Source organism: Pipistrellus kuhlii, unplaced genomic scaffold (genome assembly GCF_014108245.1).
Source record: "Pipistrellus kuhlii isolate mPipKuh1 unplaced genomic scaffold, mPipKuh1.p scaffold_m20_p_38, whole genome shotgun sequence".
In the NCBI taxonomy this organism is placed as follows: Eukaryota; Metazoa; Chordata; class Mammalia; order Chiroptera; family Vespertilionidae; genus Pipistrellus; species Pipistrellus kuhlii.
In genome coordinates, this window is record NW_023425538.1 from 5,053,620 (window position 1) to 5,125,708 (window position 72,089).

The 72,089-nt window shown below is 39.7% G+C and overlaps 2 protein-coding genes across 2 annotated transcripts; one reads left to right on the forward strand and one right to left on the reverse strand.

Annotated features, from left to right (window-relative positions):
• Positions 1 to 11,826: 11,826 nt before the first annotated feature.
• DYNLT3 (dynein light chain Tctex-type 3) lies at positions 11,827 to 41,171 on the forward strand. The gene is made up of 5 exons (XM_036408216.2): positions 11,827 to 11,974; positions 16,175 to 16,216; positions 37,661 to 37,784; positions 39,018 to 39,095; positions 39,383 to 41,171. The coding sequence occupies exons 1-5, from the start codon at positions 11,945 to 11,947 to the stop codon at positions 39,457 to 39,459; spliced, it is 351 nt and encodes a 116-aa protein (XP_036264109.1). The 5' UTR covers positions 11,827 to 11,944; the 3' UTR covers positions 39,460 to 41,171.
• Positions 41,172 to 42,269: 1,098 nt separating this feature from the next.
• Positions 42,270 to 44,562, reverse strand: LOC118702361 (ras-related protein Rab-23-like). Its single transcript, XM_036408215.2, has one exon. It carries the CDS (start codon positions 44,247 to 44,249, stop codon positions 43,722 to 43,724), a length of 528 nt encoding a protein of 175 aa, XP_036264108.2. The 5' UTR covers positions 44,250 to 44,562; the 3' UTR covers positions 42,270 to 43,721.
• Between the last annotated feature and the right edge of the window lie 27,527 nt (positions 44,563 to 72,089).

Sequence of the window (72,089 nt, forward strand, 5' to 3'; positions counted from 1 at the left end):
GGGAAGAATGGGAAACATATGACACTCATTGTCCATTGCAGCTATCAAATTCTGCTGCCCAGAAATTGTGAAAAGTTCCTGCCCTAGCAGTGAAGTACCACTGGTTCTTCTCTGGGAGTAACTCTCATATCTCTTATTCTGGAGGGCCCTATTTGAAATATGTTGCATGGTTTTTTATACCCCAATTTCTGCCAATGTACACTTGAGGGACTAGGGGTTAGATTTTAAACAAGTTGGGCATTATAAATCCATCAAAAAAAATTAGAATACTACAAGTTTAGTTGTTTTCAACCAGTTCCATGTAAAAGTAATCCAGAACAGTAGTTCTTAAATTTGCCAACATTTTCATTTATTTATTAACCTCTGCGCTCAACTGTTACTCCGTTCCTCAATTACTATTTTTTATTCCTCAGTATAATTGGTGGCTTACCTTGAAGGTACCCAAAACTGTGAGCTTAGGAGACATGATAAAACTCTTAATCTAAATTTTCCTGCTGGTCTGATTCCTATTTACTGGCCAAGAATACCATGTTTCCCCGAAAATAAGACATCCTCTGAAAATAAGAACTACTTACAGCTTTCCTTCTGAGGCATCCCCTGAAAATAAGCCCCCCCCCCTTCCCCCTAGGCCCAACATGAGAGTTTTGGTCCACTGATTCTGAAAGAAATGGAGTCACAAGAAATTCACCAGGAAATTCAGGAATTGGATTGTTATGATCATGTTCAAAAGATGTGGACGTGATTGCCATTGAATAAATGAGTAAATTCTTGATACTGTAGGATTCTCAATTTTTCAGATTTGTTTTGATAACTACCGTACTACCATACTGTACACAGGTAATAAATTTCCTTCACTTTCATTTAACAATAAATGCGTACCATATTCTTTTTCATGGAAAAATAGGACAATCCCTGAAAATAAGACCTAGCGCATCTTTTGGAGCAAAAATTAATATAAGACAATATCTTATTTTCAGGGAAACAGGGTACCTCAGTAGGGGCGGGTCAGTGCCCCCAGAGTGGAAAGTGATTTTGGGGGACTTGACACAGCACTCTCCCCAAGGTCAAAGCCCATAGACAGGGCCATGGGGGTCGCAGGACACTCCGTTGTGAGATGCCCCGTGGTGTGGGCAGTGGGGGCCTCCGAGGCTCATGGAGGCCCATGGCTATCCTAAAAGGGGGGCTGGCCTCCCCATGCTTGTGGACCTGGGCCCTGGGTGGCAGGCAACCTGTGAGCAGAAGGCTATCTGCCCTTGGGGCTCTTAGGCACCAAACAACACTTCCAGAGGTTGGGTCTTAGACCTCCCAACAAGCTCCTTTCACCCCCCCCCTCCCCCTTGTGAGGAGCAGGGCAGCCTGGCCAGTGCCGCTCGCTCATTGGTCCAATGAATGAGGGGGCGGGGTTTCTGGGACAAGGGGGCGGGGCCAGGCCTAGTGCTGAAGGCCTTCAAGTCAATGAGGGGGCGGGGCCAGGTGAACTGCTGAAGGCAGTCATGTCAACAAGGGGGTGGGACCAGGTGAAGGGCAGGCAATTGTGACCTAAGGAGGAGAAAGCCTGGTCGCCAGGGATACCTGGAGGTGGGGAGGGGCTTGGGGGTGGGGGGAAGGCCTGCTGGAGGTGAGGCCTGCTGCCAGGCAGCAGCGACCTAAACAAGGAGGCTGGGGTTTTGGGGGACTGGCTCAATGATCAGCCAGAAGCGGCCAAGCCAAGAATGGATTGGGGTCAGAGGCAACACCCAGAAGTGGTCCAGTGGATAAGACCATGGGACCCTGTGAATGAGGATGGGGGTCCCCAGTGGCCGCAAAAGCCCCATCTTCCCCCGGTCCAGACTGGATGCCAGCAAGAAGGTCCCTTGTCCTCAAGGAAGGGCTTTCCCTGAGAATGCGGCTGAAAGCTCACCCTCAAGGCCCAGCGACCAGTAAGTACTGAGTTTCCCTGAAACTAAGACATCCTCTGAAAATAAGAACTACTTACAGCTTTCCTTCTGAGTGAAATATGAGGCCTCCCCCAAAAATAAGCCCCCCCGCTTCCCCCTAGGTCCAACATGAGAGTTTTGGTCCACTGATTCTGAAAGAAATGGAGTCACAAGAAATTCACCAGGAAATTCAAGAATTGGATTGTTATGATCATGTTCAAAAGATGTGGACATGATTGTCATTGAATAAATGAGTAAATTCTTGATACTGTAGGATTCTCAGTTTTTCAGATGTGTGTTGACAACTACCATACCACCATAACGTACACAGGTAATAAATTTCCTTCATTTTCATTTAACAATAAATGTGTACCGTATTCTTCTTCATGGAAAAATAGGACAACCCCTGAAAATAAGACCTAGCGCATCTTTTGGAACAAAAGTTAATAAGACAATATCTTATTTTCGGGGAAACAGGGTACCTCAATAGGGGCGGGTCAGTGCCCCCAGAGTGGAAAGTGATTTGGGGAAACTTGACACAGCTCTCTCCCTGAGGGCAAAGCCCATAGACAGGGCCATGGGGGTCGCAAAACACTCCGTTGTGAGATGCCCCGTGGTGTGGGCAGTGGGGGCCTCGGAGGCTCATGGAGCCCCATGACTGAAAACATAAAACAAGCTCCCTTTCCTATGACTAGTTCCTATAAAATGAAAATACATATATATAAATGTTAATAAATCTATAAATGTGCTGGAAGATAAACAATAGTGAGCCCTTTTTACCTCCACAAATGATGAGTAATTACTGAAAGGAAGAAAAATGACATAGGGCCGAAACCGGTTTGGTTCAATGGATAGAGCATTGGCTTGGGGACTGAAGGGTCCAGGGTTCGATTTTCATCAAGGGCATGTACCTTGGTTGCGGGCATATCCCCAGTAGGGGGTGTGCAAGAGGAAGCTGATTGATGACTCTCTCTCTCATCGATGTTTCTAACTCTCTATCTCTCTCCCTTCCTCTCTGTATAAAAATCAATAAAATATATTTTTTTAAAAAGAAAAATGACATAGGGTTTAAGAATGTATCTAAACCCTAACATATGCCCAGGTGACTGGGAGCTTTGAAAAGTATTGATAGAAGCCATCCACAGAGAACTCTATACCTGGCTCCACTTTCAGGGACATCTAAATTAAAACACCAATTATACTATGGTATAAAAGAAAGTCTGAACTTTTGATTTGCTAAGGAATTGGAATGTAGAGGAATCTAGGTCCTCCTCCTTCAATGCTTTTCTTATAAAGGGCAAATCTTATTTTTAAAATTTTAATTTTGTGAATATTTTTTCAACTTATATACCAAGATTTACAATTTAGTTCTCAATAGAAATTCCTAAAACAAAAAAAATATATTACTGGATATAATGCTTATCTTGGGGATCTGATTGAAGAGTAAACATCCATGCAACTCATTTGTTCTCCCTACATTAAAGTATTATAAAAATGCTTACTATTTAATATGGTCAGAGACTTGTCTTATGCATATATGATTTATATTGAACTAGAGGCCTGGTGCACAAAATTCATGCACCGGTAGGTCCCCTAAGCCTGGCTGACAATCAGAGGCAATCATGTTCCCCTCCTCCCAGCCCTCCCTCCTCCTCCTTCCCTCTCTCCCTCAGCACCCTGCTGCCACTGCCATGGCTGGTAGCCTGCCATGCTCCACATTGCTCCCTGGTGGTCAGCACACGTCATAGCGAGCAATTAAACTCCTGGTCTCACTGTCAAATTCCCAAGGGGACACTTTTCATATTAGCCTTTTATATATAGATAAGTATTTTATCCAAACATTTTATCTTTTATATCATGTTAGAACTGAGAACAAAAATTAAAAAGCCAGAAGTAAAAATATTCCCAGGACAAGAGATATAAAAACTTCCTAATTCCTCTTCACACAAAAATAAAAATGATAAGTATTTGTTTTTGTACCATTTCTACAGATCATAAAAGCCATTACAAAGTAATGGATCAATTTTTCATGTTTTATAATGAAATGGCTAATGCAAGCATGTCAAACTCATGGCCTGTGGGCCACCTGCTCCCCACAATGAATATTTTTGCAGCCCAACCAATATAACATTATATAAGGAATGTTTTAATAAAAATTCAAAACTTAATTTTTACAATATCCTATTATATGTAATTATTAATAATGTACTAAAACATTTGCTAATGACTGATTACTATAACCATGTTGTATTCATATCCCTTATGTGCTTTACAGGTGAACCATTTATCTCCATTAATACTAGCAGCAAATATTTTAGCAGCTGATTGCCACATCATTAGTCTTGTACTAACTTGTTTGGTGTGTGCAATTATTCAGTATCTGGTAAGTTAATGTTCAAGAAAAAATACAAATTTTTGTTAACATATTCTATTATTTTATGTTAATGATTACTCATTGATTTTAACCCTTTGTATTCAGCATGTCTATATCAAAGTAAACCTACTTTTCTATAAAAATTGAAGCTTTTGGTTTTTTTCAGCCCACATAAACTTAAACCTTGTTTATTTGGCCTGTGTTAGCCTTTGAATTTGTCATGCTTGGGCTAATGCATTGATGGGGTTAACAGAAGTGGGGAAGGCTATACAGTTAACTAATAGTTTAAGACATTGGAAATTTGGATTCTGAAAAGAATATAAAATTACAAAATAATTTGAAATGATTTTTTTATATCTCATTTTTTATCGTTGAATATATTCTTGTAATAATATTAATTGAGCACCTATTATGCGCAAAGTGCCACTAAGCCCTAAAATAAACACAAAGAAGTGCTCAAGAAGGTTGCACTCTACAGAGGAATAAATTTATATATATATCTCCTATCTAATAAAGGAGTAATATGCAAATTAACCATCACTCTGCTACACCCACAAGCCACGCCCACTAGCCAATCAGGGGAGAATATGTAAATAAACCAAATTAAAATGGCTATGGCCACAGAGAGCAGGAGGGAGGCTTGGGATTCCCCAGCAATGGAGGAAGCCAACTTTCTGCCTGCCCTTGTAGGCTTAGGCCTCGATTCAAGGCAACAAAGTTTCAATGATAGAAAATACATCAATCCAAACAGAAATGGCGGCAGCCACGGAGATAGAAAGTGCAGGAGACTAGGGTTGCACCCCACAATGGAGGAAGCCAAGCTTTCCATACACGCTGGCTGGCCCAGGCCTCTGCTTAAGGCTACAAAGTTTTAACTATAGAAGATACATAAATTCCAACAGAAATGGCTACAGCCAAAGAGCGAGCAGAAGGCTTGGCTCTGCTTAAGGCTACAAAGTTTCAATTGTAGAAGATAAATAGACCCCAGATACCGGGGCCTCTTCTTGGGTTGTCAGGGGGCGTATCTGGCCTGGAAACCACCTCAGGCCCCTTGCCCAGGCCACCCAATGCCCCAAGGGAACCCCAACCTGATCTGGGGCACCCTTCAGGGGAAACCAGCTGGCCCCCACCCATGCACCAGGCCTCTATCCTATCTAATAAAAGAGTAATATGCAGATTAACCATCACTCCAACACACAAGATGGCTGCTCCCATGTGGTCAAAGATCCTTCCCCCATGTGGACACAAGATGGCCAGCAGGGGACAGCAGTTGGAAGGGACCAGGTATGCAAGGGAGGGCATTTGGAGGTGATCAAGCCTGCAGGGGAGGGCAGGTATCGGTGACCAGTTTGGCAGAGGAGGGAAGTTGAGGGCAACTGGGCCTGCAGGGAAGGGCAGTTGGGGGGGACCCAGGCCTGCAGGGGTGAGCAGTTGTGAGCCAGTAGTCCTGGATTGTGAGATGGATGTCCCAGATTGGAGAGAGTGCAGGTTTCGCTGAGGTACACCCTCCGTGCATGAATTTCGTGCACCAGGCCTCTAGTGTGTATGAATATATATATATATATATATATAAAATCAGCTCAACTTTGGCAAAAATATTGAAGGCAAGTACATACATGGTTGGGGTAAAGTAGGTTTACAGTTGTTTGTAGGGAAAATAATACAACAATCCTATCTAATAAAAAAATAATACAACAATCTTATCAAATTAACCATCACTCCGCTACACCCACAAGCCATGTCCACAAACCACACCTACCAGCCAATCAGAGAGAGTATGCTAATAAGCCCAACCAAGATGGCTACAGCCACAGAGTGCAGGAGGGAGGCTTGGGTTTCCCAGGCAATATTGGAAGCCAAGCTTTCCACCTGCTCTTGCTGGCCTAGGCCTCGACTCAAGGATACAAAGTTTCAATTATAGAAGGTAAACAAATCCAAACAGAAATGGTGGTAGCCACGGGGTGAGCAGGAGGCTTGGCTCCACTACAGGCTACAAAGTTTCAATTGTACAAGGTAAATAAATTCCATATACCAGAGCCTCCACTTGGGTTGCCATGGGGCATGGCCAGCCTGCAAACCACTACAAGTCCCTCGTTCGGGCCACCCCACGCCCAAAGGGAGTCTGCACCCTGATCCGGGACACCCTTTAGGACAAACCAGCTAGCCCCCACTCATGCACCAGGCTTCTATTCTATCTAATAAAAGAGTAATATAGAGATTGACTATCACTGCAACACACAAGATGGTTCCCCCCATATGGTCAAAGATCCTGCTGCAGGGGAGGGCAGTTGAGAGGACCAGGCCTGCAAGGGAGGGCATTTGGAGGTGATCAACCCTGCAGGGGAGGTCAGTTAGGGGTGACCAGGCAAGCAGAAGAGGGAAGTTTGGGGCAAAGAGACTGGCAGGGGAGCAGTTAGACATCAATCAAGTTGGTAGGGGAGTGGTTAGGGGGAGATCAGGCTGGCAGGCAGAAACGGACATCCCTGGAGGGTTCCCAGATTAGAGAGGGTGCAGGCTGGGCTGAGGAACAACCCCCCATCCCCGTGCACGAATTTTGTGCACCTAGTCCTACCTAATAAAAGAGTAATATGCAAATTGACTATACTACCTCTGCTACACCCACAAACCGCATCCACCAGCCAATCAGGATCAAGTATGCAAATTAACCCAACCAAGATGGCTGCAGCCATGGAGAGAGCAGGAAGCTTGGGTTTCCCCAGCAATGGAGGTAGCCAAGCTTTCCATCTGCCCTGGCCTTCCTTGGCCTCCAGTTAAAGCTACAAAGTTTCAATTATAGAAGATAAATAAATCCCAACAAAAATGGTTGTGGCCACGGAGCGAGCTGGAAGTGTCCCTCTGCTAAAAGCTACAAAATTTCAATTATAGAAGAAAAATAAGTCTCAGACACTAGAGCCTCCACTTGGGTTGCTAGGGGGCATGGTAGGCCTGTAAATGACCACAGGCCCCTTGGCCAGGCCACCCCATGCTCCAAGGGAACCTCCACCCTGATCCAGGACACCCTTCAGGGCAAACCAGCTGGCCCCCACTAGTGTACCAGGCCTCTATCCTATCTAATCCTTTCTAATCAAATAACAATATGCAAATTGACCATCACTTCAGCACACAAGATGGCTGCCCCCATGTGTACACAAGATGGCCAGCAGGGGAGGGCAGTTTGGAGGGACCAGGCCTGTAAGGGAGGGCAATTGTGGGCAATCAGGCATGCAGGGGTGGGCAGTTTGGGTGACCAGGCTGGCAGAGGAGGGAAGTTGGGAGACACCAGGCCTGCAGGGAAGATTATTTTGGGGGACCGAGGCCTGCAGGGGAGAGCAGTTTAGTGGGACTAGGCCTACAGGGGAGGGAAGTTAGAGGTGACCAGACCTGCAGGGTAGGGTAATTATGGGCAAACAGGCTGGCAGGGGAGCAGTTAAGCATCAATCAGTCTGGCAGGGGAGTGGTTAGCGGGTGATCAGGCTGGTTGACAGAAGTGGTTAGGGGCAATCAGGAAGGCAGGCAGGTGAGCAGTTGGGAGCAAGCAGTACTAGATTGTGAGAGGAATGTCTGAATGCCCGTTTAGGCCCGATCCTACTGGTGTCAGGCCTAAATGGGCAGTCAGACATCCCTTGAGGGGTCCTAGATTAGAGAGGATGCAGACTGGGCTGAGGGACACTTCCCCCACACTGTGCAAGAATTTTGTGCACCAGGCCTCTAGTTAATAATAATACAAGAATAAACTTTGTTTTTCGCATACTTACAACTGTAAACCTAATTTTGCCCCACTCTATATACATATACATGTACATATACATATAAATATACATACACATACACATGTGCATATTCATATACATATACATGGATATACACAAATATGTAGTATTTGCATATTGGCTGCTTTCCCCCACTAGATTATAAACTCAATGGGGACAGGGAAATTTTCTTGTTTACTCTCATCTAACACAATTTTGACATTTTTAAAAATATATACTTTATTGGTTTTTTACAGAGAGGAGGAAGGAAGAGGGATAGAAAGTTAGAAACATCGATGAGAGAGTCATCGATCAGCTGCCTCTTGCACACCCACCACTGGGGATGTGCCCACAACCAAGGTACATGCCCTTGACCAGAATCGAAACTGGGACTTCCAGTCCGCAAGCCAAGGCTCTATCCATTGAGCCAAACCAGTTTTGGCCAATTTTGACATTTTTGAGCAAAATTATTTTTGAGGGGGCTGTGTTTAGCAGCATCTGTGGTCTGTACTCATTTTGTGCACCCACCTTTAGTTATGGAAATAAAAAATGTTTTGTCAGTTCTATGAAGAATACTTCTCGACAATAGAAACTATTAAGATTTGGAGGACAAAGTATTCTTAAAAAATCTCAAATAAGAATTTATAGCTATTTTAATAATAAATCCAGATATGAAATGTTATGTTCATGAAAGCAACATTGAGGGCCTCATTAAAACAATTGGAAGATTTTACAAATTCAATTTTAACATATTTTCTATTTTCCTTTTCCATCTAATTACATAATTTGGAGAAGATATTTTTAATTAGAGATGCACCCAACATAACATGTAAATATTATCATCTTTTACATGCAGACCACGGCATCAAAAATGTGGGTAGGACTATCGTACTAACAATTATTTCCCTTTTCTTTTTCCTTTCTAGCAGGACTCATTTTCACCATAGAAGATGAAGATGCCAAACACCCTTTTCCATAGGTTTTACCAAAGGAGAAATTAAATGGCCCAATCTTGGCCAATGGAACCTGAAAAGATTCCTGGTGACTTAAAGGAAAGAGTTGTCAATGGAAAAACTGATCAATCCAACTCAATGTCCATCTTCTTCATTGGAGGTAATACCTTCATTCCTTGTGAATCCAGAACTGCTGCAGCCATGTGTGAGCATGAGACTAAATATTGCCAAAGAATATAGGCAGCTTCTAGAAGCTGAAAAAAAAGCAAGAGAATGGATTCTACCCTAGAGTCTCCAGAGGGAACACAGTCCTACAGACCCATTTTAAGCTTCTGACTTCTAACACTGTAAAATAATAAGCTTGTGATGCTTTAAGCCATTAAATTTTATGGTAATTTGTTATAACAGCAATAGGAAACTAATACAGTGGTTAAGAACTTGGGTGCTACTATCAGATTCATGAGTTTAAATCCTTCACCTACTATCTACTAGATATATAATCTTGAGGAAATTACTTAAATTTTCATTTTGAAAATGGGATGATCCATTTTGAATTGTTTTTTATACATGAGGACAAACTGTAATCTAATTTCTTTTTTTGCATATGGCTTTCCAATTTTCCCAGCACCATTTATTGAAGAAGCTTTCTTTACTCCATGGTGTGTTTTTGGCTTCTTTGTCAAAAATTATTTGCTCATATAACTTTTGTTCCATTAGTGTGCATGCCTGTGTTTCTGCCAATACCATGCTGTATTGATTATCGTAGCTCTGAGGTCAACTAGCTATAAGGTAGTGTAATACCTTTGACTTTGTTCATTTTTCTCAAGATTGCTTTGGCTATATGAGTCCAGAAATAACCTACATATATATGAGCAAATAATTTTTTACAAAGGAGCCAAAAACACACCGTTGAGAAAAGAAAAACTCTTTAATAAATGATGTTGGGAAAATTGGAAAGCCACATGCAAAAGAATGAAACTAAATTATAGTTTGTCCCTATATTTAAAAATTAATTCAAAATGGATTAAACACCTAAATATAAGATCTAAAACAATAAATTACATAGAAGAAAAGATAGGCACTAAACTTATGGACCTTAGTTGTAGAGAACATTTTATAAATTTGGCCCCAAAGACAAGGGAAGTAAAGGAAAAAATAAATGAATGGGACTATATCAAATTGAAAAGATTCTGCATAGCAAAGGAAACTGCCAAAACAAAACGACGATCTACCAGAATGGGAGATGATATTTGAAAACAATAACTCTTACAAGAGGTTAATATCCAAAGTATATGAATAACTCATACGACTAAATTCCAAACAAACAATGCAATTAAGAAATGGGCAGAGGACCTGCATAGATACTTCTCCCAAGAAGACATACAAATGGCCCACAGATATATGAAAAGATGCTCAACTTCACTAGCTATTAGGGAAATGCAAATCAAAAGTACAATAAGATACCACCTCACCTGTTAGAATGGCTATTATCAACAAGACAAGTAATAATAAACGTTGGAGAGGTTGTGGAGAAAAGGGAACCCTCATTCGCTGCTGGTGAATGTAGACTGATACACCCACTATGGAAAATAATCTGGCAGTTCCTCAAAAAATTAAAAATAGAGTTATGATTCATCAACTCCTCTTCTGGATATCTACCTGAGAAACTAAGAAAAAAAAAAAAAAACAAACCACATTTATTTGCAAAGAATGTGTGCACCCCTATGCGTATTGCAGCATTATTTATGATGGGCAAGACAAAGTGCCCTTGATAGAGGACTGAATAAAGAAGAAAAATGTGGTACATATGTACAATGGAATACTACTCAGCTATAAGAAATAATGAAATACTGCCATTGGTGACAGCATGGATGGGCTTGAGAATATTGTGCTAAGCAAAATAAGCCAATCAGAGAAAGCTAAGAACAATATGATTGCACTCATATGTGGGCTATAAAACTGAAACTCATAGGCACAGACAATAGTATGGTAGTTAACAGATGGAAGAGAAAGGGGTGGTTGGAAGGGTGTAAAGGGGGCCAAATATTTGGTAACAGAAGACAATTTGCCTTTGAGCGGTGGATACATAAGGCAATATATAGATCATATACCATAGAAATGTATGTACACATGTATCATGAAACCTGTATGATCCTATTAACCATTCATCCCCCAAAATTTAATGCAAATAAATAAAAATAAAAATGTGGTGGTGGTAAGTGAACCAAACTTGCTGGGTTGTTATGATTTTCACTGTGAAAATCTTTAGGATCATCTAAACTCTTAGGGATTTTTAAATAAACATAATCATTGTTCTGCTAAAAGTTATCAATTAATAGAGATATTTGTACCTTCTCTCTTATGAATTTAATGTTTCTTTTTACATAGACATTGAGGAGGAGGAGTATAGGAGTGTACACTTTAGGAGTTATGTATACAGCATCTCATTTGATCTTTACAACCAATCATGAAATGGATATAATTTTAACTTTTCATACAAAAAAACTGAGGCTGTAGGGAGGTTAATTTTTTGCAGGTAACATAGCTAGTAATTGGACAAATCAAAGAGGCTTGATCACCATTGCATTAACTACACTTATTTGCCGGAGGATGATGAACAAATATGTGCAAATAACCACAGCAGTGGGCAGTCAAATAATAATGCGGGATTTAGAGCAACTGACACCAGGACACGTCATATGATCCACACTGGCACAATCCCCAGCTCTTTAACACCCATCCCTTGTTTCCAGAAAGGTCAGAGGAAGCTGGAGAGACCTGGGATCGCCTAGAACTCTGAATTTATGCCGGAAGGCAGAGCCGCTGAGTCACAAAGGCAGCTTCTAGGAAACACCCGGGACAAAAACAAGGGCGGTGTCTCCCTGGAGGACAGTGCGCAGCCGCAGAGCTCCACCCGCCCATCGCTCCGCCCCGGGGAGAATCGGAAACACGATGGAGGAGTACCATCGCCACTGTGAGGAGGTATTGCTGCTCTGCTGCTTTAGAGCGACCCCAGCCCCCGCCCGCCTCAGTGCCGGGCTCTCCCAGCGCCGGGAGAATTGGGTCTTCTCCGCCAGGCCGGGAATTCACCCCTCCCGCCTCCCACACCTAGGCCTGGAGGGTGGGCAGAGAGGCCTGGGCGGTCAGTGGGGATTGGGGTTGGCGGTGGGGTTAAGCCAAGGGGTGGAAACCTGACTGGGGATGCGTGAGATGGGATGGGTGCCGGACACCGCTGTCTGCAGGGACAAGCTTTGTAAACCCGTCTTCCTGGGCGCTGCCTCTTTCCCTTGGCTTCCCCAAAGTAGATGCCGCTGCCCTGCTAGTGAGGTCCTGGTTGCAGAGCCGCTCCAGCTCCCTGTCTCTCTGTCCTGGGTGCCTGAAAGGAGGTGCTTTATGGATTAAGAACCCTTATTTACTGACTCAGACTTCCTGAAACCTCACCATAATCCTATGGTGTCGGTTATTTTCCTGTTACTGATGGCAACTCTGACTTTAATGGTGAAGTTAAAACTGCAAAGAATGCCAGAAGCTCCATTTTGAACTCTGGCCTCTGATCTCCTCCCAACAACTCTTACTTCACATTAACCAAGACAGGCCTGCAAGGGCAGAAGAGACAAAGACATTTTCTGTCTCACAGAAAATACAGCCACAGTTGAATGGTGCGGTGAAAAGAAAGTAGGCGCATAGTGGAGGGACAGCATAAAATAATATATTATTAGACCCCCCGGAAGGGATTTATGGTTCATCCATCTTTAGGATGTGGGCTCCTATAAAAGTTAAAACTACATTTAAATTAATTAGTTCTGTGATGCAGGTAGCAAACATACTTACAGATTAGTGCTAATTTATTCTTATTTTAGAAATTGAGCCACAAAAATTTCACCCTCAGGCATATACCCCAGCAAGTGCTACTATGACTTAAGAAGCTTCTGTATGGCATTACTTCCTAAATACTTATATTTAAAAAGAAATGAAATTACATGTCACCATGACCATACCATACATCCTGATAATATATTTGTGACCTTCCAAATCAAAGTGAAATGGACACCCTTTCTTTTGTAGACCATTTTAAAAAATAGATGACCTATTTTAAGGTGAAATTAACATTTTAAAAGGGTCAAAATGTGTAGGCTGTTTTCATAATATTCCTAATAACTTAGGGAATTTTTATTCCTTTAGTGGGAAAGTCTGTGGTGTAACTGAGTTGAAAATATCTATATTCAAGATGATACTTATTTTCAGAATTTACTTGTTTTTTAAACCATTTCTGAATTGTATAGTGGGATTTCCAAAAATGCTGATGTCAGAAAGCTCCATGGATTAACCTGAAATATTTTGGTGTAAATTTCAATCTTATTGCATAGCCTAGATCTCTACTATGGGACAGACACTTGGATGTCATTAATAATTGCTTTTAACTCAGGAGTCAATCAAGTCACTCCCTAGGAAAGACTAAGTTGCCAGACCTATTATATAGTACTAGAGGCTCGGTGCACAAAATTCGTGCACGGTGTGGGGGTTCTCCCTGCTCTGCCTGCACCCTCTGCAATTCGGAACCCCCTACACTTTTTTCTTATCTAGCTAACCTCTTCACATTTAAAAAAAATTAACTGAAATATCACCTACTCTAGCAAATCCTCTTTGAACAAATGTCTTTACAATCTGTATGAAGTATTTTCATAGTATAACATTCTTTTTCTTTAACAGCTACTTAGAGTGGATGCAATGTGGTTTTCATTCTTGCATCTGAATTTTTCTTCTTGCTCTTGTAATAGCAAAGCTTATCCAATTTACATTTTCCCTTCAAGGACTTATATTTGGTTCAGTTTCTAGTTGGCTCCCTGGTTTTTTTCAAGCAATAAATTTGGGTTGTGATAGTAAGCCTTACTTGTAATCAAGCCTGTAGGTCTCTCTATATGAATATTTCTGTAATACCTATTGCTTTAGCATACCAGAGATTGTGTTCATTTATAGAAAATAATAATAAATGTCAACTGATCATTTGATCTTCTAGTAATATTTCATAGCCTAGCAAGATGTATTATTCTAGTAATTTAACTATTACAAAACTGAGGCGTACAGAAATAAATTACATTGAACAATAAAGAATGACTCAAATACAAAGTTTGGTACACTTAGGGCCTCCCATGTCCTGTGCCTCAGATATCATAGCATAGTACACATGGAACTCAGCTTCCTTTAAAATAAGAAAGGATGCCATACTCATGAAGCAGCTGATTTTTATTTAAGGGCCTCACTTGCTCTACACCTTTACAGAGGGGTAAGTAGGGGCTGAGGGAATTTGAGGAAACCCAGACAGAATTCTCCAAAAAGATTTTGCTAAGCTGGCCACCGGGACCGCCGGGCATTTGTCCAATTAAAACCCAGACACATAGCAATAACAAAGGCACTGGTCTCCTATTGCTAATGCATAAGGGTCAAACCCCAGCCTGCAGGAACTCACCCCCGCAGTCAAAACCAGGCCGCTTGGTAGACCTGGGCTGGTGCTCCTAACTCTGGGGGGAGGGAGACTACCCATGGCTACAGGCTACAGGGGAACAGGTCCATAGCACAGGTTGGTCAGCAGGGTGGCTTCTTCGCCTGAGATTGCAGGGCAGCTTGGCTAGGCTGTGCCTGACCTGTTCACCCCATGATCGTAGGTCAGCTTGGCCTGGCCTGTTCTCACCATGATCATGGGGGGTCAGCTCAGCCTGGCCTGTTCACCCAATGATCGCAGGTCAGCTCAGCCTGGCCTGTTCTGTTCTCTCCATTATCGTGGATCAGCTCGGCTTGGTCTGTTTGCCCAATGATTAGGGAGTGGCTTGGACCTGCGCTTTTTGCCTGCAATCGCAGGGTGGTTTGGATCCAGGCTTTTTGCTCCGTAATCACAGGGCAGCTTGGGCTCAGGCTCTGCCCCGTGATCGCAGGGTGACTTGGCCCGCCATGTTGGCCCTGTGATTACAGAGCGGCTTGGAACCAGGCTCTTTGCCCCACAATTGCAGGGCAGCTTGGACCATGGCTCTTTGCCCCTTGATCACAGGGCAGCTTGGACACAGAAAGGTGGTATGCCTGCCCGGGTCCAAGCCACCTGATGCTGCCTGCCCAGGTCCCCATCTCAGCTTGGATCCACCGGTGGCTTCAGGCGCTGCCTCCTGTTGCCTGTCCATGTCCCCAACTCCATTAGTCACATAGGGCCTCTGCCTCCTCCACCGCTTGAAATGCAAATTTACCCGCCATCTTTGCTGGGTTAATTTGCATATTACTCCTGATTGGCTGTGGGCATAGCGAAGGTACGGTGAGTTAACATTTTTCTCTTTTATTAGTGTAGACTAGAGACCCATTGCATGAAGATTTGTGCAATAGGCCTTCCTTCCACTGGCTGACAGCACCAGTTTTCCTCCAGCACCTGGGACCCAGGCCTTCGCTCTGGTGACCACCTTCAGTCTTCGCTCCTGCAGGAGCCTTCAGTCCTCTCTACTCCAGCCAGAGCACCATTCCTGTAGCTCCCTGCACCCCTGTTCTCCCCCTCATAGCTGGTGTCTCACCCCACCCTGCCACTCCATGCCTGTGTATGCAAATTAACCCACCAGCTTTGTTGAGTTAATTTGCATACTTGCTCTTCATTGGCTGGTGGGTGTTGAGGTATGGTCAATTTGCATATTTCTCTTTTATTAGTATAGATTAAAGGGTCATTAATTTACAATGGTCACAGTATTTTCATAATCCTTAATTCTGAAAAGCCATATTTTTGCCTACCATGTTAAAAACAAAATTAAAGTAATAAGCATTCTGTTCTCATTGACCACCTCATTCTCACTTCACTGCAGCCATATCATGTATACTGATGACACATCTTTATATCCACCTCCTGCAGTTTCCTGCACTCTCCAATTCAATGATTCTCAATCTAGTGTGTTCATCAGAATCACCAGTAAAGCATTATTAAAAATGTAGTTGCCCAGGTTCTGCCTCAGATCAAATGAATCAAAATCTCCAGGGAGGTAGGTGTGAAAAGCATTCTATAATTTAAGTGTTTGAGGTAGGATTAGTAGCCTCAGTAGAATGGATTTCCCTTATATTCACTAACATCTGTCTAGGCTCACCTAGGGAATTCTGTTTACTACCAATAAGATGAAGTCTGTGTTACAAGCAGCTTTGTCTTTTATTTTCCCCCTTTAGGTTGGCTTCAATGTGGATGAAGCCCACAGCCTTGTTAAAGAGGTAAGTTATACATCTTGTTCATTTTGAGGGCTGCTGCATTGGATTGCGCTTTAAAAAGCTGTGTTTGACTTTCAGTACAAAGAAACTATAGTATTAAAACAAGATTTTTAAAAGTTTTTCACTAACTCTTACAGGAGTGCTCCTACATTCGTTTGTTTTTTAATCCTCACCCAAGAATATGTTTTTGTTGATTTTTAGAGAGAGAGGAAGGGAAAGAGAGAAACAGAGATTGGTTGCCTCCATGATTGGTGATCGAGCCTGCAACCTTTCAGTATATGGCATGACTCTCCAACCAACTGACCCACCCGGCCTGTGCCTCTTTGTTTTATTGTGTGCTGCCAGGCATCCTGGAGCTTATTCTGAAAGTGATGTTTAAGTATGAATCTAGAAAACTGATTTACTGTTTTCTAAAATTAATGTCTTTTGAACAAAATAACTTTATCTCAGCAGGCCAAATATTACTTTAAATGCTAATGCTATATATATATATATATATATATATATATATATATATATATATATACATACACACACACACACACACACACACACACTTTTATATATGTAAATTTATATATTTACTAGTGGCTAGATGCATGAAATTCATGCAAAGGTAGTCCTTCCTTCCCCCGACTGCCACTCTCACAGCCCCTGTTCTTACAGCCCCAGCGCCTTCTCCCCACCCAGACCCGCCCTAGCCTAGCACTGCCCCAATCTGCCATCACACACCCTTGGTTCCTGGGTTCCACAGAACCCCCCAATCGATTGCCCTGAAGAGGGTGGCCTAGGCCTCCCTCAGAGGGGCAATCATGGGGTGATGGTGGGGCCCTCTACCAATCCCATGACACTCACCTTGGGTGGCCTGGCGCCAGTACGTGTCATAGTATGATCATCAGAAAGGTTGTCTAGATGGTCTTTCTGCTGTTCGATCGTTTAGTCAATTTACATATTATGCTTTTATTGCTATAGATATATGTCATATATACCAAAGAAATAAGAGACCGTAGAAATATCTGCCCTTGGTCATTATATGTTTTTGTTTTTGTTTTGTTTTTTTAGCATTGTATTGGAAATTATTATATTATTGGAAAAATAATCACTTGACATCTTTTAGACACTGTGTGATGGTAAATTAAAATCTTAAGAACAATACTTGAAATATCAACCTGGCCCTCCTGTTAGGTAAATAGACAAGTAGTTCTCTTTGGGAATCAATTCTGGCAGAGGAATTAGTCTGGTGGCTTCTGCACTATGGGTAAGGTATTTATGAACGCTTTTAATAGTCCTGAGTAATTTTTAACTGTGCCAAATCCTAGGGAAAGAATGAGCTGGCCTAGGAAGCAGGCTTGTTTTGTGGGTATGGCTCTTGGGGTCTGTGTCCTAGTCAAACCTACCTGCCTTTAGTCTAGGCATTGAACACCTTATTAGCCTGTCCTGAGACAGTGCCTTACCTATCTGAAATTTCTGGTTTACAAGTTCACCCAGAACTCAGTCAGTTCTGGCTTTGTACAACTAGGATCAGCTTGAGGCCTAGATAAGCACCTGAAAATCCTGCCATATTTTAATAGTTCAGAAACATGTATTAGAACTATTAACCCAGGAATATTTAATTTTTAAAACAATACAAATGTTTTCAATGCATTAACAGTACAAAAGCAAAATGTGGTCAGCTGGGAGGAACAGGAGGGCAAAGAGGTCATGGGAAGGGCAGGAGTGATAAACTCATGTTTTCAAAGTGTTTGTGGTTGATGGAACATGAATAAAATGATGCTGGATTATTTGAGGAGCCTTTTAAATAGACCTTGTTCTTTACTAACATTCTGAGCCAAATGAAAAGACAAAAGTCATTAGAAAGAGGATAAAATATTATCTTCATTATAAAGATAAAGAATGGTTTGGAGATTGGAGCTTGTTTTTGCTAACTGTCTACCTGTTCAATTCAGACCTCAGTAGACGCATCCAAGGGAAAGATTGAGTCAACAGAGAGAAACACTTAGCCAGGCTGTTGCCTTTTGTTGGTCTGGGTAGAGAGGAAAGAAGAAAACAAATACTTAAGTCCAAGGCATTTGGGAGATTAGTTTTTCCAAACGAGAATGGTGGATCAATGGTTGTCACTTGTTAAACAAGTAATTCACTGTACCTCCATGAGGAATAATGACAGGTGGGCCAAGAAGCCAGGAATGTTAAGGAAAAATCCTGTGTATGGAAGGAAACGCCAGGACTAGAAAAGAAACATGCTCCTAACAGTATAAATATATTGAAGTAAAAATACTGAATTCACTATTGAGGGAAGAAGCAGGTGATCTGATGAAACTAAATTTTCATCTCTCATAGCAAGAACTCTAAGGATGTTGTCTATAATTCATAAAACAAGAAATGGTGGTATAAACATTATTTGGAGATATGTAAGTAATCGCTTAGAAAATAAAAACAGTTGTGCACTGATGGGATTTCCTTTAGGGAATGGTACTGAATATGGGAAAGGGTGGGGAGGGGATTCTTGCTTTTCATTGAAAGATTTTCTGTTCTGTTGGATTTTTAAAACTATGTGCATGTGCTGTTTATTAAATAAAAAGAACTATGCTTCATAAACTGGGATACGCATACTTGGTGGTGGCTAGGTAGAGCTATGAGCCACCAGGTGTGTTTTAGAGCATCAGTTTTACTTAAGTACTTGCAAGAAGGAGTTAAGTAATGTAAATAATTTCACCAAAAAATTTAAACAAAAAACAAACTCTGATACATTATAGATTCAAAAGCAGGCTTCATTTGAAGTTTTTTATATGAAATAAGAGACTTCAAACAAATCTCAGGTTTGCTCCAGGTGACTTTCAGCTCCATGTCTATCCTCTTCCCTGTTCCAGCATTGGAAAGGCGAGAGAGAGAGAGAGAGAGAGAGAGAGAGGGAAAGAGAGAGAGAGAGAGAGAGAGAGAGAGGGAGTGTGTTAGAGAGAGAGAGAGAGAGAGAGAGAGAGAGAACTATTTTAAAACATTTAAGTACTTTCTCCATAGTTTCAGCAGGTTTTTATGTTTTCCTTATTTCTTTCTAATCTCCTTTATTTTCTGTCCTTAGATTTCTTACTCTGAGCCCCTATGCTAATATGTTTCTTTCTGAAGTCTTAGGACCACTCACTTATCAATGATATGCATACATTTTATCTGTTGTCAGTTATAGAATTTTCCCCCACATAAATTCTCATGGAACTTATTCAAAAGTAGATTGATTTAGGATATCCAACAAATATATAAAAGCCAATATTCAACATTTACTGAGTGCCTGCTATGTGTCCACTTTCTCAGTTTGACCCTGGGAGTAGACAGGTTGAGGACCTCCTTATCTAATGGGCCTCCTGGTTAATGCTAATTAAGAAGTCTAAATATTAATTAATAGTAATTAGCTATTTACAGGAGGATCCAGAGCCCCATGATGTTTTTCTGTTGTTTAGATAATCTAAAAGAAAAATGAGTGCTCTTAGTTTCCCATTAAGGAAAAACAGTCTAGGGAGAATAGGAGGTTTGCCTAAAGTTATCAGCTTGGGATGGTAAAGACAGAATTAAAACCCCATTGTCCTGACCCGTGGTCCACTGGTCTTCCTAACTCTTATGCTATTGCTTATTCTAGGAGAATAATTTGAGCCCCGTTCTTTCTTAAATTCCTCTAAATTTAACTTTTCTTTCTACACTTTATCATTAATGAAAATTTCATACTTCCCAGCTTAACATTTCATACTAATTTGTGCCTTTCTGGATTTTAATTACAACTGTGGTAAATGAAAGCTGCATATATGCACATGCTTGTGTGTGTGTGTGTGTGTGTGTGTGTGTGTGTGTGATTAAGCTGGATTCTATAAATTAATTGAATGAGTGCTTTATTATCCAGGCTCTTATCACTTGAATATAAAATAATAGCAGCAAAATTAGGGAAAGACAAATACTGTATACTCACTTATATGTGGAATATAAAAAAGTTGAACTAATAGAAACAAAGAGTAGAAAGGTGCTTTCTGAAATCTAGGAGAGCCGGGGGAACAGGGCAATGTAGATCAAAAGGTATAAACTTCCAGTTAAAGATGAATAATTTCTGGGAACCTAATGTACAGTATGTAATTACAGTTAACACTGTAATGTATACTTGAAAGTTGCAGAAAGTAGATCTTAAATGTTCTCAACACACATGCAAAAATAATAACTGTGAGAAGATGGGTTTATCAATTCACCTTGTCATAGTAATTTTTTCACAATATATACATGTATCAAATCATCATATTATATACATTAAAGTTACGTATTATATGTCAATTATATTTCAATAAAATTGGAAAAATAAAATAAGCAGTAATAATGATAATAGTAATATCTAGCATGAGTTATTGTGCTTACTCAGTGACCATCAGTGTGTTTGAGCACATGGCATTTATTATCTCCTTCCAGTCTCACAACAACCTGCTGAGATGAAGCTTTTATATCTTTAAACATTAGGAAAATAGGGGCTTCAAGAGATTAAGTCACTTGCAAAAGGATACACAGGAAATAGATGGCAATGGTGATCTTAAAACCTAAGATTGTGATTCTAAACCAGTGCTCTTAATCAAATATCAGAAGTGAATAGAAGTAAATATTGTGGAAAATTATTTAACTTTCCCTTTACAGGGCACCCCCAAAACAGTGTTTTGTTTTGTTTTATGATTTACTTTTAATAACAAATATTCTAGTTTTTTAGCTAAGCAATTCCGTAACATGAAAGAGAATGTAATTATTAGTATACATTAGGAGCCCAGTGCATGAATTCATGCACCTTGAAAGGAACTGTGTGCTGCAAGGCTGCAGTGGGCACAGGGGAAGGTCTCGGCCCATCCTCCACGCCCCCACCCAGTCCCTCCTGCCACTGCCCCTAGTCCATTGTCTAGCAATCCTGCTCTGCTGCAGCTGCTCCCATGCACTGACTGTGCCAGCCCGCTCGCCCCTGCTGAGGGTGCAGAATGATTGGAGCTGGCACCAGCAGCGCCAATTGCCTAGGATCAGTGGGAGGTGGAGAAGCCCAGAGGGGCTATCAGGGATGGCAGCCATAGCTTGCACCCACTGATGGTGCCAAGCGATCTGGGCCAGTACTGGCAGCAGGTGCGAGCACCAGGCAGGACCGTGGTGTGCATGTGGGAGCAAAGAATTTTCAGTAACCACCAGAGGCTCTCCCTATGATAACTACCTGTGCCCACCTTTGTCTAGCACCCCTGCTCACCTGCTTCACTATCCTACCGCGGCCGCCAGTTGCCAATGCCCACCATGTTTCATGTGCACCCCCTGGTGGTCAGCACATGTCATAATGACTGTGTGATTGTTCCGCCATTTGGCCTATTTGCATATTAGCCTTTTATTATATAAGATACTTAAATTTTAAATTGGTCTCACCCTTTGTTTTCAGCATCTGAAACATAGTTCAAATCCCAACTGTTTGACCTAGCCACTGTGGCTCAGTGGTTGAGCATGGGCCTATGAACTGGGAGGTCACAGTTCGATTCCCAGTCAGGCCATATTCCTAGGTTGCAGGCTCGATCCCCAGTGTGGGGTGTGCAGGAGGCGACCAGTCAATGGTTCTCTCTCATCATTGATATTTTTATCTCTCTCTCCCACTCCCTTCCTCTCTGAAATCAATAAAAATATATTTTTTTTAAAAATCCCAACTGTTTCAAAGCCATTCTTTTTTTAGTGTTTATGCATATTGTTTTTATTTATTCATTTTTTATTTATCTATATTTTTATTTATTGTTTAAGGTCTTACAAATAGTAGTATATATGTCTCCTTTTTTACCCCCATTGACCTCCTCCTAGCCTCCTTTGCTCTCCCCTCCTCCCCCAGTGTCTTGCGTCTTTTGGTTGTGCTTATATGCATGCATAAAACTCCTTCAGTTGACCTCTTACCTTTCCCTACCTTCCCCCTGTAGTTTCACAGTCTATTTGATGCTTCTTTGCCTCTATTTTTGTTCAACAGTTTATAATGTTCTTTATTATCCATAAATGAATGAGATCATGTGGTATTTATCTTTCACTGACTGGTTTATTTCATTTAGCACAGTTGTCAGCAAACCGTGGTTCACGAGCCACATGTGGCTCTTTGGCCCCTTTAGTGTGTCTCTTCCACAAAATACCACAGCCTGGGCGAGTCTATTTTGAAGAAGTGGCATTAGAAGAAGTTTAAGTTTAAAAAATTTGGCTCTCAAAAGAAATTTCAATCGTTGCACTGTTGTTATTTGGCTCTTTTGACTAATGAGTTTGCCGTTCACTGACTTAGCCTAATGCTCTCCAGTTCCACCCATGCTGTTGCAAATGGTAAGAATTCCTTATTTTTTTTACAGCAATTTAGTATTCCATTGTGTATTTAGATGTACCACTGTTTTCTAATTCATTTATCTGCTGATGGTCATTTAGGCTATTTCCAAATCTTAGCTATTGTAAATTGTGCTGTTATGAACAGAGGTGCATATATCCTTGCTGATCGGTGTATTTGTTTTCTTGGGATATATTCCTAGAAGTGGTATTACTGGGTCAAATGGGAGTTCCATTTTTAATTTTTTGAGGAAACTCCATACTGTTTTCCACAGTGGCTGCACCTGTCTGCATTCCCACCAGCAGTGCACTAGGGTTCCTTTTTCTCCACATTCTTGTCAGCATTTGTCATTTGTTGATTTGTTGATAGCCATTCTGACAGCTGTGAGATGGTACCTCATTGTTATAATTTGCACCTCTCAGATGATTAATGATTTTGAGCATGTTTTCATATGTCTCTTGGCTTTCTGAATGTCCTCTTTCAAAAAGTGTCTATTTAGGTCCATTTCTCATGTTTTGATTGGATTGTTTAACTTCCTTTTGTTAAGTTGTATGAGTTCCCTGTAAATGTTGGAGACTAAACCCATATCGGAGATAAAATTGGCAAATATATTCTCCCATGCAGTAGGCTTTCTTGTTGTTTTGTTGATCATTTCTTTTGCTGTACAGAAGGTTTTGTTTTGATGTAGTTCCATTTGTTTATTTTCTCTTTAGTTTCCATTGTCCTAGGAGCTGTTATCGGTAAATATATTTATTTTTGTAAAAGACATTTACAAATGTCTGCTATTTTGCTGCCTATGGCTTATAATATTTTAATGGTTTCCCATTTTACATTTAAGTCCTTTATCCATTTTGAGTTTATTTTTGTGTATGGTATACGTTAGTGGTCTAGTTTCATTTTTTTGAAAGTATCTCTCCAGTTTTCCCAACACCATTTATTGAAGAGACTGTCTTGTTTCCATTGTATGCTCTTGACTCCTTTGTCAAATATTAATTGAGCATAATGGCTTGTGTCGATTTCTGGGTTCTTTGTTTTATTCCACTGATCTATATGTCTGTTCTTGTGCCAGTACCAGCCAGTTTTGAGAACAATGGCTTTATAATAGTATACATTGATACTGGTATTATGATCCCTCCAATATTGTTCTTCTTTCTCAATATTGCTGCAGCTATCAATATTTTGGGTCTTTTTTTTATTCCAGATGAATTTTTGGAAAATTTGTTTAAGTATGCTGTTGGTATTTTAATGTGGCTTGTGTTGCATTTATAGATTGCTTTGGGTAGTATGGACACTTTAATGATGTTGATTCTACCAATACATTAACATGTTATATTCTTCCATTTGTTCATGTCTTCCTCTAATCTCTTTTTTCAGCATCCTAAAATTTTCTGAGTACAGGTCCTTTGTCTCCTTGGTTAAGTTTATTCCTAGGTATCTTAATTTTTTTGTTGCAATGGTTAATGGGTTGCTTTTTAAATTTCTCTTTCTGTGAGTTCATTATTGATGTATAGAAAAGTCATAAACTTCTGGATGTTAATATTGTACGCTGTTGCATTGCCGAATTCATTTATTTATTTTTTATTTTTTTAAATATATTTTATTGATTTTTTGTAGAGAGGAAGGGAGAAGGATAGAGAGCTAGAAACATTGATGAGAGAGAGACATCGATCAGCTGCCTCTTGCACACCCCTACAGGGTATGTGCCCGCAACCAAGGTACATGCCCTTGACCGGAATCGAACCTGGGACCTTTCAGTCCACAGACCGACGCTCTATCCACTGAGCCAAACCGGTTTCGGCTGAATTCATTTATTAAGTCTAGTAGTTTTTTGATGGAGCCTTGGGGTTTTCTATGTATAGTATCATGTCATCTGTGAATAAGGACAGTTTTACTTCTTTTCCAATTTGGATGCCTATTATATCTTCTTTTTGTCTGATTGCAAAGGCTATTATTTCCAATACTATGTTGATCAGGAGTGGTGAGAGTGTGCATCCCTGTCTTATTCCTGTTCTTAGTGGAAATGGTTTTAGTTTTTGCCCATGGCTATGCTGTGGGCTGTGGGTTTGTCATATAATATATGACTTTTATTATACTTAGGTATGATGCTCCTATTCCCACCTTGCTGAGAGTTTTTATCAAGAAAGGGTGTTGGATTTTGTCAAATGCTTTGTCTCTGTCAATTGATACGATTATGTGATTTTTGTCTATCAGTTTATGTGATGTATCACATTTATTGATTTGCTGATATTGTACCATCCCCAGATAAATCCCACTTGGTCATGGTGTATGATCTTTCTAATGTAATGCTGGATTCGATTTGCTAAATTTTGTTAAGGATTTTGGCACCTATGTCCATGAGGTATATTGGCCTGTAATTCTCTTTCTTTGTATTGTCTTTATCTGGTTTTGTTATTAGGGTAATGGCAATTTATACAATAGAATGAGCTTGGAAGTGCTGCTTTTTCTTGAATTTTTTGTAATAGTCTGAGGAAGATAGGTTTTATTTCTTCTTTGAATGTTTGATAAAACCCCCTTCTGAAGCCATCTGGTCCAGGGCTTTGGTTTGTTGGAAGTTTTTTTATTACTGCTTCAATTTCCTCCATAGTTATTGGCCTAATCAGATATTTTTTATTCCTCCTGGTTATGTTTTGGGAAATTGTATTTTTTAAGGAATATGTCATTTCTTCTAGGTTGTCTAGTTGTCAGAATAGAGTTGTTCATAGTATTTTTTGACAATCGGTTGTATTTCTGTGGAGTCTGTTGTAATTTTGCCTCTTTTGTTTCTGATTTTATTTGTGTCCTTCTCTCTTTGCTTTTTGGTGAGCCTGACTAGAGGTTCATCAATATTGTTTATCTTTTCAAAGAACCAACTCTTGGTTTCATTGATCTTTTGTATTGTGTGTTGGGTTTTGTTTTTATTTTGTTTTTGTTTTTTTTGTCTCTTTGTCATTTATTTCCACTCTGATCTTTATTGTTATTTTTTTCCTTCTGCTCACACTGGGCTTTTCTTATTGCTCTCTTTCTAATTCTTCAAGTTGCAGAGTTAGATGGTTTATTACCAGTCTCCCTTCCCTCCCTCCTTTCCCTCCCTCCCTCCCTCCCTCCCTCCCTCCCTCCCTCCCTCCCTCCCTCCCTCCCTCCCTCCCTCCCTCCCTCCCTCCCTTCCTTCCTTCCTTCCTTCCTTCCTTTCATGAGGTAGGACTGTAATGCTATGAACTTCGCTCTCAGGATTGCTTTCACTGTGTACCAAAGATTTTGGATTGTTATGTTTTCATTGTTATTTGTTTCCAGGATATTTTTTAGTTCTTCTTTGATCTCTTTGATAACCCACTCATTGTTTAATAGTATGCTATTCAGCCTACAAGTGTTTGAATTTTTGTGATTGTTTTTACTATAGTTGATTTCTAATGTTATGCCACTGTGATATGAGTTGGCACTTGATATGATTTCAATCCTCTTGAATTTGAAGAGACTTTGCCTGTGTCCCAATATGTGGTCTATCTTTCAAAGTGTCACATGTGAGCTTGAGAAGAATATATATTTTGTAGTTTTGGGGGTAGAATGTTCTAAAGATGTTGATTAAGTCCACCTGTTATAGTGAGTCCTTTAGGATTGAAGTTTCTTTGCTAATATTTTGCATAGAGGATTTATCCAGTGATGTTAATGGGGTATTAAAGTCTCCTACTATGGTTGTGTTGCTGTCAATCTCTCCCCTGATATATTTTTTAATTTTTTATTAAAATATTATATGTGTACAGATCTTACCATTGTCTTCCCCACCCCACTCCCATACATGCCATCATGCCCCAGTGTTTAGAATTCATTGGTTATGCTTATATGCATGCATACAAGTACTTAGAATGATCTCTTAATCTCCTCCACCTCTCCCTAACCTTTCCACTGTAATTTGATGCTCTGTTTGATGCTTTACTGTCTCAGTATCTATCTTTTTGTTCATCAGTTTATAATGTTCTTTATTATCCATAATGAGTGAGATCATGTGGCATTTTTCTTTCATTGACTGGCTGATTTCACTAAGCATAATGTTCTTCAATATTATCCAGGTTGCTGCAAATGATAAGAATTCCTTCTATTTATGGCAGCATAGTATTCCATCATGTAGATGTACCATAATTTTCTGATCCAGTCATCTGCTGACGGTCACCAAGACTTCCAAATCTTAGCTATTGTAAATTGTGCTGCTATGAACATAGGGGTGCATATATCCTTTCTGATTGGTGTTTCTAGTTTCTTGGGATATATTCCTAGGAGTGGGTTGACTGAGTCAAATGGGAGTTTTCCATTTTCAGTTTTTAGAGGACACTCCATACTGTTCTCCACAGTGGTTGCACCAGTCTGCATTCCCACCAGCAGTACACAAGGGTTCCTATTTCTCTGCATCCTCACCAACATTTGTCCTTTGTTGATTTGTTGACAATAGCCATTCTGACAGGTGTGAGATGGTAACGCATTGTCGTTTTGATTTGCATCTCTTGGATAATTAGTAACTTTGAGCATGTTTTCATGTGTCTCTTGGCCTTCCTTCTGTCTTCTTTTCAAAAAGATTCTATTCAGGTCCGTTCCCATTTTTTTTTATTGGATCATTTATTTTTCCTTTATTAAGTTGTATAAGCTGCCCATAGATGTTGGAGATTAAACTTTTATCAGTGATAACATTTGAAAACATGTTCTCCCATATAGTGGGTTTTTTTTTGTTGTCTTGTTGATGCTTTCTTTTGCTGTGAAAAAAAAAAAAAAAAAAAGCTTTTTATTTTGATGTAGTCCCATTTGTTTATTTTCTCTTTAGCTTCCATTGCCCTAGGGGCAGTATCAGTGAAGAACTTCCCTAGGCATATGTCTAAGATATTGCTGCCTGTGAATTCCTCTGGTATTTTTATGGTTTCCTGTCTTATGTTTAGGTTCTGTATCCATTTTGAGTTTATTTTTGTGTATGGTGTAAGTTGGTGATCTAGTTTTATTATTTTGCATGTATCTGTCCAATTTTCCCAACACCATTTATTGAAGAGACTGTCTTGACTCCATTGTATGTTCATGCCTCCTTTCTCAAATATTAATTAAACATAGTGGTTTGGGTCAATATCTGGATTCTGTATTTTATTCCATTGGTCTATATGTCTGTTCTTGTGCTAGTACCAGGCTGTTTTGAGAACAGTGGCTTTGTAATACAGCTTGAAATCTGGTATTGAGATCCCTCCTACATTATTCTTCTTTCTCAGGATTGCTGTGGCTCTTCGGGGTCTTCTTTTATTCCAGATGAATTTTTAGAGAGTTTTTTCTAGGTCTGTGAAACATGCTGTTGGTATTTTAATGGGGAGTGCATTGAATATATAGGCTGCTTTGGGTAGTATGGACATTTTGATTATGTTGATTCTACCAATCCATGAACATGGTATGTTCTTCCATCTGTTTATGTCTTTCTCTATATCTTTTTTCAGTGTCCCATAGTTTTTTGCGTATAGTTCTTTACCTTCTTAGTTAAGTTTATTCCTAGGTATCTTAATTTTTTTTGGTGTGATGGTAAATGGAATTGCTTTTTCAGTCTCTCTTTTCGTAAGTTCACTATTGGTGTATAGAAATGCCATAGATTTCATGGTGTTAATTTTGTATTTTGCTATATTGATGAATTCACTTATTAAGTCTATTAGTTTTTTTATGGAGTCTTTCGGTTTTTTTATGTACAATATCATGTCATCTGCAAATAAGGAAAGCTTTACTTCTTCTTTTCCAATTTGGAAACATTTTATTTGTTCTTCTTGTCTAATTACAATGGCTAATACTTCTTTTACTATGTCAAACAGTAGTGGTGAGTGTGGGCATCCCTGACTTGTTCCTGTTCTTAGGGAAAATGATTTTAGTTTTTGCCCATTGTGTATGATGTTTGTTATGGGTTTATCATATATAGCATTTATGAAGTTGAGGTATGATACTTCTATTCTCACCTTGTTGAGAGTTTTTATCAAGAAAGGGTGTTGGATTTTGTCAAATGCTTATTCTGCATCAATTGACATGACTATGTGATTTTTATCTCTCAATTTGTTTATGTGATGTATCACGTTTATTGACTTGCGGATATTGTACCAGCCTTGCATCCCTGGGATAAATCCTACTTGGTCATGGTGTATGATCTTTCTGTTGTATTGCTGGAGCCGATTTGCTAAAATTTTGTTGAGGATTTTGGCATCTTTGTTCATGAGGGTTATTGTCCTGTAATTCTCATTCATTGTGTTGTTTTTGTCTGGTTTTGTTATTGGGGTGATGCTGGCTTCATAGAAGGAGCTTGCAAGTGTTCCTTCCTCTTGGATTTTTTGGAATAGTCTGAGGAGTATAGGTTTTATTTCTTCCTTGAATGTTTGGTAAATCTCTCCTGTGAAGCCATCTCGCCCCGGGCTTTTGTTTGCCAGAAGCTTTTTGATGACTGCTTCAATTTCTCCCAAAGTCATTGGTTTATTGAGATTTTTAAATTCTTCCTGGTTGAGTTTTGGAAGATTATATTTTCCTAAGAATATGTCCATTTCCTACAAGTTGTCCAGTTTGTTGGAATAGAGTTGTTCCTAGTAACAATCCTTTGTATTTCATCGGGGTCTGTTGTCATTTTACTTCTTTCATTTCTGATTTTATTTGGGTCCTCTCTCTTTGTTTCATGATTAGCCTGGCTAGAGGTTCATCAGTCTTGTTTATCCTTTCAAAGAACCAGCTCTTGGTTTTGTTGATCTTATGTATTGTTTCTTTGGTCTCTATGTCGTTTATCTCCACTCTGATTTTTATTATTTCCTTCCTTCTGCTTACATTGGGCTATTCTTGTTGCTTTTTGTCTAACTATTTGAGTTGTAGGTTTAGGTAATTTATTAACATTGTTACTTGTTTTTTGCAATAGGCTTGTAGAGCTATGAACTTCCCTCTCAATTCTGCTTTCACTGTCTCCCATTGATTTTGGATTATTGTGTTTCATTGTCATTTGTTGCCATGGTGTTTTTTTTGTTTTGTTTTTTTATTTCTTCCTTGATCTCCTTGGTAACTTAGTCATTGTTTAATAGCATGCTATTTAGTCTACAGGTGCTTAATTTTTTTGGATTGTTTTTCTTGTAGTTAATTTCCAGTTTTATGCCATTGTGATCTGAGATGTTTGATATGATTTCTATCTTCTTCTTTTTAAAAAAAAAATATATATTTTATTGATTTTTTACAGAGAGGAAGAGAGAGGGATAGAGAGCTAGAAACGTCGATGAGAGAGAAACACCGACCAGCTGCCTCTTGCACACCCCCTACCGGGGATGTGCTCGCAACCAAGGTACATGCCCTTGGCCGGAATCGAACCTGGGACCTTTCAGTCCGCAGACCGACGCTCTATCCACTGAGCTACACCGGTTTCGGCGATTTCTATCTTCTTGAATTTGAAGAGATTTTGCCTGTGTCCCAACATATGGCCTATCATGAAAATGACCCACATTCACTTGAGAGGAATGTATATTCTGTGGCTTTGGGGTGAAATATTCAATTCCATCTGGTCTAGAGAGTCATTTCGGATTGAAGTTTATTTGTTGATTTTTTTTCTTTAGAGCATTTGTCCAATGGTTATAGTGGGGTATTAAAGTCTCCTACTATGATTATATTGCTGTTAATATCTCCCTTGATATCCTCCAGGAGGTTTTTTTTTTTATGTATTTGGGTGCTCAAGCATTGGGTGCATATATGTATACCAGTTATTTCTTGTTGTATTGATTCCTTCAGTATTAAGTGCCCTTCCTTATCTCTTGTTATGTCCTTCACTTTGAGATCTAATTTGCCAGATATAAGTATTGCTACCCCAGGTGTTTTTTTTGTTTGTTTGTTTTTGTTCATTTCTTTTCTCCTGGAAAACCTATTTCCATCCCTTCATCCTCAGTCTGTATGCATCTTTTTTTCTGAGGTGGGTTGCTTGTAGACAGCAGATATATGGGTCTTGTTTTCTTATCCAATCCGTTACCCTTTGTCTTTTGAGTAGGGCATTTAATCCATTTACATTTAAAGTTATTATTGACAGGTACTTATTTGTCACCATTTTTATTCTTTACCCTGTGTTCCTTCTTCCCTTCTGTTTTTTTTTTTTTTTTTTTGTTTGTTTTTGGTTTTTTTTTTACAGCAGACACTTTAGTATTTCTTGCTTTGCTGGTTTGGTAGTGATTAATTCCCTTAGTCCTTTTCTATCTGTGAAGCTCCTGATTTTACCTTCAATTTTGATTGATAGCCTTGCTGGGTACAGTATTCTTGGATTCAGACCCTTCCTTTACATGGCTTTGTATATTTCATCCCATTCCCTTCTGGCCTGATTAGTTTCTGTTGAGAAATCAGTTGCTATTCTGATGGGGGCTCCTTTGTAGGTAACTTTCTCTCTCTGATGGTTCTTACTTTGTCGTTGGTGTTTGCCAATTTAATTATAATGTGCCTTGGCATCTTTCTTTTGGGGTTCATTTTGCTTGGGATTCTATGCATTTCTTGGATTTGTGGGTGTGTGTGTGTGTGTGTGTGTGTGTGTGTCCCCATATCACGGAAGTTTTCCGTCATAATTTCTTCAAACAGGTTTTCTCTTTCTTGATCAGTTTTCTTTCCTTCTGGCTCCCCTATTTTGTGGATATTGTTTGGTTTAGTGTTGTCCCAAAGTTCCCTTAGGCTCTCCTGCTTTTTTTTTTTTTTTTTTTTTTTTTTTCCCCCTCTAGAAGCTATTTTACTTGGGTATTTTTCCAATCTTGTCTTCTAGCTCATTGATGCGGTCTTCTGCTTCTTCTAGTGTACTCTTAATGCTTTCTATTTAGTTCTTTACAGCAGTGATGTCATTTTTCATTTCTTCTTGGTTCTTCATTTCCTCTTTGTTCTTACTCATATTGTCAAATTCTCTTCAGCCACCTCATGAACATTTCTCTGAATTCTTTCTCTGGCAGGTGTCTTGTCTGTTTCGTTTACTTTCTTTTATAGTGATGTCTGCTTTTCTTTCATATGTGGGCTGTTTCTTTGTCTCTCCATAGTTTCTCTTTTCTGTATGTCTGGTTTTGTAGTTCCATCTCTCCTGAATTGATTTAAAGGCACAGAATACAACACAACCAGATATAGCACACAAGGCACTGAACAGAAATGTATTCATGATATTAATAACCTCCAATAAAGGTGACCACCAGAGAAAGACAAATTAGGGGATAGAAGAGAAAGAAGAAGAGTTAAAAGAAAGAAAAAAGTAGTATCAAAATGAATTGGGGATAGGAAAAAAAAGTAAGAGAGACAAGAATGAGACTAAGAGAGAAAGGGGGAATAAACTATATGGGGAGAAAACTCCAATAGAACAACCTCTAATCCCAGCCAATGCCAGCAACAGGTACCTAGAGATTAATACAAACTATGACACCACGGAATATTAAATGAGGTAAGGGAAATCAGAAGTAAAAAACAAATAAAAACAAAGCAAACAAACAAAAAAGAATAAGCAAAACAATCTCACAAAAGCATATAAATTCTATATAATCAACATTAAAGTAAACAACAACAAAAGGACATAGAGAAATACAACTTTTTGGATAGTTAAGACAGTGAAGAAAGAGGTGTTTATGGACTTGGAGCAGTGGATTGGAAATTAGATATATAAGTAGCATGAAATTTTAGCATGGGGTAAACAGAAAGAATAGGGAGAATATAAAGCAGGAAAGGTTAAGATATACAGGACAGCAAAAGGGGAAAGGTTAGGAAGAGAGTGATGGTAAAAGGTAGAGTTGAGATAGGGTAAAATGATGTGAAAGGAAAAATGGAAATAGAATTTAGAACACTAATCCCAAAGTAAAATAAAGAGAAAATAAAATGGCACTTGAAAAAAAGGTAAAATAGTAGTAGTAGTAGTAATACTGATTGAAAATAAAAACGTAATGATTAAAAAGGTAAAATCAAGTGAGGAAAAAAGAAAAAAATAGTTTCATAAAAGATACAAAAAATGAGAATAAAATATAAAAATTATAAAATAAAAATAAAAAAATAAAATTTGCAATAATGAAGGTCATTCACTTCCTCTATTGTTCTGTTTGGCACTCCTGTTTCCCAGTCTGGACAATAATGCAGTTCCCTGCGTTCCACTGTTCCTCAGTGTTGTAAGACAGTCCTATCAATAATTTTTAATCAGGTGGTGTCTTAATTTCTCATATTCCTTTATTCTTTATTACACGAGTCAATTTGTGATTCAGCCCCTGGGTGGCAGTGTTTTTGGATTGACTTCAGGGTCTCTATGCCTTCTCTAGCCTTCTTTCCCTATGGCACTCAATACCTGTTCGTGGAGGTGGGCTGCCTGAGAGGTGGCTCTCCAATAGTCACTCTCTGCTCCGATCCCCAGGTTTCAGGAAAACAGCTTCCCCCTGCAGTCATCCAAGGTGTCCCCAACTGGGTGATCCTACCCTGTTTCCCCGAAAATAAGACAGTGTCTTATATTAATTTTTGCTCCCAAAGATGTGCTAGGTCTTATTTTCAGGGAATGTCTTATTTTTCCATGAAAAATAATACGGTACACATTTATTGTTAAATGAAAATAAAGGAAATTTATTACCTGTATACGGTAAGGTAGTATGGTAGTAGTTGTCAACACAAACCAGACAAACTGTGAATCCTACAGTATCAAGAATTTACTCATTTATTCCATGACAATCATGTCATCATCTTCTGGAACATCATCATAACAATCCAATTCCTGAATTTCCTGGTGAATTTCTTGTGACTCCATTTCTTTCAGAATCAGTGGACCAAATCTCTCATGTTTAGCCTAGGGGGAGCCTTATTTTCGGGGGAATGCCTTATATTTCACTCAGAAGGAAACCTGTAAGTAGGTCTTATTTTCGGAGGATGTCTTATTTTTGGGGAAACATGGTATGTATTCAGCTTAGTAATCAGAAGCAAGGAAATGAAGAGGAAAAAGCCCAAGTGAGCAAATAATGGGTCGGCGCCCAAGTCTAAGCAGCCTGCACTCCTTTGAAATTCTTAGGCTGTCCTTCAGCATCAGATCAAAATGGGATGATTTGTAGAGATCCCTCCCATTAGCAGCTTGGAGGATCCCCTTCCACAATCAAGGATTAAGCCAGCCACAACAGCCACGAACTTTTCTAGGCACAGACTTCCCCAGTTCTCTAGCTCCCGGAAACTACTCGTTTCTCTCTTTTGCTGGGACTAGTGACCTCACCTTACCCCAGGCAAAATATGACCTTTCTGTGGTGGTGTGAGGAGCTCCTTTGAATCCATGTGTTTGTGCCAGTTGAAGACCAGTGTTCTGGGGTTCCTAGGTGTTCGGTGGTTTCTGCAGTTGTGGATTTTCAGGCTTCCAATAAGATCTACTTGCCCTTTCAAGATGACACGGTTTCCATGGCCAAGCCTCTAGCTCCAGGAGGGGACCCAGCCCCAGTGGGGGCTGCCAGGTCAAGGGAACCCCGTCTTACAGTCCCCCCGTGCAAACCTTAGCTGTTCTTTCTTTCTTTGTTAGAAGACAAAGCTTGGAACATGTCTGTCTATTCTGCCTCCATTTTTAGAAAGTCTCTCCCTTGACATCTTCAAGAAGTTTTTAAAATATATTTGGGTGCTCCTGCATTGGGTGCATAAATGTTTACCAGAGTTATATCCTCTTGTATCAATTTCATTATAATTGAAGTGGCCTTTCTTGTCTCTTATTATGTTCTTCATTTTGAGGTTTGTTTATTTATTTATTTATTTATTTATTTGCCTGATAGACTTTTTTTTCTTTTCTTCTCTCTCAGTCTATGTGAGAAACTTGTTCTGAGGTTGGTCTCCTGTAAGCAATATATTTATATATATATAATGGTTCATGTTTTCTTATCCATTCAATCACACAATTTCTTTTGATTTGAGCATTTAATCTATTTACGTTTAATGTTATTGATTGGTACTTGTCTGTAGCCATTTCTGTACTTTATGCCTTTGTTCTTTCCTCCCTATCTATTTCTTCTTTTTATAGCATTCCCTAGCATTTCTTGCATTGCTGGCTTGGTAGTGATAAACTCCCTTAGCCTATTTTTGTCTGTGAAGCTCCCAATTTCCCCTTCAATTTTGATTGATAGTCTTGCTGGATAGAGTATTCTTGGACTCTGTCCTTTGCTTTGCATCACTTTGTATGCTTCTCTCCTGTCCCTTCTAGCTTGATGTGTTTCTGTTGAGAAATAATTTGATAATATAATGGAGGATCCTTTGTAGATCCTCTGTCTCTCTCTTACAGCCTTTAAAATTATTTCTTTTTTTTTTAATCAATCTTTATTGTTCATATTATTACAAAGGTTCCTCGTTTCTTCCCCCCTCCACCAGGTTCCCACCCCACCCTCTGCCCTCATCCATTGGTGCACAGTTTATGTTCAGTCTCTTCCTCCCTCCCTTTCCCCGATAGTAAATCCCTTTTCAGATAGCAAATCTGTTACTTAGCATTTTCTCATATCAATAATACCTCCACATGCCCAGTGATACACTTCACACAAAAGACATTTCCAAATAGGACAACCAGCCTCATCCAGGCCCCACCCAAGGCACTCACAGATCAACACCCCAGTACTATACTAACTCAACACATCCAGATATAAGCCTTCATCACTTGATTCAGCAGACCCTCAAGTTCCCGCAAAAGTTTCCAGCCATGTCTGAGAGGCAGCCATGGGGCAGGGGCAGGTGAGGAGCGAGCTGTTTCGGGCCAGGCTGCTCCGGGCCTAAAATTATTTCTTTGTCATTAACATTTGCCATTGTAATTATGATGTGTCTTGGTGTGGGTCTTTTTGTATTCATCTTTCTTGGGACTGTCTATACTTGTGAAATTTTTTTCTTTCCCATATCAGGGAATTTGTCATTTTTTATTCTAATAGATTTTCTAATCCTTGCTGTTCTTGTCCTTCTGGCAGCCCTCTTATACGTATGTTACTTCTTATTGTGTTGCCCCAAAGCTCCCTTAGGCTTTCCTCCTGGTTTTTAACTTTTTTCTCCAATTGCAGTTCAGATTGGGCTTGTTTCTGTTCTGTATCTTCTAACTCACTAATTTGGTCCTTGCTTCTTCTAGTCTTCTGTTGAAACCTTCCATGGCATTTTTATTTTTATTGTAGCTATATAACTTTTGATTTTTTCCTGATTTTTGCATAGGTTGTTGATTTTCTCATACATCTGGTGTATGAATTGTACAACCATTATTCTGAATTCTTTTTCTGTCATGCTACATGCCTCCATTTCACTTATTTCCTTTCTTGGTGATTCTTCATTTTCTTTCCTCTGGGAATTGTTTTGTTGCCTCCCTATTCTAACTTTCACCAGAAGGTTCAAATGCCAAGTTGAGGGGGCCTGGGCTTTGTGCAGTGGGAGCTTCGCACCACATGAGTGTCACTGAAGAGCTCCATCACCAAGGCATGTGGCTGCAATGAGTTGGTTGGAGCCACGTTCACCCAGGATCAGAGCCACTGGCTCTCAGTATAGCCTCATGCGCACACCTAGAATCAGAGACACCCCTCCACCCCCCCCCCACGCACACCTTGCTGAAAAAGAGACCCTGCTGCTGTGTACTAAATATCAGAGTCCCCTAACACATGCCAGGAGTCATAGTCCCCCTGTGCTCATGCTGAAAATTGAGTATCAGAGTTTCTCTTACTTGGTGCAGCCGCATGCTGAGATTCAGGGTCCCTGTGTATGCATGCAACCAGAATTGGAGTCACTGGCTCTTATTGTGCATGTACTGGGAATCAGGGATCCCAGGTGTGTGAGAAACAGAGTCAAATCACTTGTGCTCAGTGCTACCTCTTTTATGGAGAATCATGGTCCCTGGTTTGCTTGGGGCACCAGGTTGCACAGCCAACCTGTGTCAGCAGGAGTTCCACTCCTACACTGCGAAAAATAGACTTCTGTGTGCACTTGCCTAGAATCAAAGTCAGGACTCACTGCCATACTTTGTGTGTGTGGGTTCTTGTCGTGCGTGTACATGCTGTGGAAACAGTCTTCCAATGTCCACACACCCAGGCTCAAATTCAGGTAGTGGAGCTGCCCTGTGTGGGCATGGGGTCTGGTCATGGTAGTGCATGCTGTGGGAAACATCCTCCCAGTGTCTGAGTGTCCAGGCTCAAATTCAGGTAGTTGAGCTGCCCTGTGTGGACAGGAAGCCTGCTTGCATGGAGCGGGTCTAGCAGTTCTTATGGTGCTGCAGTGAGCCTGAGTGGTGGGGAGGGGCTCTGTGAGCCACAGAAATCTGTGGCCAGGATGTCCGGATTCTTAGTGTCTGTGGGTCTGCAGCCAGGATGTCTGGATTCTTGCTGTCTGTGGGTAGCAGGTATTTGTCCCTAGAGGCTATAAGGTCCTGGTTTGCATCTGAGATAAGATTGGGTGGTGGTGAGGCTAGGACCCTAGTCTCAAGCAGTTCTGTTTTTCAAGATGTTGTGGTCTCTATACCTGCACTAGCTGCCCCCGAAGTGTCTGCAGTGGCAGAGGGATTTCCCCATTTAAGACTTCGCAGTTTAGCAGCCCCTTAGATGACTAAAGAATCAAACTGTCCCTAGCGCATTCTCTCTCTCTCTCTCTCTCTCTCTCTCTCTCTCTCTCTCTTTCTCTCTCTCTCTCTCTCTCTCTCTCTCTCTCTCTCTCTCTCTCACACACACACACACACACACACACACACACACCACACATCCACAAACTCCTCTATTGCTTCCTCACTCTCTCACAATCTCTCCCTCCCTACTTTCTTGCTGGTTGCCATCTTTTCTCTCTCAAAGTCATTCTTTAACCAATTGATATTACCCTTTTAAAATCTCTACTGGCCTAATTCTTTTATGATATAACTTAACATCCTTGATTAGTCTTCCTTGTGTTATAGAATTATTAGCTTCTTTGCTAGATTAAATTCTTTACAACTGGTCCATGTCATATTTATCTGTATGTGACCATTGTATCTCATAGTGAGATAATGCATGTGGACATGCTTTGAAAATTCTTAAACAATTAGAGACATTGCTTACTAAATACTTACTAGATGCATAATTTCTAAGATGCTCTATTGGGTTACAAATGCATTTTGTATTTTGCATATATTTTTGTTGCAATTTGTGTAATTTATTAACTGTCCTTTGCCCTTTTAGTGTATAGATGGAGTTTTGGGTGGTGAAGATTATAATCAGAACAACATCAACCAATGGACTGCAAGTATTGTGGAACAATCCTTAGCACATTTGGTCAAGTTGGGAAAAGCTTATAAATATATTGGTAAGTGTTACTATCCTTCCTTAGAAGTTTACTCACCTTTGTTCTTGTAATTTTCTCAGAATTTAGAGAATATAACTGAATGATAGACACCGTAGTTGGATATTAATAGGGTATAAAGGACTTCTGATATATTCATCTAAAGATAATCCTATATAATAAAGAGATGATATGCAAATTGACCATCATGCCCTCATAAGATGGCTGCCTACAACCAGGTCAACAGTGGGGTTAGTGAGGGATGACTAAACAATTGAACAAGCAGGCTGCATGGGGCAACCAGGCCAGCAGGGGGGTTAGTGAGGGACGACCAAACAACCAAATAAGCAGTCTGCATGGGGCGACCAGGCCAGCAGTGAGGGGGCAGTTAAGAGTGACTAGGCTGGCTGGGGGGGGGCAGTGAGGAGTGACTAGGCCAGCGGGGGGGAGGGGGGGAGCACTTGGGGGCAAACAGGCAAGCAGATTGGGGCAATTGAGGACCACCAGGCCAAAAGGGGGCAGGGGAGCAGTTAAGGGCAATCAGGTCGATACGCAGAGGCAGTGAGGGGCGATCAGGCCAGTGGGAGGGCAGTTAGGGGTGGCCAGGCAGGCAGGCAGGTGAGCGATTAGGCGCCAGTGGCCCAGGATTGTGAGAGGGATGTCTGACTGCCGGTTTAGGCCTGATTGTAATCCAGTAGTCAGACATCCCCTGAGGGGTCCCAGATTGGAGAGGATGCAAGCTTGGCTGAGGGGAACCCCCCTGTGCACGAGTTTTGTGCACTGGGACTCTAGTATATGATATCTAAAAGATAGAGATATCGCTTGCTCTTCAAAAGCCTTTTCTTGGTAACATCACCTTTTACATTTATATCAGTTAGCTCTTTCCACCATAACCTACTGGGCCCTACTATCTTCCTTTCAGTTACCCTGTGCCTCCTTACATGTAAGACTGTGAAGTACCACACAATAATTATTTCTAAAGTGGAATATTTTCTTTGACTGAATTATGCCCATGAGGCAGGGCACATAACCACTGGTTATGGAAATGGGCAACAAACAGACTGGATCTGGTGGGGATAAAATCGTGGTATTAGATAATTAAGGTGAGGGACTTTTTATTTTTTAAATTTATTTGCTTGCTAAATGCTTGGTTTTCTATTATTTTTGCACCTTTTAAAGCCAAAAATTCAAACACTTAGATCTTGGATATCTTTTCCTTTGTTTATAAACATCCTTACTCTATGACTTTATTTTTAGTGACCTGTGCAGTGGTCCAGAGGAGTGCATATGGCTTTCATACAGCCAGTTCATGCTTTTGGGATACCACATCTGATGGTAAGAGACTATAAGCTGATTCAAACAAAATCCAACTACTAGCAAAGTTAAACAGTGTACTTATTATCAAATGCTTATTTATTTCTAATTCTGAAAAAAGCTTTATCAATAGAATTGCTTTGTATCTAACTATAATTAACAAGTATGTCTTAGGCAAATATGAAATATTAACATTTAACAGATTTCAGGAAATAAGATATTAAAACCTATGAAAATGCATAAATATATTATCTGGTAATTTCATTGTTTTGCTGGTATTTCAAATCCTTTTGTGTGTGTGTTTTCAGGAACCTGTACCGTAAGATGGGAGAACCGAACCATGAACTGTATCGTCAATGTTTTTGCCATTGCTATTGTCCTGTGACATACTAAAATTGTTTGGCCAAAGTCATTAACTTGAGAATTTGTCAGTGTATCCTTTCTAAAAAGAGTAAGTTACTTATTAATACTCTAGATGATAAGTGTGCAATATGCTTCAAAAATTGAATATTATAAGCAAGCAATCTCATACATAGTAAGTTGGCAGATTCGTACATATTCTATATATACAGAATCATTTCAATAGGAAAAAATTAATGTCAGCAAAAAACAACAACAGCAGCAGCAACAACAAACAAATACAGAAACATGGCATTACTTGAAAATAGAACCTTATATTCACACCAGTTTTTCACTAACATTATGTACCTAGGGAGTTAGGGAAATCCATTCAGATAATAAAGTTCTCTTTCAAAGAAGTTAACAGGGAAAAATATATGAACAAAATCACTGCAAGGATAAATCTGGAGAAAATAATAATTAGTTAACACTTCTTAAGTTTGTATTTCTTCTCCTCAATTGTACATATGATTTAGTAGAAATCAATTGTTCTTTTTTTCTCTCAACTAATATTGCAGTAGCAACTACTATTAACTTGTTTACATTTTTTGAGAACTGTTAAAACAGTTTTTAAAATTTCAAAATCTTGGATTTACATTTGAGGGCAAATTAAATCTGGTAACCTTGAATTCCCTTGTTAAACAAAATGAGTTATGGTGTATGGTGAAAAGTATCTGCCTAACAGCTGCCTTACAATTCACACATTCCATGTGTAATAAATACTATTGAATGCCTGTTTGTTATGAGCATATTTCTCTGCTAGTCATTATGGTTATCAATCTGCTCTTCAAATACTAAGTTTCTTTTGGCACCTGTTCAGTTGGACTATTAACGTGTTTGTGGGAAGAAAAAAACGTGTTTTACAAGAGAGGGAAAAGTGAATCTGGTTATTTATGTAGCAAAGTGAAAGGACTTATTGCTGACAGATAATCATAACTTTAAGAATTTTAAGAATTGCTCTTTAATAAGTAAAAAATGTATAAAACATGCAGCATTAGTTAAAGACCTTATTAGGAGTCTTACTATACAAGTAGTAAACTTCATTGTTGCTTTAGTTGCAACCATCTGTAAATAATTTTAAATACTTATGTGGGGTTCAAATTAATTGGAAAGAAGTATAAATGAAAAGTATACAATCATTGGCAAGTTATTGAAAATCTCAGGATTTATGAAATGTAGTTAAATTTATTTAAAAAATATCTACAGCTGCCCACCAAATGCGAAATCAATCTGCTATTTAACCTTGAAAACAAATCAAGTTTCCATATTACCACTAACACACATAGATATGGGTAATAGAACCATGTTTCATTGAACGTGGGGGAAAGAATAGCTTGGTATAAATACTGACAATATTAAGATAGTATTCTTGTAGGAATATTATGTGCATGTTTAATATTTTTCTGAGTAACAATTGTTTAATGTTTAAGAAGAATATTAAGAAAATACAGGGGTAGAATTTAATGCAGTGATATACATTTTTGGCCCATAGGAAATTTTCATAGTCATTACCTTCATATTAGTTTACGTTGTTGGCTTTTGTGCCCTTGAAGATTATAATAGTGACCAAAATATCTGTGCAACTGAGACTGTTTGATTAGTTATTGAAGCCTGATCGTAAAAAAAAATTACTGTGTTGACTTCCTATTTAGTCTGTTTCTAGTTACATTATAATAAAGATTATTTTCCTGTGCTGCACTTTTGCTTCTGGATGATTAATAAATAGTTAAAGAAATGGCATTGTGCTTTTAAGAAATTTTAAACTGGAGGAATGGGGAAGAGAAATGAATGTCAGACCATCTTATATAATAAAAGGCTAATTAACTGAATGGCAGAATGACTGGTCACTATGACACACACTGACCACCAGGGGGCAAAGCCTCAATGCATGAGCTGCCCCCTGTTGGTTAGTGTGCTCCCATGGGGGAGTGCTGCTTAGCCAGAAACCCTGATCCTGGCTCAAGGCTGGCAAGCACAGTGGTGGTGGCAGGAGCCTCTCCCACCTCTGTAGCTGTCAGACATCCCCCAAAGGCTCCCAGACTGCGATAAGCCTTGCTGAGGGAATCCCCCAAGTGCACGAATTTTATGCACTGGGCCTCTACTATAGACATTATACAGAATAAACTTTGTTAAAACAGCAACCCAAACCCAGGATTCACCATTACAACATAATTAATGGCTTCTATTTTATGCCCTTTATTTTATGATTTTAATACAAATTTCATTTTAAAAAGTCAGTGTAAAATATATTATGTAACTATTAGATTTTAATGACTACTTTTGGCAAGGAATTTTGTCCTGTTTGTCAACTTGCATTTGAGTTGTGTGTGTGTGTTTTGTTTTGTTTTTTGACATAAAAATAAACATTTTATATTACTTTGAAATATGTAATGCCAGCTGAGACTGGTTTGGCTCAATGGATAGAGCGTCGGCTTGGGGACTGAAGGGTCCTGGGTTCGATTCTGGTCAAGGGCATGTACCTTAGTTGCGGGCATATCCCCTGTAGGGGGTGTGCAAGAGGCAGCTGATCCATGATTCTCTCTCATTGATGTTTCTAACTCTCTATCTCTCTCCCTTCCTCTCTGTAAAAAATCAATAAAATATATTTTTTTAAAAAGAAATATGTAATACCAGATTATTTCAGTATTCCGAAAAGCAAACATCCACACTTGACCACTTAACGACATGCCTCAGAAAATTCTATTAGGTTCTCAACATTAATCTAGATGGAGGATGAGAGTGGCAAAGATGGAAGACCTAAGGGAAAAAAAAAAAAAGGAAACAAGAAATATATAGAACATTATGCATTTACAAATAATTAAAAAGAACTTGATCACACATTTTTCAAGAAGTTATTTGTACACATTTTGAAATCCTATAAAAACAAGGTATATTGCAAACGGTTAAAAAACAAAACCATTGATAAATGATAATTAGTTTTAACAGAGTTCGTGCAATTATCTTAGCTGGAAAACTACTGTCCCAAGTCACAAGTTTATGTTCTGCCACATGACTACATATTAAAATCCTTTCTTAAAAGAAATTACATTTGTTCCTGACAGAGGTCTTGAGAAAGTGCTGTACAAATCAAAGGTTATAGAAATTTTTAAGCGATAATCTTAAAATACCATACAAAAAGGTGTAAACAAAAAGATGCTTTACAGTTGCAGAGCATTATAAAATCCATAGTGTGGATTATGACAAAGGATCACTTCTTGTGCATTTTTAAAAACTGTTAGCATAATCCTAAAAGTTCAAGGTTGCGTTTTTAGTCAGCAGCAAAGGCACTTGGAAGCACCAGTGTGCTTCCAGCCTAAGGAGTAGCCGCAGACGTGCTGTGTCTGCTCCAGGACTTGGCCAGCACAAGCTCGCCACACTAAGAGGGACACGTGAAAAAGATTTGCAACAAGTCTCACCTGAGAGATGACCTAGCACTAAAACATTTAAACTCTTTTATCTACCCCGTCAGAGAGGAAAACTGCTTTTAAAAGATATTATAAACAATATTAATTCTGATAGTAAACACTGTAAAAATTAGATATGATATTTTTTGGCACAAAACACTTTTTAAATCTCAGCTCTTTTGCAAAATATATGTCTGAAATTTCTTACTTGAAAATAAAAACTTTTAACATATACACAATGTGTAAATGATTCTATGAATGAATGAGTTAGATTCTGTTTCATTAAACACTGCACATACCTTCAATTCAGTACCAAGTACCTGCATGCATACCTCCATACCCGAAATGGTACAGATATTGCACAGTAACATTGCCCAAGTACACACTAATGCAGTCTCACCAAATTTAGGGTTTACCTTTCGTTATTTTTTGTAAGTATTAATACTTGGGTTCAATACTATTTCTCAGAAAAGGTTGATGACTAATTTCAGAAAAAGAATGCTAACTTTACTTAACATTACAATCTGTACCATATATTTAGGCATTTCATTTATATTTTCCAGCATTTAAAATTCAGCAAAACCTGTTTTTGACATTTCTTACACCATTCTTTCCAAAACAGGAGAAGCTTCGTCTAATGTAAAAAAATTAAAATGAGTCCACAGGGCAATAATTTTTCCTCCAAAGATTTCACTCCATTCTGAAAAGCACTGAAGATCAACATTTAAGTCTGTCAACTTTCAGAACCATTAGGTGCAAAATCTGCTAAAACCTTGTAACATACCATGTGAGCTGGATGTAGTTCTCACTGAATTGCACAATTTTTTTTCCTGCCTACAACATTTTAGGGTATGCTACAGCTGCTAAAAGGATTTCCGCTCTTCTTGGTCCTCTGTTTGTTGGGTCTAAGATTGATGACATCTCCACCATTAAGGGTACTTGAACTCTGACCCGAGTGACTTCCATCAGATGTGAAGACACCAATTTTGTTACTACTTGAATGCCTTACTTCTGGATCCTCAGCTACTTGTTTGAGTTTTTGAAGATACTTTTCAGCCAAATATTTAAAAACTTCATTTACATTTAGGTCTTCTTTCACCGATGTTCTGTAGAACCTTAGCTTTAGCTTTTTTGCCAGTGCTTCAGCTTCCTCGTTCTTTATACAAGAATCATCCAAGAGATCAGTCTTGTTTTGTACAAGTACAGTTGGTATATCTCCAACTTCAGCTACTACTTTCTCTCTCCAACTGGAAATTGCTTCAAAAGATTCCCTGTCTGTGGTAGAAAATACAAGCACACAAGCCTGGGCTCCTCGATAGTAGGCCTTTGTTGTTGCATCGAATTCCTCTTGACCTGCCGTATCCCATAACATTAATCTGACATCTTCGTCATTAACTTGGATTTGTCGCTCCAAAAAATCAACTCCAATGGTTTTCTTGTAATCTTTTGTAAAAATGCCTTTGCAATATCACTGAATCATACTTGATTTTCCAACTGCTCCATTCCCAACAACCACCATCTTGATGGCCACTTCCATATCTTCCTCCAACATTTTTGGAGTTGAAAAGGTTTCTGTACCAACTTTAATTCCAGGTGATCAGATCTTATTTTTCAAATCGTCTCAGGTGGCCGCAGCCCCTCAGCCAGCCCAGCGCTGCCGCCGCCGCTGCCGCCTCCTCCCAGCGCGCCCGGCCCCCCCTTACCCCCCTCCCCCCTCCCCCCCTCCCCCCTCCCCCTTCCCCCCTCCCCCCCGCCGGCTCGCGCCCTCTCTCGCTCTCTTAAGAAGGACTAGGATTTTTTTTTTAAACGAACTTTAAGGGCGATGAGGGCTGAGAACGAGCGAGCGGCTCCTTGGCAGCTCCGCAGGGGATGGCCGGGCACGGGAGACTCCACTCCTGTTTTTTTTTTTAATTATTTTAAGTATAATATTAGGGTATTCAAATGTAAGTATTAAGTCAGACTTTTGTAAAGCAGTAATTTTATGTTTGTAAAGTACCAATGTGCTGTCATAAATGATGGCAACATCTCATATTCTCTCTAGTAAAAGTTACCTTTACTCTTCTTTCCAAGTTTGATGTTATCTGATTACGACTCACTAAAAGCATTTTCAATACCAACATTCATCATCACTTTTTACTTACATTTTATTTTTTTAATAAATCTTTATTGTTCAGATTATTACAGTTGTTCCTCTCCCCCCCCCCCCATAGCTCTCCACCATTTGGTTCCCACCACATCCTCTGCCCTGACACCCCACTGTTCTCATCCATACGTGTAAGATTTTTGTCCAGTCTCTTCCCGCACCCCACACTCCCCCTTCCCTTGAGAATTGTCAGTCCACTCCCTTTCTATTTCATATTCTATTATATTCGCCAGTTTATTCTGTTCCTCAGATTTTTTAAAAATATATTTTATTGATTTTGTACAGAGAAGAAGGGAGAGAGCTAGAAAGATCGATGAGAGAGAGTCATCGATCAGCTGCCTCTTGCACACCCCCTACTGGGAATATACCCGCAACCAAGGTACATGCCCTTGACCAGAATTGAACCCGGGACCCTTCAGTCCCCAAGCCAACCCTCTATCCATTGAGCCAAACTGGTCTTGGCTGATTCTCAGATTTTTTTATACACTTGATTTTTAGATTCACTTGTTTATATATTTGTATTTGTTGTCACTTTGTTGTTCATAATTTTTATTTTTACCTTTTTCTTTTTCCTTTTCTTAAAGAATACCCTTCAGCATTTCATGCAATACTGTTTTGGCAGTGATGAATTCCTTTAGCTTTTTCTTATCTGTGAAGCTCTTTATCTGACCTTCAATTCTAAATGATAGCTTTTCTAGGTAGAGTAATCTTGGTTGTAGATTCTTGCTATTCATCACTTTGAATATTTCTTGCCACTCCATTCTGGCCTGCATAGTTTCTGTTGAGAAATCAGCTGACAATCTTATGGGTACTCCCTTGTAGGTAACTAACTGTTTTTCTCATGCTGCTTTTAATGTTCTCTCTTTGTCTTTTGCCCTTGGCATTTTAATTATGATGTGTCCTGGTGTGGTCCTCTTTGGATTCTTCTTGTTGGGGGTTCTCAGTGCTTCCTGGACTTGTAAGCCTATTTCTTTCACCAGGCAGGGAAAGTTTTCTGTCATTATTTCTTCAAATAGGTTCTCAATATCTTGCTCTCTTCTTCTGGCACCCCCATAATTCTGATGTTGTTACACTTGAAGTTGCCCCAGAGGTTCCTTACACTATTTTCATATTTTTGGATTCTCTTTTCTTTTTGCTTTTTTTGATTGGGTGTTTTTGCTGCTTCTTATTTCAAATCTTTGACTTGATTCTTGGGATCCTCTAGTCTGCTGTTGGATCTCTGTACATTATTCTTTATTTCAGTCAGTGTATGTTTAATTTCTACTTGGTACTTTTTAATATCCTTGAAGGTCTCACTAAATTTCTTGGAAGTTTCTAGAAGATACTTGAGTAACCTTATAACCATGTTTTGAATTCTATATCCAGTAGTTGGCTTTCCTCCATTTCTTTCACTTGTGACCTGTTCCTTTGTCTCTGCATTTTGGTTGCTTCCCTGTGTTGATAGAGTGGCTTTGTGTGCTAGGTGTCTTATAGGGCCCAGTGGCTCAGCCTCCCTAATTACCTGAGGTGGACATTCTTGGTGCACCCCTTTGTGGGCTGCGTTCACAATCTTGTTTTAGTTAAGCCTTGATTGCTGTTGGTATCACTGGGAGAAATTGACCTCCAGGCCAATTGGCTGTAAGGGTCAGTTGTGTCTATAATGGGAGAACTTCTGTGCTGGAATCACCCTTATTGGGCAAAACTTTCTTCAATGGGGTTCTGGCACTCACTGAGTCTGCCCCCTGAGTGTGTCTCTTATGAATGTGAAGAGTTGTAATCTGGATGGTCTCACTACTGGGTACACTGGCTCTTGGATCTGCTAGGAGGTGCAAAATCAGCCACTGCCTGAGGCCACCCAGCAGCAGCTACAGAAAGATCTACAGATTCCTCCTCTTTATTGCGGGTTTGCAGGTACGCAGATTAGGCCCAGTTATGAAGTAATGCAAGCTGCTATCCAATTTTGGGCCTTATTTGGAGGCTCTGGGGCTCTCTGACCCAGCTGCAGTTTGTTAGGTTTCAGATTGCAAAAGGCAAGGCCATTTATATGCAAAAACCTCTGTGCACAGCTTGGGTGGGTTTGTAAATTGGGTGGGGTCTCAGGGAATCACCTGAGTGGAGCAAACAGCAATGACTGACCGTCAGTCATGCCCCAAATAGGTCCCAGGGTCTCTGTGTACTGTGGCACTATGCAGGAACAATGATCACTACAAGCACCTCTGAGAGAAAGCCGGCCTCTGAGAGAAAGCCGGCCTCATGTTCTGGCCTGATGCCAGACAGTCCAGTTTCTCCCTGTATGAGTCTGGGTCCTCAGAGTCTTGCCCAGGACTGGAGTTCAGAACAGTCAGGATCTTATATCTCCCTCCAGATTGAAAAAGAAAACAGTATACCCAGTTGTCAGTACTTTTCCGTGCATGCCTCTGTACCTCCAAACTTCACTTCCGCACCTCCACACTTCCTCTCAGTCTCAGTGTGCTTTTCTCTTTCCTTGTTGTAGAACTTCCACTCAACCAGCCTTCTCATAGTTCTGGATGATATGTTTTGTCTTTTAGTTGTAGTTTTGATGTGGTTGTGTGAGGCAGCAAGTTCATGTGTTTACCTGTGGCAATATCTTGGTTCCTCCTCATCATCGCTTTTTAAGTGTAATTTTATGAAACTACATTATATTTTCAAAGTCTGAGAGAGAAAAAAAACAAAAACACCCTGTCTATCTTTGATAACAGCTTTTTAAAAGTTGGAGAAAGATCTGTGACATTTTGTGGCAAAGAAACTAGGTCTTTATGACAGCAGACACCAAAGCAAAATTTGGGATGCATTGGAAATTTTACCACATATGCTTGAATCTCTCCAAGGGGAATTTGTTTTATAATCCAAAAGGTGGAGCTATATTTGTGGCTTAATGTTGAGTAACTCAGTAAATTTGACTTTTGCATGTTTATTAAATTCTCTATAAAAGCATCATACCATTTAGTCCATACAAGATGTAGATGGCCACCATCAATATACATTAACTTCAGTGGTCCTGGAGATTCTAACCCACCTTATCTAATTGCACACCTTGTATTTCTCACTGTGGTTCCACTTATTGCCATTCCATGTAATCCTTGGATATATGTAGGGTATATTGATGATCCAGACCTAATTAGAAATGGCCTTTAACTGCTTCCTCAAGAGTGTCTTTTCCCAAAATGGTTTCTAAGGATCCCAGGGACAAAGCTAGAACTTTGTACATTTGCAGCACCATTTTTATTGTAGGTTTCTTTCTATAGGACACAAAATGTGGGCAAGTACCCCCACTCTAGGATCCTTTAATGGTGAAGGCAATTCGGGGAATTTTCTTTGCCGTTCTGCCTAATCAAGTCAAAGAATTTAATGCCTGGATTTATCCTGTACTATATATTAATATTTTTTTCATTCCAAAGTACATACCTTTTACTGAATCTTTCAGCTTTTAAGGCACATTTAAAGTATTCTAGCTTCTAACTTGAGATGTTTCAATCTGGATTTTTCAGGGTAGAGTTTTATGTGCGATAGTATTATTTATTGCTTAAAGTTCTGTGGACAAATTTTCATCCCCAGGATTGCCTTATGGAGAAAATCACCCTGAAAATTATTACATATCTAGAGGCCTGGTGCATAAAATTCGTGCACAGGGGTGGGTGTTCCTTATCCCAGCCTGCACTCTCTCCAATCTGGGTCCCCTCGAGGGATGTCCAACTGCACATGTAAGCCTGATCCCACTAGGCAGTTGGACATCCCTATCACAATCCAGTACTGCTGGCTCCCAACCACTCGCCTGCCTGCCTACCTAATTGCCTCAAACTGCTTCTACCTGCCAGCCTGATCACCCCCTAACCACACACCTGCCAGCCTGATCAACACCTAACTGCTCCCCTGCTGGCCCGATTTCCCCTGACTTCACTCCCCTGCTGGCCTGGTTATCCTCAACTATCCTCCCCCTGGCCCAGTCAACCCTAACTTCTCTTCCTTGACAGCCTGGTTGCCCCTAACTGCTCCCCTGCTGGCCTGATCACCCCTAACTTCCCTCCCCTGCAGGCCTGGATCCCTCCAACTGCCCTCCCCTGTAGGCCTGGTTGCCCCCAACTGCCCTCCTCTGCCCACCTGGTCACCCCTAACTGCCCTCCCCAGCTGTCCTGATCACCCACAGCTGCCATCCCCTGCTGGCCATCTTGTGGTGGCCATCTTATGTCCACATGGTAGTGGCCATCTTTGACCACATGGGGGTGGCCATCTTATGTGTTGGAGTTATGGTCAATTTGCATATTACCTCTTTATTATATAAGATGGCATGTACTGACTGACCTTTCCTTAACCTTTAACTTTTTTTTTCATTTTATTTTCAAATTTTATATTGGCGACATGAACATGTAGGTTTCATGTGTGGATTACTAATTTACAAAATCTGTATATAGGACAATGTGCCCACCTCCCAAAGTCATATCTCCTGTCACCTCATATTAGGACCCCTTTCTTACCCCACCCCCTTCCCTCTGGCAACCATCACACTGGTCTTTGTGTTCTTAGGTTCCAGTTTTATATTCCATATGTAAGTTAAATTATAGAGTTCTTAGCTTTTTCTGTTTGACTTATTTCACTTCATATAATGTTCTCAAGGTCCATCCATGTTTTTGCAAATGATGCTATTTCATCCTTCTTATGGCTATGTAGTACTCCATTGTGTATATATACCACATCTTCTTTATCTAATCCTCTATCATAGAGCACTTTGGCTGTGTCCCACTCTTGGCCACCATGAATAATGCTGCATTGAACATAAGGATGCATATATTTTTGCATATAAATGATATCAAGTTTTTTAGCTTTATACCCAGGAGTGGGATTGTTGGGTTGTACGGTATCTCTATTTTTAATTTTTTGAGGAATCACCAGACTTGCTTTTCATAGTGGCTGTACCAGTCTACATTCCCACCAGCAGTGAATGAGGATTCCCTTTTTCCCACAACCTCTCCAACACTTGTTGCTTGTCTTGTTAGTAATGGCCACTCTTAACTGGTGTAAGTTGGTATCTCATTGTAGTTTTGATTTGTATTCCCTTAATTTCCAGTGAGGTTGAATAGCTTTTCATATATTGATATCTATTGGCTGTTTGTACCGTATGTCTTGAGAGAGGTGTTTTTTCAGGTCCTCCGCCCACTTTTTGATTGGATTGTTTATTTGTTTGGTGTTGAGTTTTATAAGTTCTTTATATATTTTGGAAATTAAACTTTTGCCAGAGCTACTGTTTTGTTTCCAAATATCATCTCCTATCTGGTTGGCTGCCTGTTTGTTTTGTTGTCCATTTCTTTTGCTGTGCAGCTCTTCAGTTTGATGTAGTTCCATTCATTTATTTTTGCCTTTTAGGTCAAGTCCATAAAATGTTCTCTACCACCCAAGTCATCAGTTTGGTGCCTATATTTTTTTCTATGTGACTTATAGTGTCAGGTCTTATGTTTAAGTCTTTGATCCATTTTTATTTTATTTTATTTTTTTTAAGTGAAAAATAACTCAATTTATTTATATACATACCTATGGGAACCTCACATAAGAGAGGCAGAGATTCCACATACATGTGAGGTTCAGAGACAGAAAGGAAAAAATGAGACATCGTGAACTAAGGATGAGGTCAGGTACCAGGGGCTTCAAAGGGGAGGAAGGTCATTGTAGGACAATAAGAGTAGATGTTCAGTAATTGGATGTTTGCTCTGGCCTATAAATAGGTCATAGCAAATTATCTCTGTTAATAACTCTTATTATGGGCAAGGCCCCTAATTTAAATTATTTAACAAAAGGTAGAAATTTCTTGTGAGCCTTCAGGGTCTCAATTGTCTCTTTGATCCATTTTTAATTAATTTTTGTACATGGGTACAAACTGCAATCCAGTTTTATTCATTTGCATCTAGCTTTCCAATTTTTCCATTTATTGAAGAGACTATTTTTACTCTGATGTGCATTTCTGGCTCCTTTGTTGAAAATTATCTGTCTATATATGTGTGGTTTTATAGCTGGACTCTCTATTCTGTTTCATTGATCTACATATCTGTTTCTTTGTCAATACCATGCTGTTTTGATTATCATAATTCTGTAGTATATTTTGAAGTCAGGTAGTATGATGCCTCCAACATTGTTCTTTTTTTCAGGATTGCTTTGGCTATTCTGGGTCTTCTCTGGTTTCATACAAATCTGATGCTTCCTCATTATATTTTTTTTAAATCTGACATTGGGATTTTGATGGGTATTGCATTAAATCTGTATATTCCTTTTGGTAAAATGGCCATTTAACTATGTTGATTCTTCCAATCCATGAACATGGGATATTTTTCCATTTTTTTGTGTCCTTTTCAATCTCTTTTAGTAATGCTTTGTAATTTTCAGTATATAGGTCTTTGTTAAGTTTATTCCTGGGTATTTTATTCTTTTGGTTGTGATTGCAAAAGGAATTGTTTATTCCATTTCTTTTTCTGAAGTTTTGTTTTTGGTATACAGGATGGCAGTGGATTTTTACACATTGATTTTGTATCCTGCAACTTGACTGTGTTTATTGTTTCCAATATTATTTATTTATTTATTTATTTATTTATTTATTTATTTATTTTTGGTAGAGTATTTAGGGTTTTCTCTATACAGCATCATGTTGTCTGCAAAAAGTGACAGTTTGATTTCTTCCTTCCCATTTGGATGCCTTTTATTTCTTTTTCTTGCCTTCTTGCTCTGGCTAATACTTCCAGTACTATGTTGAATAAGAGTGGTGAGAGCGCACATTCTTGTCTTGTTCCTGATCTTAGAGGGAAAGTTTTCAGTTTTTCACCATTGAGTATGATATTGACTGAGGGTTTATCATATATGGCCTTTATTAAGTTGAGGTACTTTCCTTCTATTCCTATTTTATTGAGTGTTTTAATCATAAATGAATGTTGTATCAAATGCTATTTCTGCATCTATTTTTTAAAATTTATTTATTTATTTATTTATTTATTTATTACATATTTTAATGATTTTTTTTGCCCCCCTCCCTCCCTCCCCATAGTTTTATGTCCATTGGTTGTACTTATATGCATGTATACAAGTCCTTCGGTTGATCTATTATCTCCCCCAGATCCTCCTCCCCTCCCCGCTGTAATTTGACAATCTGCTTGTTGCTTTACTGTCTCTATATCTATCTTTTGGTTCATCAGTTTATAATGCTCTTTATTATCCACAAATGAGTGAGGTCATGTGGTGTTTCTCTTTCACTGATTGGCTTATTTCACTCAGCATGATGTTCTCCAATTCCATCCAGGTTGCTGCAAATGATGAGTATTCCTTCTTCTTTATGGCAGCATAGTATTCCATTGTGTAGATGTACCATTGCTTTTGGATCCAATCATCTGCTGACGGGCACCTAGGCTGTTTCCAAATTCTGGCTATTGTAGATTGTGCTGCTATGAACATAGGGGTGCATATATCCTTTCTGATTGGTGTTTCTAGTTTCTTGGGATATATTCCTAGGAGTGGGATTACTGGGTCAAATGGGAGTTCCATATTCAGTTTTTTGAGGAAACTCCACACTGTTCTCCACAGTGGTTGCACCAGTCTGCATTCCCACCAGCAGTGCACAAGGGTTCCTTTTTCTCCGCAACCTCGCCAACACTTGTTGTTTGTCGATTTATTGATGTTGGCCATTCTGACAGGTGTGAGATGGTACCGCATTGTTGTTTTGATTTGCATCTCTCAGATAATTAGTGACTTTGAGCATGTTTTCATGTGCCTTTTGGCCTTCCTTCTGTCTTCTTTTGAAAATATTCTATTTAGGTCCCTTGCCCATTTCTTAATTGGATCATTCATCTTCCTTTTATTTAGTTGTATCAGCTGTCTGTAGATGTTAGAGATTAAACCTTTATCAGTGGTGTTATTTGCAAATATGTTCTCCCACACCATGGGCTTTCTTGTTGTTTTGTTGATGGTTTCTTTTGCTATAAAAAAGCTTTTTATTTTGATGTAGTCCCATTTGTTTATTTTCTCTTTAGCTTCCATTGCCCTAGGGGCAGTATCAGTGAAGAAGTTCTTTTGGCATACGTCTGAGATTTTGCTGCCTGAGGATGCTTCTAGTATTTTTATGGTTTCCCGTCTTATGTTTAAGTCCTGTATCCATTTTGAGTTTATTTTTGTGTATGGTGTAAGTTGGTGATCTAGTTTCATTCTTTTGCATGTGTCTACCCAATTTTCCCAACACCATTTATTGAAGAAACTGTCTTGACTCCATTGTATATTCGTGCCTCCTTTGTCAAATATTAATTGAGCATATTGATTTGGGTTGATATCTGGGTTCTCGATTCTATTCCATTGATCTATATGTCTGTTCTTGTGCCAGTACCAGGCTGTTTTGAGAACAGTGGCTTTGTAATACAGTTTGAGGTCCGGTATTGAGATCCCTCCTACTTTACCCTTCTTTCTCAGGATTGCTGTGGCTATTCTGGGTCTTTTATTGTTCCAAATGAACTGTTGGAGAGTTCTTTCTAGGTCAATGAAATATGCCCTTGGTATTTTAATGGGGAGTGCATTGAACTTATAGATTGCTTTAGGAAGTATGGACATTTTGATGATGTTGATTCTACCAATCCATGAACATGGTATGTTCTTCCATCTCCTTACATCATCCTCTATCTCTTTTTTCAATGTCGTGTAATTTTCTGCATATAGATCCTTTACTTCCTTAGTTAAATTTATTCCTAGGTATCTTAATTTTTTTGGTGCGATGGTAAATGGAATTGCTTTTTTAGTCTCTGTTTCTGTAGTTTCACTGTTGGTGTATAGAAATGCCATGGATTTCTTGGCGTTAATTTTGTATCCTGCTACATTGCCAAATTCATTTATTAAGTCAATTAGTTTCTTAATGGAGTCTTTTGGGTTCTTTATGTACAGTGTCATGTCATCTGCAAATAAGGATAACTTTACTTCTTCTTTTCCAATTTGGATGCCTTTTATTTCTTCCTCTTGTCTAATTGCAATGGCTAGTACTTCCAGTACTATGTCAAACAGGAGTGGCGAAAGTGGGCATCCCTGTCTTGTTCCTGTTCTTAGAGGGAATGGTTTAAGTTTTTGCCCATTGAGTATAATGTTGGCTGTGGGTTTATCATATATAGCTTTTATTATGTTGAGGTATGATCCTTGTACTCCCACCTTGTTAAGAGTTTTTATCAGGAAAGGGTGTTGGATTTTATCAAATGCTTTTTCTGCATCAATTGATATGACTATATGATTTTTATCTTTCAATTTGTTTATGTGATGTATCATGTTTATTGATTTTCGGATATTGTACCATCCTTGCATTCCTGGAATAAATCCTACTTGGTCATGGTGTATGATCTTTGTGATGCTCTGCTGGAGCCGATTTGCTAGGATTTTGTTGAGGATTTTGGCATCTATGTTCATGAGGGATATTGGCCTGTAATTCTCTTTCATTGAGTTGTCTTTATCTGGTTTTGGTATTAGGGTGATGCTGGCTTCATAGAAGGAGTTTGGAAGTGTTCCTTCCTCTTGAATTTTTTGGAAAAGTCTGAGGAGGATAGGTTTTAGTTCTTCCTTGAATGTTTGGTAAAACTCTCCTGTGAAGCCATCTGGCCCTGGGCTTTTTGTTTGCTGGGAGCTTTCTGATGACTGTTTCAATTTCTTCCCAAGTCACTGGTCTATTGAGATTTTTAGATTCTTCCTGATCGAGTTTTGGAAGTTTGTATTTTTCTAGGAATATGTCCATTTCCTCCAGGTTCTTCAGTTTGTTGGAATAGAGTTGTTCGTAGTATTTTGTAACAATCCGTTGTATTTCGTTGGGGTCTGTTGTTATTTCACCTCTTTCATTTCTGATTTTGTTTATTTGGGTCCTCTCTCTTTGTTTCTTAGTTAGCCTGGCTAGAGGTTCATCTATCTTGTTTATTCTTTCAAAGAACCAGCTCTTGGTTTTGTTGATCTTATGTATTGTTTTTTTGGTCTCTATGTCGTTTATCTGTGCTCTGATTTTTGTTATTTCCTTCCTTCTGCTTACACTGGGCTTTTCTTGTTGCTCCTTTTCTAACTCTTTGAGTTGTAGAGTTAGATCATCTGTTACCCTTTTTTTCTAGTTTTTTGCAATAGGCTTGTAAGGATATGAACTTCCCTCTCAAGACTGCTTTTGCTGTGTCCCATAGATTTTGGATTGTGGTGTTTTCATTGTCATTTGTTTCCAGGATGTTTTTAATTTCTTCCTTGATTTCTCTGGTAACCCAGTCCTTGTTTAATAGCATGCTGTTTAGTCTCCATGTGTTTGATTACTTTGGATTATTTTTATCGTAGTTAATTTCCAGTTTTATGTCATTATGGTCTGAGAAGATACTTGGTATGATTTCTATCTTCTTGAATTTGAAGAGACTTTGCCTATCACCCAAAATGTGGTCTATCTTTGAGAATGTCCCATGTGCACTTGAGAAGAATGTATATTCTGTGGCTTTGGGGTGGAGTGTTCTGAAGATGTCAATTAATTCCATCTGGTCTAGTGAGTCACTTAGGATTGATATTTCTTTGCTGTTTTTTTGTTTAGATGATTTGTTGAAGGGTGACAGTGGGGTATTAAAATCTCCTACTATGATTGTATTGCTATTAATCTCTCTCTTAATGTCCTCCAGCAGTTTTTTTTATGTATTTGGTTGCTCCTGTATTGGGTGCATATATATTTACCAGGGTTATTTCTTCTTGTTGGATTGTTCCCTTTAGTATTATGAAGTGGCCTTCATTATCTCTTATTATGTCCTTCACTCTGAGATCTAATTTGTCAGATATAAGTATTGCTACCCCAGCTTTTTTTTTATTTTCATTTGCCTGGAAAACTTTTTTCCATCCCTTCACCCTCAGTCTGTGTGCATCTTTTTTTCTGAGGTGGGTTTCTTGTAGACAACAGATGTATGGGTCTTGTTTTCTTATCCAATCTGTTACCCTATGTCTTTTGATTGGAGCATTTAATCCATTTACATTTAAGGTTATTATTGATAGGTACACATTTGACGCCATTTTTATGCTATACCCGTGTTCCTTCTTCACTTCCTATTTCTTTATTTTTACAGTAGACCCTTTAGTATTTCTTGCATTGCTGGTTTGGTGGAGATAAATTCCTTCAGTCTTTTTTTGTCTGTGAAGCTCCTGATTTCCCCTTCAATTTTGATTGATAGCCTTGCTGGGTACAGTATTCTTGGATTCAGACCCTTCCTTTGCATGTATATTTCATCCCATTCCCTTCTGGCCTGATAAGTTTCTGTTGAGAAATCAGTTGCTAGTCTGATGGGGGTTCCTTTGTATGTAACTTTCTGTCTCTCTCTGGCTGCTTTTAAGATTCTTACTTTGTCCTTGTTGTTTGCCAATTTGATTATAATGTGCCTTGGAGTCTGTCTTCTGGGATTCATTTTGCTTGGGACTCTGCTAGCATCTTGGATTTGTGTGGGTTTTTTCTTCTCTATTTCAGGAAAGTTTTCTGTCATTATTTCTTGAAATACTTTTTCCATGTCTACCTCAGTTTCCTTTCCTTCTGGAACCCCTATTATTCGAATATTATTTTGTTTTGTAATGTCCCAAAGCTCCCGTAGGCTCTCCCCCTGGTTTTTAATCTTTTTTTCTAGAAGCTGCTCTACTTGGGTATTTTTTTCCATCTTATCTTCTAGCTCACTGATGCGGTCCTCTGCTTCCTCTAGTCTACTCTTGATGCTTTCTATTGAGTTCTTCATGGTAGCGATGTCATTTTTCATTTCTTCTTGGTTCTTCTTCAATTCCTCATGGTTTTTCTTCAATTCCTCATGGTTCTTCCTCATTTCTTCTTGGTTATTGTCAAATTTCTCTTCCATTCTTTTTAGCCAGCCTATGATCATTATTCTGAATTCTTGCTCTGGTAGGCTGCTTACCTCGGGCTCGTTTACTTCCTTTTCTGGTGATGCCTGCTTTTCTTTCATGTGCGGACTATGTTTTTGTCTCCCCATGGCCTCTCTTCTCAGGATGTCTGGTTATGTGGTGTTCCTTCTCCTGCGTTGATTTAAAATTTCAAAATACAACACTACCTGGTACAACACAAGAGGCACTTAACAGGAATGTCCTTACAATATTAATAACCTTTAGTAAAGGTGACCACTAGAGAAAGGCAACTTAGGGGATAGGAGAGAAGGAAGAAAGGTAAAAATAAAATAAAGAAAAATTTAAAAAAGTAAAAATTAAAATTAAAAAAAATTAAGTAAATAAAATTAAAAAAAGAGGGATAAAGAGATAGAAAAAGAGGAAAAAAAGTAATGACAAAATAAAGTTGGAAAACAGGGGGAAAAAGAAAGGAGAGAGAGAGAGAGAGAAAGAGAGAGAAGAAGCAAACTTAAAGAGAAATGGGAAACAAACTATATATATATGGAGAAAACTGCCATAGAACAACCACTGAACCCAGCCAATGCCAGTAACAATACTTGGAGATTAATACAAACTACAATATCCCCTATTATTAAGTAAGGCTATGACATACAGAAGTAAAAGATACAAACAAAAACAGAGTATTTAAAAAAAAATACAAAGCAACAATAACAACACAGTAATAAGCATAACAATTTCACTAACAAGCCTAAAAATTCACAATAATCAACCTTCACACAAACAATGCGAAAAGGATAGAGGGGAGAACAGTTTTTCTTTTTTCTTTTTCTTTTTTTAACTAGTTAATATAGTGCAGAGATTGGTATTTATACACTTGGATCAGGGGTTGGAACATAGGTCTATAAGTATAGTGAGAGTTTTAGCAGGGGGTATACTGAAAGAATAGAGGAAAAACTAAAGCCGGAAAGGGATAGGATAAACCGTAGACTAAAAGGGTAAAGTTTAGCAAGAGAGTGATGGTGTAAAGGTCGAGTTGAGATAGGGTTGAATGATGCTATAGTAGAGATTAAAATAGAATGAAGGTTACTCCCAAGGTAAAATAAAGAAAAAAAATAAAATGGTACTGGAGAGGAAAAAAAAAATGTGCAAAATAGCAGTAGTAATAGTGATGATAGAGATTGAAAAATGTAATAATTAAAAAGGTAAAATCAAGTAAGGAAAAAAAATCGTTTCTTAAGTAAAAGATATAAAAAATGAAGATTAAATAAAAGAGGTAAAAAATGAAAATAAAATAATAATAAAATTAGCATAAAAATGTCCAGTAGTGGTCATTCACTTCCTCTGTTAATGTATTTGGCACTCCTGATTCTAGGCCCAGAAACTCTTGCAGTTCCCAGCTTTCCACTGCACCTCAGATTTGTAAGGTAATCCTTAATTTTAAGTAGGCTATATCTTAGTTATTTGTGTCCATTCATTTTTGATTAATTAAAAGATAAAAGAAAAGAAAAGAGAAGGAAAAAAAAAAAAAAAAGAAGGGGCAGTTTGTAATTCAGCTCTTAGGTGTCATTGTTACTGGTTTGACCTCCCAGTCTTTTTGGTTGCTCTGGCCTTCTTTCTCTATGGCTCTAGCTGGCAGGGTGCCAGCTGGCTCCCAGACTATCTCTTCTGGCTCCGATCCCTTGTTTCCAGGAAGGCAATTTCCCCTTGCAATTTCCCCGGATATGCCCACTGGGCAGTCCTTCCCTAGTATTCAGAAGCAAGGGGGTGAAGGGGATCAGGCGCCAAGGTGTCCAGATGTTCCGCCCTTGGCGAAACAGCCGAGATTCTTAATGCTCTGTCCAGTGACCTGTGGCGTTTTAAAAAAAGTCCCGCTTCTGGGGAGGATAATGTCAAACCCAGCACTAGGTGTCGCTGCAGCCTTCTTTGGGTGCTGCTCGGCGGGTGGTAGTGCGCGCTCCCGGCTACCCTGAGGGAGGGGTTGGAGCTCCCCGGCTACCGTAGCTGCCTGCTCCGCGGGACCCCGGTCCCCTAGGCTGTCCCCGCAAACTCTGACCTTTCCGTGGGTGACCGAAGAACTCCCTGGATTCCACGGGCCGTGCCGATTCGGGCTTCTCAGCTGCTTGATGGACCTCCCCGCTGTGTGTTTTTCCAGGCCTCAGGGATGCTCCTCCTTTCCTGGTAAGATGGCGCTGCCTTCTCTCCGCAAGAGCTCGCTGGGAGAGCCGCCGCAGCCGCGGCAGTGCTGGCCTCTTGGTCAGGAAATCCTGTCCAGCGGACCTTTCCTTACCTTCCTAGAGAATTCCGAAGCCCCTTAGCTGCCAATCAACATTCCCTGAGCGACTCAGACGCTGTTTCTATCTGTTCTGGGACCAGAGTCAGAACAAGTCCGACTGTTCGGTCGCCATCTTCAAGCTCCGCCCCCTATTTCTGCATCTATTGACAAGATCATATTATTTCTATCCTTTCTTTTGTTGATGTGGTGTATTACGTTAATGGATTTGTCAATGTTGAACCATTCTTGTGACCCTGGAATGAATTCCAATTGATTGTGGTGTATCATTTTCTGGATATACTGTTGTATTTGGTTGGCTAGTATTTTGTTTAGGTTTTTTTGTGTTTGTATTCATAAGGGATATTGGTCTGTAGTTTTCTTTCTTTTTTTAATATATTTTATTGATTTTCCACAGAGAGGAATTGAGAGGCTAGAGAGTTAGAAACGTCGATGAGAGAGAAACATGGGGATGTGCCTGCAACCAAGGTATGTGCCCTTGACCAGAATCAAACCCGGGAACTTTCAGTCTGCAGGCCGACGCTGTATCCACTGAACCAAACCGGTTTCGGCATGTAGTTTTCTTTTTTGTGTGTTATTTTTGCCAGGTTTTGGTATTAGGGTTATATTGGCCTCATAGAATGTGTTAGGAAGTATTGCCTCTTCTTCACTTTTTTGAAAGAGTTTGAAAAAAATAGGCTTTAATTCCTCCTAGAACGTTTGCTAGAATTCATTGGTGAAGCCATCTGGTCCTGGACTTTTGTTTTGGGGGAGATTTTTGATGATTGTTTAAATTTCCTCACTGCTGATCAGTTTATTTAGATTTTCCAGTTCCTTCTGATTTAGTTTAGAAAGGTTATATATTTCTAGGAACTTATCCATTTCTTCTAGGTTACTGAATTTGGTGGCATAAAGGCTTTCATAAAATTCTAGTAGACCTTTGGTATATCTGTGATGTCCATGGTGATTTTTCCTCTCCCATTTCTGATTTTGTTTATATGGGTCTTTTCCCTTTTTTCATTAGTAAGTCTAGCCAGGGGTTTGTCAATTTTATTAATCTTTTCAAAGAACCAGCTCTTTGTTTTATTGATTTTTTGTATAGTCTTTTTATTCTTTATTTCATTTAATTCTGCTCTGATTTTTATTATTTCCTTTCTTCTGCTAACTGTGAGTTGTTTTTGTTCTTCTTTCTCTAGTCTTTTAAGGTGTGATGTTAGGTTGTTTACTTGGAATTTCTTTTGTTTCTTGAGATAGGCCTGTAGTGATATAAACTTCCCTCCTATAGCTTTCACTGTACCCCAGAGGTTTTGATATGTTATCATTCTTGCTTGGCTCTATATATTGTTTGATCTCATCTTTTATTTCTTCTTTGACCTAGTCATTTTTTAGTAGTATATTGTTTAATCTCCACATATTTGTAAGTGTTTTTGTGTTGTTGGTTTTTTTGTGGGTTTTTTTTTTGGTTTTTTGTGTGTTTTTTTTTACCTCCTTTTTGCAGTTGATTTCTAATTTCATGGCACTGTGATCAGAAAATATACTTGGAATAATTCAATCTTTTTAAACTTGTTGATGCTTGTTCTGTGACCCAACAGAGTGTTCCATTTGCACTGAAGAAGAATGTATAGTCTGATGTTCTGTAAATGTCGATTATATGCATTTGGTCTAATGTTTCATTTAAGTGATATTTCTTTATTGATTTTTTGTTTGGTTGATCAGTCTACAGCTGTCAATGGAGTATTAAGGTCTCCAACTATAATTGTGCTTTGATCTGTTTCTCCTTTTAGTTCTGTGAATAGCTTTTTAATATATTTTGGTGCTCCCTGGCTGGGTGCATATATATTAAGAAGTGTTATGTTTTCTTGATGTAGTGTTCCCTTCATCATTATAAAGTATCCATCTTTGTCTCTTGTTATCTTGAAATATATTTTGTCAGATATATCGATAAGTATGTCTACACCTGCTTTTTCTGTGTATGTTATTTGCTTGAAGAATCATTTTCCACTCTTTTACTTTGAATCTACCTTTTTCTCTTCTGTTTAGATGTGTCTCTTGTAGGCAGCATATGGTTGGGTTTTGTTTTTTATCCACTCTGCTACTCTGTCTCTTTGCTGGTGAATTTAGACCACTGTTATTTAGGGTAATTATTGATGTATGAGGGTTTCTTTTATCTCTTGTTTTCTGGTAACTCTGTGCTTCCATTGGTTCTTTTCCTTTATGCTTCTATCAGTTGGTTTGGTTTGGTGGTATTCCATACATCTCTCTTCTGTTTCCTCTTTTTTTTTTTTTTTTTTTTTTTTTTTTTTTTTTTTTAAGCTACATGTCTTGTTTGGGGAATTTCTGTGTGCGGTTGACATTTATCTTCCTTTACTTGTTCATATCTGTCTCTCTTCCCCTTGTATGTTTTTTTTAAAATATATTGTATTTTTATTGATTTTTACAGAGAGGAAGAGAGAGGAACAGAGTTAGAAATATCGATGAGAAAGAATCATCTGTCAGTTGCCTCTTGCACACCCCCTACTGGGGATGTGCCCACAACCAAGGTACATGCCCTTGACTGGAATCGAACCCGGGACCTTTCAGTCCGCAGGCCCACACTCTATCCACTGAGCCAAACCAGTTTTGGCCCCCTTGTATGTTTTTATTGTCACAAATTATCCCTATTTATGCTGCGAGTTTTTGGCAATCCTGCTGGTAGTATTATGACTTTATGTTCTTTGTTCCAGGTAGAATAACTAACTCCCTTGAGTATTTCTTGTAATGGAGGTTTTTTAGTAATAAAATTATTCAGCTTCTATATGTCTGGGAATGTTCTTATTTCTCCTTCATATTTAAAAGATAATTTTGCTGGATATAATGTGCATAGCTGGCAATTTCTCTAAGACATGTGAATACTTGGTTCCACTCTCTTCTGACTTGTAGAGTTTCTGCTGAGAAACTGGGTGAAATTCTGATGGGTTTTCCTTTGTAGGTCACTTCCTTCTTTTCCCTGGATGCTTTAAGGATTTTTTCTTTGTCAAAAAATATTTTTTAGGATAAACCAAGATGGCGGCCTAGGTATGCTGCCACCTCGCACAACAATTTTAAAACAACAACTAAAAGACAGAATGGACATCATCCAAAACCACAGGAAATCCGGCAGAGTGGGAAACCTACACTAGAAAGAAGGAGAGAAGCTCATGGATTGGATTGGGAGCTGCAAAGTACTGAGGTAGGGAGATGCTCGAGCACAGAGAGGAAGGATGGCCGAATGCCTGGCTGGCGGGAAGAGAAAGAAAGCCCCCGGCTACACTGAACCCTTTCCAACTACACTGAACCCCAACCCCGGCTGAAACCTTGTGGACCCAGGATCATACAGGTGGAATCCAGTCTGTAGAGAAAGGCACCTGGAGACTCAGAGACTGGGAGACCAGGGAAGCTGGGAGCTGCAGCGGGCAGGGTCTAAAGTCACGTGCTAGTGAGTGCGCACAAAGAGGTCTGACCATGGAGGTTGCCGCGGCCTCTCCATCTTGGAAGGACTCAGAAGCTCCAGACTACAGAGACCCAACCCAATTCTGGGCGAGCCCCTGGGGCACCCGCACTATTGTATGGGGAATCGGACAGTCAGGTAGAAACTCAGGCAAGCACACAAGGGCACAGCTGATGGGAAGCCAAGACTGTCAGCTGAGCCCTGAGAATCCACCCCATCTAAGCTGAGCACAGAGGCTTTTTCAATTTTGCAAGTCTCATCCTATAAGACTGTTTCTAATACAGAAGGTATCCTGGAATAGACACAGCTGATACTCACATCCAATGGGCCTAGAGGTCAATTCCTCCCAGTGATACCAACAACAATCAAGTCTTAACTACAACAAGGCTTTTCACACAGTCCACAAAGGGGAGCACCAAGAGTGTCTACCTCAGGTAACTGGGGAGGCTGACCCACGGGGCCATATAGGACACCAAACACACAAAGCAATCCCACCAACTCTGGGAAGCAGCAAAAATGCCAAGACAAGGAAATAGATCTCAATCAAAACAGGTGGAGGAGAACAAAAGACGATCTAGAGTTCAAAACCATGGTTATAAGGTTTTTCAAGAATTTCCTAGAAAAGGCCGATTAATTTAATGAGACTCAACTAGAAATTAAACATAAACTGACTGAAATAAAAAATATTATACAGAGATCCAACAGCAGAATGGAGGAACACAAGAATCAAGTCAAAGATTTGGAATACAAAGAGCCAAAGGACACTCCTCTGGAGAAGTAAGAAGAAAAGAGAATCCAGAAAGTTGAAGATAGTGTAAAGAGCCTCTGGGACAACTTCAAGTGTAACAACATCAGAATTATGGGGGTGCCAGAAGAAGAGTGGAAGATACTGAAAACCTATTTGAAGAAATAATGTCAGAAAACTTCCCCCACCTGGTGAAGGAAATAGACTTACAAGTACAAGAAGCACACAGAAACCCATACAAGAGGAATCCAAAGAGGACCACACCAAGACACATCATAATTAAAATGCCACAGGCAAAAGACAAAAAGAGAATCTTACAAGGAGCAAGAGAAAAGCAGTTGGTTACCTATAAGGGAGCACCTATACGACTATCAGCTGATTTCTCAACAGAAACTATGCAGACCAGAAGGGAATGGCAAGAAATATTCAAAGTGATGAATAGTGAGAATCTACAACCAAGATTACTGTATCCAGCAAAGTTATCATTCAGAATTGAAGTGCAGATAAAGAGATTCGCAGATAAGAAAAAGCTAAAGGAGTTCTTCACTACCAAACCAGTATTACCGTATTTTCCGGCGTATAAGACGACACTGTGTTCTAGTAAAAAGCCTGCTCAGATTGGCCAGAGACAGAGAGGCGGTCTATTAAAAAAAGAACTGGTGTTGCCGCGGAAGTGGGGGGTAGTCTTATACAGCGAAGGTAGGCCTAAACCTCTGTTTTAACTGTAAAATTAGGGGGTCGTTTATACGCCAGAAAATACGGTATGTAAAATTCTTTAAGATGAGGAAGAAGAAGAAGAAAAAAGATAACAATTACGATCAACAAATTCAGCAAGTGAATCTAAAAATCAAGTTAATTAAAAATCTGAGAAAGAGAATAAACTGGTGAATATAATAAAATCAGGGGCAAAGAAAGGGAGTGGATTGATAATTATCAGGAGGAAAGGGCTGTGGGGGGTGCAGGAAAAGACTGGATTAAAATCGTACACCTATGGATGAGGACAATGTATTCAGACAATGTATTCTTTATTTCTTATTGATCCCTTTCTATTTCTTGTTGATCCCTTATTATTTCTAGTTGATCCCTTTTCATATTTTCATAGGTCTTGTTTATTTTATCGGCCTTTTCTAGGAAATTCTTGAAAAACCTTATAAGCGTGGTTTTGAACTCTATATCCAGTTGCTTTTTGTCCTCCATTTCTTTCATTTGTGTTCTGTTTCCTTGTCTGGGCATTTTCACAGCTTCCCTGTGTTGGTAGCCTTAAAAGTCTCTTTGTTCAGCTTGGATGGGGCGGAGTTTCAGGGTGGAGCCTACAGCCTTGGCTTCTGTCAGCCCCGCCCTATGAGGCTCCTGAGTCTCTGTTCCTCAGTGTCCTTCTGTACTCGCTGCAAGCACTTTTGAGAGAAAGGTGCCCTCGAGTTTCGCCCGCTACCAAACAGTCTAGGTTCTCCTCCAATGAGCCCGGAACTGGGGTTCAGTTCAGTTGGAAGTGGGGTTCAGAGCAGTCTGGAGCTTTTGTCTCCTTTCTGCTAGGGCAATCTAGTGGCACAGTCAATCGTCCATTCTCTGTGTGCAATGTGCGCACCTCCAGGACTTTCTTTCACCGCTCCCCTAGATTTTCCGCCTTACAGCCCAGGCTCCCTCCATATGAGCCTAGGTCCCCAGGGTCTGGCCTAGAACTGGGGTTCAGTGCTGTTGGATCTGGGGTTCAGCACAGTCCGGAGCTTTTATCTCCTTCCCACTAAGGAATGCCAGCCAGGCACTCAGCCTTCCCTCCAGCTCCGTCCTCTCCCTGCATGCACCATATCTTCGTATCTTAGGCTTTTATGGCTCCTCTGGTTTTCCTTCTGGTTTTCTCTTTCCTTCTAGTTGTAGAATTTCCAGTCAGTCGACTTTCCTGTAGTTCTGGGTAATGTCCATTTTGTGTTTTAGTTGTATTTTATTGAAATTGTTGTGTGAGGCTGCAGTTAGGTGTTTACCTGTGCCACCAACTTGGATTCCTGTTGTTATCTGCTATATTCTTTTTTTAAAAATTCAGTTTCTTTGGATAAATATTCATTTTGTTCATTAATTTGTTTTCTGAGTGAACTGAATTGCCTGTCGGTTTTTCTCGCATCTCAGTAAGTATTTTCAGAACCACAATCTTGAAATCTCTGTCAGTCAACTCGCATAATTCCGTGTGTTCCAGCCTGATTTCTGGGATATTTCTTTTTCTTTTTGGTCATCTTTCCATCCTTGTTATGGTTTTTCATGGCTTTCATTGTTCTTTGTTTTCTCATTTATTTTGGAGAAAGTTTTTTTACTCTGTTACAGTAGGTGGCACTGAATGGCAAGATTTTTTTTTTCCTCTGTGGCCTCACAGTTTTGAGCCTCTGAGGCTTCCATGGGGCAATACATCCTTTGGTGGTTGGGGGTGAAGTTTGTTTTGCCCTCACAGTAATGGCAACCCCTGCCCACCACAGGTCCATCCCAAGAACCCCTCCTGGGGTTCAGTCACAGAGGGAAACTGTGTTTCTGTTGCAGCAGCTCTTGGCTTACAGATCATACACTCCTGTAGTCAACTCCACTGGCAATGGGAAGTGAGATTTCAGGGTCTAATCAGTGGTAGGGCTCTGCAATTTATTTTTATTTATTTTTTTTTTTAAAAAATAAATCTTTATTATTCATATTATTACAAATGTTCCTCATTCCCCCCCCCCATTGCTCTCCTCCACCAGGTTCCTACCCCACCCTCTGTCCTTTTCCCACCCCCCATTTTCCTCATCCATAGGTACCCAGTTTATGTTCAATCTCTTCCCACACCCCCCTCTCCCCTTTACCCCCAAGAACCGTCAGTCCATTCCCCTACCATACCTCTGATTCTATTATATTCACCAGTTAATATTGTTCATCACATTTTTTTTAATTCCCTTTGTTTTTAGATTCACTTGTTGATAGTTACGTATTTGTTGTTCATAGTTTTTATCTTTATTTACTTTCTCTTCCAAAAGAACCCCCTTCAGCAATTTATATAATTCTGGTTTGGTGGTGATGAACTCCTTTAGCTTTTTTAAAAATATATTTTATTGATTTTGTACAGAGAGGAAGGGAGAGAGATAAAGAGTTAGAAATATCGATGAGAGAGAGTCATCGATCAGCTGCCTCTTGCACACCCCCTACTGGGGATATACCCGCAACCAAGGTACATGCCCTTGACTGGAATCAAACCCGGGACCCTTCATTCCCCAAGCCAATGCTCTATCCATTGAGCCAAACCGGTTTCGGCTCCTTTAGCTTTTTTTTATTGGTGAAGCTCTTCATCTGGTCTTCGATTCTGAGTGATAGCTTTGCTGGGTAGATTATTTTTGGCTGTAGGTTCTTGCTATTCATCACCTTGAATATTTCTTGCCATTCCCGTCTGGCCTGCATGATTTCTATTGAGAAATCAGCTGACAATCGTATGGGTGCTACTTTATAGGTAACTACCTGCTTTGCTCTTGCTGTTTTTAATATTCTCTCTTTGTCTTTTGCTCTTGGAATTTTAATTATGATGTGTCTTGGTGTGGTCCTCTTTGGATTCCTTTTGTTTGGAGTTCTGTGTGCTTCCTGGACTTATAAGTCTAATTCCTTCACCAGGTGGGGGAAGTTTTCTGTCACTATTTCTTTCAGTATGTTTTCAATATCTTGCTCTCTCTCATCTTCTGGGACCCCCATAATTCTGATGTTGGTTCGCTTGAAGTTGTCCCAGAGGTTTCGTACATTATCTTCAACTTTCTGGATTCTCTTGCCTTCTTGCTTCTGCGGAGGAGTGTCTTCTGGCTCTTTGTGTTCCAAATCTTTGACTTGATTCTTGCAATCTTCCATTCTGTTTTTAGGACTTTGTATAATATTTTTTTATTTCAGACAATGTATTCTTTATTTCTTGTTGATCCCTTATTAGTTTTCGTTGATCCCTTATTAGTTCTTGTTGATCCCTTTTCATCTCCTCATAGGTCTTATTGACCTTTTCTAGGAAATTCTTGAAAAATCTTATAAGCATAGTTTTGAACTCTATATCCAGTCTCTTCTTTTCCTCCATTTCTTTTGTTTGTGCTCTATTTCCTTGTCTTGGCATTTTCACAGCTTCCCTGAGTTGGTAGGGTGGCTTTGTGTGCTAAGGTGTCCTATTTGTTTCAGTGAGTCAGCCTCCCAGTTACCTGAGGTGGACAGTCTTGGTGTAGCCCTTTGTGGGCTGTGTGTGCAGTCTTGTTGTTAAGCCTTGCTTGTTGTTGGTATCACTAGGAAGCGTTGATCTCCAAGCTAATTGGCTATGAGGATCAGAAGTGTCTCAGCTAGGAGAGTTTCTGTATTCCACTTGGATGGGCGGAGTCTCGAGGTGGCACAGCCAAGCTTTGTTGAATCCCACACAATTGGTTGCAGGCATGCACACCTCTTTGGTATAGGCACAGACAAGCTTTAGATTCCTGTCTGCCCCTCCCTAGGAGAGTCCTATTGGCAGAGAATGAGGAAGCTAGCCACTGGAAGGGCTTCTGTGCTCCGCTTGGATGGGGAGTGGTGCAGACAAGCTTTATTCAGCCCCTCCCTATGAGGGTCTGGTTTCTGAGTCCTGCAGTAATGGCTGCTGGCCTCACACACCTCTGAGAGATCTCTGCCCACGTCACGACAGTCTGGCCTCTCCCTGTCTGGGGTCGTCTATCAGAGCAATAGGGTGGTTCTGTTTTCCTCTCGAACAAGAAAGCCAGCCACACATTAGCTGTCTGCCCTCTCTGCACACCGCAAGGCAGCCGGCAGCAAAGTCGGGCAGCCGCCTTTCCCCGCGCACAGTTTTCCATACCTTCACAGTTCCTGAGGTTCCGTGCGCCTTCTTTCTCCTTCCCAGATGGTAGAGCCTCCCCTCAGCCAGCCGTCCAGCACCTCAAGGTGATGTTTCCCCTGTTTTTCAGTTCTAAATTCAAACTTGTTGTGGTAGGCTGCATTCGGGTGTCTGCCCTATGCCGCCATCTTATTGAGTCTCTCTGCAATTTATTTTCTTTGCCTGAAAGCCTGCAGCCAAACTCAGTCATGGGAGCGACTCTGTGAAGAGGTTGTCTGCTGACTGGCAGCTCATGCATGTAACTCAGATCCCATTCACAAAGTGTCCCCACGGTTCAGATACTCTTTCACTGTTTGTGTGCACAACCACACAATGCTGCTGCTCCTATGGCTATTCCAACAGCCAGCCACTTGCTGGGTCAGCTCTCTGTTTGTCCAGACTGGCTGAGGAAACTGCCCATAACTATTTCTCTCAGTGTTTGGCTTCCCTCCCATCTCATCTCTCTGCGTATTCTAAGGAGCCAACCTTAATTGTTCCAGTATGAAGGTCTCTCAGGTGAGCATATGTATTGAGCAGGGACTTATTTGTTGGATGATAGGTGGTTATTTTGTTGAAATGTTAGGGGGAGAGGATAGACACATCCTTACACTGTCATTCATATGATGTCACTTGTAACCTATAACTTTGAGGCTAAGAATGTGGGTTAAAATTACATAGTTAATGCTCATTCAGAATAATACCCAAAATGCTTATGATTAGAATAATGGTCTCTTGAATTATCAATTATTAGAGAGAAATCAATTTGGCAGCATAAGTAACTCCTAACTGCAGCCTCACACAACAATTTCAAAAAATACAACTAAAATATAAAGTGGACATTATCCAGAACTACAGGAAGTTGACTGACTGGGAATTCTACAATGAGAAGGAAAGAGAAAACCAGAAGGAAAATCAGAGAAGCTGTAAAAGCCTAAGGTGCGGAGACACGTTGCGCTCCCAGAGAGGAAGGAGCCGGAGAGGAAGGGCAGCTGAGTGCTGGCTGGTGTTCCCTAGCGGGAAGGAGATAAAAGCTCCGGACTGTGCTGAACCCCAGATCCGACAGAACTGAACCCCAGGTCTGAGCGAGACCCTGGGGACCCAGACACATACAGAGGGAATCTGGGCTGTAAGGTGGAAGCTCAGGGGAACTGCGAAAGGCAGAGCCCCCAAGTCGTGCACATTTCGCGCAGAAGACAGACTATTGATTGAGCCGCTGGATTGGGAAGGAGATATAAGCTCCAGACTGCTCTTAACCCTACTTCCAACTGCACTGAACCCCAGTTGCAGACTCGTTGGTGAAGAGACTACACTGTCTGATAGCAGGCGAAACTCTAGGGCACCTTTCTCTCAGAGGTGCTTGCAGCAAGTACCAAAGGACACTGAGGAACACTGAGACTCAGGAACCTCATAGGGCGTGGCTAACAGGAAGCCAAGGCTGTAGGCTCCACCCTGAAACTCTGCCTCATCCAAGCTGAGCAGAAACGCTCTTGCAGTTTTCTAAGTCTAGTCAAATAAGGCTATATCCTGGCATAGATGCAGCTGATCCTCCCACCCTACCAACTCAGGGAAGCAGCAAAAATGCAGAGACAAGAAACAGATCACAAACAAAAGAAATGGAGGACAAAAAGCAACTGGATATAGAGTTCAAAACCACACTTATAAGGTTTTTCAAGAATATCCTAGAAAACGCCGATAAAATAAATAAGACCTATGAAGATATGAAAAGGGATCAACTAGAAATAATAAATGATCAACTAGAAATAAAGAATACATTCTCTGAAATAAAAAAATATTATACAGAGTCCTAAAAACAGAATGGAAGATTGCAAGAACCAAGTCAAAGATTTGGAACACAAAGAGCCAGAGGACACTCCTCCGCAGAAGCAAGAAGACAAGAGAATCCAGAAAGTTGAAGATAGTGTAAGAAACCTCTGGGACAACTTCAAGCGAACCCACATCAGGATTATGGGCATCCCAGAAGATGAGAGAGAGCAAGATACCGAAAACATATTGAAAGAAATAGTGACAGAAAACTTCCCCGACCTGGTGAAAGAAATAGACTTACAAATTCAGGAAGCACACGGAACCCCAAACAAAAGGAATCCAAAGAGGACCACACCAAGACACATCATAATTAAAATTCCAAGAGCAAAAGACAAAGAGAGAATATTAAAAACAGCAAGAGCAAAGCAGGTAGTTACCTATAAAGGAGCACCTATACGATTGTCAGCTGATTTCTCAACAGAAAACATGCAGGCCTGACGGGAATGACAAGAAATATTCGAGGTGATAAATAGAAATAACCTACAGCCAAAAATACTCTACTCAGCAAATCTATGACTCAGAATCGAAGGCCAGAGAAAGAGCTACACAAATAAAAGCTAAAGGAGTTCATCACCGCCAAACCAGAATTTTTTTTTTATTAAATTATTATCTGTATACATATACCATTATCTCCCCCTCCAATATCTGTCCTCCCTCCCCAGAGTTTTATGTCCATTGATTGTACTTATATATGCATGTATACAAGTCCTTCAGTTGATCTCTTATCTACCACAGATCTCCCTACCCTCCCTGCTGTAATTTGACAGTCTGCTTGTTGCTTTACTCTCTCTATATCCAACTTTTGGTTCATGAGTTTATAATGTTCTTTATAATCCATAAATGATTGACGTCATGTGGTGTTTCTCTTTCATTGACTGGCTTATTTCACTCAGCATGATGTTCTCCAATTTCATCCAGGTTGCTGCAAATGAGGAGAATTTCTTCTTTTGTATGGCAGTATAATATTCCATTGTGTAGATGTACCAAAGTTTTTTGATCCAATCATCTGCTGATGGGCACCTAGGCTGTTTCCAAATCCTAGCTATTGTAAATTGTGCTGCTATGAACATAGGGGTGCATATATCCTTTCTGATTGGTGTTTCTAGTTTCTTGGGATATATTCCTAGGAGTGGGTTGACTGAGTCAAATGGGAGTTTTCCATTTTCAGTTTTTAGAGGACACTCCATACTGTTCTCCACAGTGGTTGCACCAGTCTGCATTCCCACCAGCAGTGCACAAGGGTTCCTTTTTCTCCGCAACCTCGCCAACACTTGTTTGTTGATTTGTTGATGTTGGCCATTCTGACAGGTGTAGGATAGTACCGCATTGTTGTTTTGATTTGCATCTTTCAGATAATTAGTGACTTTGAGCATGTTTTCATGTGTCTCTTGGCCTTCTTTCTGTCTTCTTTTGAGAAGATTCTATTTAGATCCATTGCCCATTTCTTAATTGGGTCATTTATCTTCCTTTTAGTAAGTTTTATAAGCTGTCTATAAATGTTGGAGATTAAACCTTTATCAGTGATAACATTTGCAAATATGTATAACCATACAGTAGGCTTTCTTGTTGTTTTGTTTACGGTTTCTTTTACTGTAAAAAAAGCTTATTATTTTGATGTAGTCCCATTTGTTTATTTTCTTTTTAGCTTCCACTGCCCTAGGGGCAGTATCAGTGAAGAAGTTCTTTTGGCATATGTCTGAGATTTTGCTGCCTGTGGATGTCTCTAGTATTTTTATGGTTTCCCGTCTTATGTTTAAGTCCTGTATCCATTTTGAGTTTATTTTTGTGTATGGTGTAAGTTTGTGATCTAGTTTCATTCTTTTGCATGTATCTTTACAATTTTCCTAACACCATTTATTGAAGAGACTGTCTTGACTCCATTGTATGCTTGTGCCTCCTTTGTCAAATATTAACTGAGCATAGTGATTTGGGTTGATATCTGGATTCTCTATTCTATTTCATTGATCTATATGTCTGTTCTTATGCCAGTACCAGGCTGTTTCAAGAACCGTGGGTTTGTAATACAGCTTGAAATCTGGTATTGAGATCCCTCCTACATTACTCTTCTTTCTAAGGATTGTTGTGGCTATTTGAGG

What these genes read in the sequence shown, in the direction of transcription:
- LOC118702361 (XM_036408215.2), bottom strand. Translation starts at nt 44,249, where the DNA reads ATGTTATGGGATACGGCAGGTCAAGAGGAATTCGATGCAACAACAAAG.
- DYNLT3 (XM_036408216.2), top strand. Translation starts at nt 11,945, where the DNA reads ATGGAGGAGTACCATCGCCACTGTGAGGAG. An exon ending in ACCATCGCCACTGTGAGGAG is followed by an intron (nt 11,975 to 16,174) that starts GTATTGCTGCTC and finishes TTCCCCCTTTAG; the next exon opens with GTTGGCTTCAATGTGGATGA. An exon ending in TTGGGATACCACATCTGATG is followed by an intron (nt 39,096 to 39,382) that starts GTAAGAGACTAT and finishes GTGTGTTTTCAG; the next exon opens with GAACCTGTACCGTAAGATGG.